The sequence below is a fragment of the Zingiber officinale genome, chromosome 10B, assembly GCF_018446385.1.
Source record: "Zingiber officinale cultivar Zhangliang chromosome 10B, Zo_v1.1, whole genome shotgun sequence".
Lineage (NCBI taxonomy): Eukaryota > Viridiplantae > Streptophyta > Magnoliopsida > Zingiberales > Zingiberaceae > Zingiber > Zingiber officinale.
The window spans coordinates 15,470,326-15,542,414 of NC_056005.1; the positions used below are offsets into that span (position 1 = coordinate 15,470,326).

The 72,089-nt window shown below is 38.4% G+C and overlaps 2 protein-coding genes and 1 long non-coding RNA gene across 3 annotated transcripts; all 3 read left to right on the forward strand.

Moving 5' to 3' along the window:
• Nucleotides 1–19,074: 19,074 nt before the first annotated feature.
• LOC122030223 (transcription factor bHLH84-like) lies at nt 19,075–20,559 on the forward strand. Its single transcript, XM_042589395.1, has 5 exons — nt 19,075–19,515; nt 19,611–19,805; nt 19,907–19,972; nt 20,045–20,110; nt 20,193–20,559. The coding sequence occupies exons 1-5, from the start codon at nt 19,120–19,122 to the stop codon at nt 20,280–20,282; spliced, it is 813 nt and encodes a 270-aa protein (XP_042445329.1). The 5' UTR covers nt 19,075–19,119; the 3' UTR covers nt 20,283–20,559.
• A 1,322-nt stretch (nt 20,560–21,881) lies between these two features.
• Nucleotides 21,882–23,135, forward strand: LOC122028657 (probable strigolactone esterase DAD2). The gene is made up of 2 exons (XM_042587499.1): nt 21,882–22,298; nt 22,433–23,135. Exons 1-2 carry the CDS (start codon nt 21,886–21,888, stop codon nt 22,863–22,865), a joined length of 846 nt encoding a protein of 281 aa, XP_042443433.1. The 5' UTR covers nt 21,882–21,885; the 3' UTR covers nt 22,866–23,135.
• Nucleotides 23,136–68,782: 45,647 nt separating this feature from the next.
• LOC122028629 lies at nt 68,783–69,543 on the forward strand. Its single transcript, XR_006124888.1, has 3 exons — nt 68,783–68,858; nt 68,938–69,260; nt 69,440–69,543. It is a non-coding gene; the product is annotated as an uncharacterized LOC122028629 (long non-coding RNA).
• The last annotated feature ends 2,546 nt before the right edge of the window (nt 69,544–72,089 follow it).

Consider the following 72,089-nt stretch of genomic DNA (forward strand, 5'->3'; position numbering starts at 1 on the left):
TCCGGGCGGACCTAGCTTCAATTTTGACCATCTCGACGTAGCAGCGTCGAGCGGCTAGTTGATCGCCCTTGACCTCCTTACCCGGTCGTCTACCGGGAACTTGATCTTTTGACAGTAGGTAGAGACTACTGTCTGAAACTCATTGAGGGTCGGTCGGCCCAGGATGACGTTGTAGGCTGAGGGTCCTCCTGAGCGGCTCATGTGTCCCTCCGTTCGGATGATCAAGTTCTGCTCGGCACTGAAATCCCTTTTGCGTTGCTTGACAGGACGAGCGTCCAGTCGGACATGTAGCTCATGTTGGGCTATGCTCGGGGAGATGCCGGGTAGCTCATGTGTTGACCATGCAAACACATCATGGTTTTGTTGGAGACAGACAATCAACTCCGCCTTCTGCTCGGTTTCCAGATCGGCAGCTATGAAAGTGGTTGCCTCTGCTCGGCAAGGATGAATTTAGACTTCCTCTTTCTCTTCATAGACTAGGGCAGGAGATGTTTCAGTAACAATATTTACCTCTAGACGTGGAGTCTTTCGAGCGGACCTAGCTTCGATTTTGACCATCTCGACGTAACAACGTCGAGCGGCTGGTTGATCGCCCTTGACCTCTCTTACCCGATCATCTACCGGGAACTTGATCTTTTGGTAGTACGTACAAACTACTGCCCGAAACTCATTGAGGGTCGGTCGGCCCAGGATGACGTTGTAGGCTGAGGGGGTGTTTACCACGATGAAGTTCGTGGTTCGGGTCCTCCCGAGCGGCTCCTCTCCGAGCGATATGGCCAACTTGGGTTGGTCGATTGGCAAAACCTCATTGCCGGTGAACGTATACAATGGGGTTGTCATTGGTAGTAGTTCGCCCCGGTCGATCTGTAGTTGATCGAACGCCTTCTTGAAAATTATGTTCACCGAGCTTCCTGTGTCAACAAAGATATGGTGAATGGTATAATTAGCGATCACTGCTCGGATGATCAAAGCGTCGTCGTGAGGGATCTCGATTCCCTCCAAGTCTCGGGGTCCGAAGCTGATTTCAGGCCCATTAGCCTAGGGATGTAAATGAACCAAATGGTCCGCGAGTTATTCGGAGTTCGGTTCAATAAAAAGCTCGTTTGAGTTTGTTCATTTATCTTATTAAGCCGAGCTCGAGCTCGATTTCGAGCTCGATAGTTTTATCGAGCCGAGCTCGAGCTTAAGGATATTCAGCTCGTGAGTTCGCGAACATGTTCGTTTGTAGGCTCACGAGCCAAAAAACAAGCCTTAAAACGAGCCAAAAAATGAGCTATAAAATGAGCCAAAAGATAAGTTCTAAAATGAACCTTAAAACGAGCTTTAAAATGAGCCAAAAAAATAAGCTCTAAAATGAGCCCGAAAACGAGCCCGAGCTCGCTTAACGAATTAGGCTTGTTAACTATGATAATCGAGCTAATAACCAGCCGAGCTCGAACTGTTCGCAAGTTTGATAATTCCAAAATGAGCTGAACTCGAGCCTTGTAATAAAAGTTCAATTCAAGCTCGAGCCGAGCTCGAACCCGAATATAACTTAAACGAGCCGAGCTTGAGTCTACTACTGTTCAGCTCAGTTCGGCTCGTTTACATCCCTACGTTCGCCTGCTCCTGGCTGCATCCTACTGCATGGATCTCCAACCGTCGCACGTACGACTTCCGGGCTCGATTTGAGTCACTGCTGGTCGAACAGCCGGCGATGATGCTTATTTCTCCCTGGGCGACATTGCTTTGATTCTCTTCCTCCCAAGCGGAGGGCCTGCTTCAGTCGTCCCGGCCCCGAGTGGGCTCAACATGCTCTCTTCGTTGGTGCTGCCGCTCATGCGATCTTCCCGCGTCTTGTTGCCCAGCGGATGGATGTCTATGCCACCGATTGAGAGAGAGGGATCAATGACGGTAATTTCGCTGAGCCGATCGACTGACGATGGGCGTCAATCCTCGGTAATCGCGTGTGTTGTGCAACGCGAACTAGTGGAAAGAGCAAAACATAGGTGTTCATACCTTGCCTTTTGATGCTTTCGGTCGACCGGAAGCGACATGCTGCACGGCATGCGTCCTTATCTCATGTGGCCACCCTCCTTCGGCTCTTAGCCCCTTAGGCAGCTGGTGGTTGCTCATCGGTCAACGTTCGGTCGGTGCTGAGGGCTCGACTAGTGTCTCCCTCCTTCTAGCCGCTTGGACTTCTTCCATGTTAATGTACTCATTGGCCTTTTAAGCATGTGATCATAATCCCTAGGCAACTTCCTTATGAGCGATCGGAAGAAGTCTCCCTCAATGAGCCCTTGAGTGAATGCATTCATCATGGTCTCGGATGAGACCGAAGGGATGTCCATGGTCACTTGATTAAAGCGATGAATATAGGCTCATAGAGCTTCTCTCGATCCTTGCTTTAAGGAAAATAGGCTGACGCTTGTCTTTTGGTAGCGTCTGCTGCTCGCAAAATAGTGTAACAAAGCTATTCGAAAGTCTTTGAAGCTTCATATTGATCCGTCCGGCAGTCTTCTGAACCAACGTTGCGCCGAGCCAAAAAGTGTGGTGAGGAAGACTCGATATTTCACTCCATTTGTGTATTGGTGGAGTGTGGCTTCATTATCGAACCTATCCAGATGAGCATCTGGATCGGTCGACCCGTTGTAGGACCCGATCGCCAGCGGGGTGTAGTGCTTAGGGGGAGGATCTTGCAATATGTCTTCGGAGAACTAGCGGTTGATCCGCTTGGGCGATGTGTTGCCCCGAGGCGCTTTGCCCTTTCGTGCGTCCCGAATGGGCGCTTCATCCGAAGAAGATCCCCGCTCTTGATTGACTTGGGCTATCTCCGAGGGTATTTGGAACAGTGCCCGATGAAAAGGTATGGGAGCGGATGGCGCCTCTCCATGCATGTCGGTTGGCATTCGATTCTACCCCCAAATAGAAAGTTGCTCCGGGCGGTCCTCCTGTGCTACTCAACCTCCTGCTGCGGACATTGCTTGTTGTGCTTGCTGATCGACCAACGCCTTCTATTGCTACTGCTCGACTATTTTCTGTGCTCGGGCTTCCATGAATAGGTCGAGCTCTTCTTGGGTGAGCATCACTGTGTAAAGTCGTCCAACGTCTTTCATCCTCTCAGCTCGGATGCAGGTTGCGTTCCCACAGACTACGCCAAATTTGATCCTGTCCGATAGTCGAGGTGACGAAAGCTGGGGATGTGGCGCTCCGGTTGACAGTGTCTTGACTCCTCGTGACTCTGCAACCACAACTGCATTAGTGTCGAGCCAGGGAAGGGGCCCCCGGCGATGACCCTCCGACGCTCAAGTCAGTCATCGACGATGTGTGGAAGCAAAGCAAAGTAGCAGTAATAGTAGATTATCGCATACCTCCGCTGAAGCTTGGACCCCCTTTATATAGGGCTCTTGTAGCACGCGTGCATGCTTCTCAAGGCATGCACGCTTCTCGAAGCTTCCCCTGAAAAGATGTATCAGTAAAGTGTCTCTGATACAATATCATAACGAGCCGAGCATATCTCTGAAGTGTCAGTGAAAGCTTCTGCCGTACGATTTTCTGTCTGAACTGGTCGCCGACCGTGCCACCTGTCAGCAGTGCATGCTCCCAAAAAGATAATGTCCAGCTAGCGGTGTCTTTTACTGAGTCGAGCGGGATAGCCGCTCGAAGGATAACCGCTCGGCTCGGGTTCTTACTTTTTGCTAGGATGAGTGTATTATCTGGCCAAGCGGGAAAGCCGCTCGGCCGCCCTTCTATTCGTGTATCTTGGTCATAAATCCGCTCCGTTCTTATAGCTCTATATAAAGCCGAGCGGGGAAATCGCTCGACGTGCTTTTGTAGATACCTAGTAGTCTTTCTGAGCGTCGGAAGCTCGGAATCTTGCCGAGCTGTTATGATGTCGAATCGGATCTTCCTTATCCCGATCGAGCGAGCATGCTACCTGATCGACCATTGGTATAGGGGTGTTTGACCAGCTTGACTCTGGCCTCCACCATGGCACTGGCCTGCACCATGGTAACGGGGTGGGGCCTTCCCCCCTCTTATCACGGCATCAAAGTGTAAATTTAAAGTCAGAGAGGGTGACAAAATAGATCAAAACATTGACAAAGATTGACAGATATTAAAGAATATTAAATATAAAAAATGACTTTGTAGGAAATCGAGATATTTCATAAGAATTATGTAATTCTTATAAAGAATATTATTGAGATAAGACAACTTCGTATATATGAGAAAATGATTAAAAAATTTAAACAGAGACATGACATGATATAAATGTATTTCAGTTGATTTCTATATATTATTTTAATTTATGTCTTTTATTTGATATTTCAGTTGATTTTTATATATTATTTTAATTTAGGTCTTTTATTTGATGTATTATATTATTTATGTAATTTATTTTTTAATTATTAATGTTATTCAATGTTATAAATTTTATTTAAATGTAAAATATAATAAGAATGTATGTTACTGGACAGATATGTGATTTTTAATTTTGACATGTAGCCTGGTATTATGGAACTCTTATTTATAGATGCTTTTATAAATAAATTTAATATCTCTGGAATTAAGATGTCGTGGTAAGATATTTAAGTTGTCACTCAGATACATGTAATTTGAATTTTATTTATAATGTATTTGTAAGAATTTTTTCTCTAAATGAGGGGTACAGTCAAAGGATGCTTGGTTTCTGGACTGGTGGTCGTATGTGTTTCTCGATTTATCCTAGTAGGCGATAGAAAATTTTAGTGGATTAAATTGGTCATTGTAGTGATAGTTAAGACTAAATGAGATTATTAATTTTATAAATAAGTTTAAACCCGTTTATTAAAAATATTATCTTAATATATTTATTTTACTTATTTTATATTTATATTAAGTTTTTATATTTTAAAAAATAATTTAAAATTTTAAATATTTTTAAATATTTAGCTAATTAGGCCCAACATGACACCTCTAGGCCATATATGGTTGGGTAGTTCAGCCTGACTTGAAGTAGGACTGGCCTTGCCCAACTTAATATGACTTTTAGCAGGCTGAGTCAATTTTGTATGTGTCTGACATGGGCCCAACTAATCTACACCTCTTACAGTAGACCCTGATTTTAAGGATCTCGGTTAAATTTTTTGGATTTTGACGCAGTTCATTTCCTGATCTAATAAATTATTGTAAATGCATTCTAGAAGAAAAGGAATTGATAGAGAATGAATTTCTTAAATTTTAATCCGCGCGTGTTGAATTATATTGCATATTCACGAGCGCAATATTGCTCTAATTTAAAATAAATCATCTCAAAATCACAATAAAATCTTAAGAACATTATGAGAATTTTAAAGGTGGGGAGTCTGATTGAGATGGTCTTGACTTTATTTCTAGATTTAAAAAAGTCTTTGTTTACTGATTAGTTTGAACCAACACAAAGACCCTTTTATTATTCTAAAATAAGAGACAATAAACCATACGTATTTCTTTAATTTTGGTGGCAATCTCGTGCAGTGAAATGAAACAATGTTCATCTCTATCTAGCTTTCGTCTTGAAATTGAACTAGTACTGAAATATATGAAATACAAAGACCGGGAAATAATTAAATGGTTTTCATAAAAAGGATTTTTGGCACATTTATTTCTGATGGAATCAAGGTCAGTTCTGTAGATATGCTTTAAGAAAGGTTGTGCTGGAGGAGACTTGTAATTGGCTCATAAGCCCCGGATTTTATTTTATTTAATTGGAGGTCGTATCTCCAACAAACTGATCGATTTTATTTCTTTCTTATTCGTGCACGATCTGGTTTATATATATATATAAAATGACCACTGTTTTTTTTTTTTTTTGCATTATTTACAAGAACATTTCCAACTATTCTAATGTAAATATTAACGGACGTGCACAGCGTATGTTGGCTTTCGACACTGCGATTAAGGTAATTAATAGCTTTTTATTTAGTAATTTCTCAAAAGAAAATTAGGCCAAAGGAACTAATTAAGTGGAACAATCTATTTAGTCAAATTAGATCATGTAACTTTCATGATCAAATAATCTATTTTTCTAAAATTATTTTTTATTTTCTTTAGTTTATTATATGGTCGAGAATATGGTTATTCTTTATTTCTTTGCTAAAATATATACCTCAGTAAATTGAAGCTGAACTTGATTAATCACTGGTGGAACATGCGAACAGAGATAATAATATAATTATGAGAACCATGCCTTCCACCATTTAATTTGATTTTAAAGGAATAAATCCGCGTGCTTTATAATTTTGTTACTAAAATCTGGAACCACAACTGTCATTAATTAGAAAAGACTTGAAATTGATAACTAAAGCATAAAATTGGATATGACGCATAAAATAAGAGATTGTATATTTTTAATTTTTTTACTAGTAAGATAATCCTTTATAAGACAAACACTCATTTCTCTCTTCTAAATTATTATCGTTTAACTCACTTTGAGAAATTCTAAAAACAAAATAAAATATTAAAAGATAATTCTTTAAAGAGTATTTGAAAATGATGTTGGATACAAATAATCGATTATCGAAAATATACAGGGTATTAGTCGAATTTAAATACTCGAATTAAATTTAACTTACAGCTAAGATGACTTGAGCTGATAATCTTAAGGTACTAGTAGGGGCTGGTTTCTGCTAAGTGATAAAGGCAGGCTGCACTGTGTTGACAGAGCGGGCTAAGCGGCCCGGCGGGCAGGTCGGCCAAGCAGACAATTTGTGTAGGAAGATCAGCCGAGTGGGTAGAGCGGCTAATCAGGATTTAAAGCCGAGCGGTCGAGCAGATTAACCAAACGATGCAGACAGGTCGGGCTGTCAGAGAGGCCGACCAGGTCGAGCAGACAGACCGGGCTGTTAGAGAGGTCGACCGAGTCGAGCAGACAGACCAGGCGGTAGACAGGTCAGGCTGTCAGAGAGGTCGGCCGGGTCGAGCAAACAGGTCGGGCTGTCAGAGAGGTCGGCCGGGTCGAGCAGACAGGTCGGGTTGTCAAAGAGACTGGTCGACCGGGCAAGCTGACAGGCTGGGTGAAGATCCCGAGCGGGCAGAGAAGTCTGTCGGTAGGACAAAGAGACAAACCGGGCGAGCTGACCGAAGCCTGCGAGTCACAATTTCCTTGAAACAAATTCGCCCACCTCCGGCTGTGCTTCGAGGCTTACAAGGGTTGTTTGTTTCCCAAGATACAAGAGTCGGCTGTGAATCCGACCAAGCACTGGTGGTCACGGCGAGCTGAGTGGTGCCCGAATGCTACCACGGGCACTCCGCCGAGCAGGAGATGCACGATAGAGGAGGAAGAAAAATGGAGAGTCTTTTCTTTGCTTGTTGTATCTTTTTTGCCTATGATCGGAGCCTCCTTATATAAAGCTCGGATCAATGGCCAGAGTTAATGATCTTAATGGTCGAGCAGTGAAACGATCACCGTTTTACTCATTATTACTTGGCCGATTTTATTCTGTATTAATCTCAAATTTAATGCACCCGTTTCACGGCAACAAAAGATCTGTGGCAAAATATTGGTTGTTCAACTTGGGCAAATTTTAACCCAATTAGTTCGGCATTCATGTGCACAAGTCACGCTCACACACAAGTCAACTCATTCAATGCAATCCTGACCCTTGATTTACACCTCTTGCACAACCACATGTGAGAGAGAGCATCTCCCTATGTATTTGTTCACATCTTTAATGTATGTGAATCAATATAAACCAACAAAAATATCTTAAAACTTTTAATATGGGACTAAAATCACATTCACAATAGAGCCTCTTTCCTCCTTCATTTCTTCTTCCCTTATTCAACAAATGAATCTGTATAATTAAAGTATTTTTCTAGTTTATTTACTTATTTATTTATTTTTAAATATTAGTACCTTATGCCATCGATAATGTCTAACTAAGCAACAGCTTTAGCACAAACCTCTCGAACTCTTGGCTCTCTTCCCGAGCCACTACTGCTCTTAATTTGCGTTCTCGTTGAAATATGATATACTCGTAAATAATTATCTCCATTATTGTTCTTTGTATGCGTATCACAAACTTAAAAAAAATGGGAGATTATTGTTCTCTTCCAATTAAAAAAATTATTAGAAATTAAATTTTGGACTTGATGCTGAGTCTTAATTTGTCTTATATGTGAGATTGAATTCTAACTTTTATTTATGTGTAATTTAAACTTTAAATAAATTGTATTCTACTGTCAATTTGCAGTTCACTTTGTCGTCCAAGCTGGCAAGATTTTAAAGCTCAATAAAATTTGAATATAATATTTTTTTAATTATGCAGAAAAATATTGACTACCTGGATAAATATGTGAGTTAATAAAGGCTTTAACTTATGGCTTTAACCTTTGTTTTTTATATTATCGTGGATCGGAAAAGCAATGATTTGGCAAAATGTCTTATTGATTCCGGATGTTTCATAATGTCGATTCTATAATTATTTATAGAAAAGTAAATTATAAAATTAAATAGGCCTGAATGGGTATTTCTCTTGACTTTATTAGGAATTTACCTTATGACCAATTTAGTCATGCTATTTAGGGTTAAAAGTTCCATTTTCTTTATTCATATTGATAATGGAGTTTAATAATTATAAGGGGTGGACTACTTACTTTTATTGTTTTTTTTTTCACTTTTATACCTTGATTACCTTTTATAGAAATAAAAAATTTACATTGAGCATTAATATTGATGACAATGCCATTCTAGCCCCGTGATAATGATAAAGTGATGATCACTTTCTCAATTTTTCAGCATTGTAGGAATTTTAAATTATGAATTGTATATCTTATATAAATTGAAAGACTTACCATTGTAAACACAGGATTTTGTGTAGATTTATAGCAATTGTTAAAATAGAATTAAATGCAGAAATTATAAAGTCATCGAATCAATCTGATGATTAAGAAGTAAAATTAATGCGGGTTTGATCTTTCTTAGGGTTAAGATCCATAAGAGAGTCAAGATCATCCTAATCCTATGGAGACGGGAGCTTTATATAGTTTTAGAATTTAAATCTATTATCAATAGGGATGTAAATGAACCAAACGGTTCGCGAGCTATTCGGAGCTCGATTCGATAAAAAACTCGTTCGAGTTCATTCGTTTATTTTATCGAGCCGAGCTCGAGCTCGATTTCGAGCTCGACAGTTTTATCGAGCAGAGTTCGAGCTTAAGGATATTCGGCTCGTGAGCTCGCGAACATGTTCGTTTATAGGCTCGTGAGCCAAAAAAAACGAGCCTTAAACCGAGCCAAAAAATGAGCTCTAAAACGAGCAAAAAAAAAGAGCTATAAAACGAGCCTTAAAATGAGTTTTAAAATGAGCAAAAAAACGAGCTATAAAACGAGTCCGAGCTCGCTTAACGAGTTTGGCTCGTTAACTTTGACAATCAAGCTAATAACGAGCCAAGCTCGAACTGTTCGCGAGCTTGATAATTCTAAAACGAGCCGAGCTCGAACCTTGTGATAAAAGCTCGATTCGAGCTCGAGCCGAGCTCGAGCTCGAGCCCGAATATAACTTAAACGAGCCGAGCTCGAGCCTAATACTATTCAGTTTGGTTTGGCTCGTTTACATCCCTAATTATCAACCAACCAATAATTTCTCTATTTTATTAAGAATTTGGATCTTTACTAACAAACTCTCAATTAATTTGGTGAAGGCTAAGATTAAATAATGTTAATATTCTCTTTTATATCGAAAATAATTTCACTACAAAAAAATACAGGATTGCTGACGGGAATACCGACGGATTATATAATCCGTCAGAAATATTTTACATTGCCGACAGAATCTATAATTCTGTCGGCAACACCACTAGGCTACCGATGAAATTAATATTTCGTTGGGACCCTCTTCAGTAACTTCACTAGGTTACCATCGGTAACGACCGAAAATACTAACGGAATTATAATTCTGTCGATAATGCCGGCTCAAAAGCAAACCCTAGGCTCTTCGCTTTTTTTTCCCACGCGTGGAGCTCTCCCGTTTTCCCTGATTGTCGGTAAACGACGCTCCTCTCCCCTCCTTTCTCTCTCTCTTTCCGACGCAGGTGGCCTTTGTGGCGGTCGGCAGTTGGCCCTGGTAGCCACATGCGAGCCACCAGCTGCTTGTTGGTGGTTGTGCCGGCCGACAGCTGCCTACTAGAGGCCCTGTCGGCTAGCAACTGCATGCTGGCTGCTGTGCCAGCCACCGTCGGCCGCTAGTTGCCTGCTACCACTAGCAACTTGCTGGCGGTTGTGTCGAACGCTGCTGTGTTGGCAGAGGTGCCAACCCCCAACACCTGCTATGCTGTCGGCTATGCCAGCCCGTGTTGGTCGGTAGCAGCAGTTCCTGCTTTGAACTTGTCATTTTTTGTGATAAATTTTGAACTAAATTATTTTTATTTTATAGACAGATAGCATTTGTTGCTCTTCTCTGGTTGACCTACACTTCTTCAAGTATAATTTAGTAAATTATATTTTATGTTATTTAACATGGTTCAATTTAGATATATATTATATTAGTATATTAATCTATAACATAATATAATCCTTTTATTTGTTTTGTGTTAGTATGTTAATCTAAGCTAATTTCTAATTCTCAATTTATTAGTTTTATGTGAAAATGTCTATGAACAAAGTTTAGATGTACAATCGATTAGAAAATGAATTTAGTAGAGATGATTTTATTGTTGAAGTTGAAGAGTTTGTGAATTTTGTTAAGAGTCATTCAGAATATATGAATTGTGCTGATTTACGGTGTTTGTGTAATCTTTCGAAATGTAGAAATATAGTCTTCCGTGATGAGGATACCGTGAAAGTATACATATGTAGACATAGTTTTGTGCCAAATTACTATAATTAGTATTGTCGCGGAGAGTCTTATTTGTTTAAATCAATTGGGTCTTTTGGTGGTTCATCATCTGCCATAATTTTTACTACTCCTGAATCATCAACTAATGATATTACAATGCAATTAATGGTTCACAATGTGATGAATGCTGCAGTTGATTATTCCAATATAGATGAAACATTAACATCTGAATATCAGCAACTATATGAAATGTTAAAGGCTAGTGAAATAGAAGTGTGGGAAGATATTCCCTCTGGTCATTCTCAATTATCAACTACTGTAAGGTTATTGGATATAAAAGCATAACATCATTTTTCTAAAAGATGTTACGACGACGTATGCCAATTGATGTTAGAATTACTTCTTATTGATAACATAATGATTAATAGTTTTTATAGTACAAAGAAAGTGATCAGAGGTTTAGATTTGATTGTAGAGAAGATTGATTGTTGTATAGACAACTACATGATATTTTGGAATGAAGACAACGATATGCATGAATGTAAAATCTGTACTCACCCTCGTTATAAACATAGTACTCGCATACCAAGACAGAAGAAAAAAATTACTTGGAAAGTGATGTATTATTTTCCGTTAATTGCTAGACTTCAACGTTTGTATGCATTTGCTGCTACAGCTTGTCACATGATGTGGCATCATGAGCATGAGCATGATAGAGGTATAATGTGTCATCCTTGTGATCCCCCTACATGGAAACATCTTAATATTGTATTTTCCTTTTTTGTAATGGAACCACGTAATGTGAGATTAGGACTTTTCGTAGATGGATTTCAACTATTTGGTTAGTCAGGACAACAATATTCATCTTGGTCAGTTATATAACATCGTGCAATTTACCGCCATAGATATGTATGAAAGATGAATTTATATTCCTTACAATACTTATTCTTGGTCCAACCAATCCAAAGAGAAGATGAATGTTTTCTTGCAACCTCTGATTACCGAGTTGAAAGAATTATGGAATGTAGGGTCGGTGACTTATGATGTTGCTAATAAAACTAATTTTAGATTACATGCTGCATTATTATGGACGATTAGTGATTTTCTAGCATACTCAATGTTGTTGAGATGGAGCACGACTTGTAAATTAATACATCCACACTGCATGATAGAGTCTGATGTATTTTTATTACCTTACAGCGGAAAAGTATCTTGGTTTGATAATTATCATAAATTTTTACCACTTGATCACTCTTTCAGGTGAAATAAAAAAAATTTTCTAAAAAATATTGTAGTTAGAAAACCTCTTCCAATCCATTCTTTAGGTGAACAAATTGTTGGAGCAATCTATGTGACCCTAGGTTTTGATATTTAGACAAATGTTTAAGTTAGACTTATTATTGTATTCGATATACATTATGAATGTGCAGGATATAGGTACAACAAGGAAAAGTCCAAGTATACTATTGGCAAAGGTGAAAATTCAAGTGGAATCTTGGCGGTGTAAGTCCAAGCATGCAGTCTTGGCAACGTAAGTCCAAGTGTGACTTGACAATGGTTGAAGTCCCAGAGGTGAGGAGCCTCTTGACAAAGGAAAACCCAATAACAAGGACAAGGTTGAAGAAAGCTCCAGAAGGTAAGGTGTGAAAGATGGGGAGACATCTGAGGGATGCGAGGCTGATGGAGGTGGCTAGAAGGCCAGGTCTAGGTTGGTCGAGCAAGGATGAGTACTAAGTGAATGTACTCGGGGGGTCAAATCCTAAGGTTAGGGTTTGATGAGTTGACTGGGATAGGGAACAAAATATTTCTATGCTCGCTGGTTGTGAAAACAGTCGTTTGGTACTGTAGTAGTTAACCGTTACCATAGCAGTTAACTGTTATTATAGCAGTCAATTGTTACCGTAGTAGTCGATTATTACTGTAGCAGTCGACTGGTATATTGTAGCAATCGATTAGTACACTATAGCAGTTGACTGGTATCGAGCCGTTGGCTTGTAACGGTTAAATTCCATTTAGAACCAGTCGGCTGGAATCTTTAATAGTCAACTGGTGGCGGGAAATATGGTTAGGTGTTTACTCCTAAGCTCTATTTAATAGAGCTCGGAATGCTTGACAAAGGCTGATGAAAAAGAGGTGGTTAACCCCTATTAGTATTCTTCCAAGTGCCCTAGCATCCCAAGCGTACTTGTGCGAGTTGTGGTGAGGTTTCTCCACCTACAAGGAGCTACTTGAGCTAGCCGGAAGTTTTCCGGAGAGTCATCCACCAATGGATCGGGATCGTCCACCTTACGGACAGTCGTGGAGTAGGACCTCTAATCTCTGAACCACGTTAAACATAACGTGTTAGAGGTTTGATTATCTTATTTATTGCCTCTAGGTTTTAGCTTTCATCTTGTTAGTTTGTTTTGTATTTCCGCTGTGCACTAACAAGCGTAGGAAGCGAAGAAGTAGGTGATCGGCTATTCACCCCCTCTAGCCGGACGTCTATGCCCCAACATAAATCATTGAGCAAATAGATAGTTATAGATTTCTACTAGTATATCAATCTGGTTCTGATGTGATAAATAAATATATTGTTAGGATATGCAAGTGTGGTTGGAAGAAAAAGAGTATTTTTGGGAGTTACTGTATTGGAAGTATCTTCTTATTTGATATAATTTAGATGTTATGCATATTGAGAAAAAGTTCTTCGATAATATTTTTAACACTGTGATGAATGTGTCTAGAAGAACTAAAGACATTGCAAAATCACGTGAGGAATTAAAATAACTAGTCAATGGACCAGAGTTGCATCAGGATGAAACAACCAATAGATTTCCAAAAGCTTGTTATACATTGGACAAAGATGGTAAGAAAAATTTATGTAATTGATTGAAAGAAATCAAATTTCCATATGGGTATACCTCAAATATGGCTCGGTGCGTGGATATGAATAGATTAAAGATGTTTGGAATGAAAAGTCATGACCGTCATATATTCATGCAAAGACTTATTCTAGTAGCTTTCCATGACTTACTTCCTCAAAATGTTTGACAAACACTCTCTGAATTGAGTTTAGTTTTAGAGATTTGACAACGAGGTGTATTATAATGGATAATATACTTTAGCTAGAAATAGACATTCCTCTTATATTATGTAAGTTGGAGCGTATATTTCTATCTAGTTTTTTTTATTTAATGGAATATCTACCAGGTCCTATGTAGTACAGATGGATGCATCCATTAGAATAATTTTTGAGGAAATTAAAAAATAATATTCGTAACAAAGCAAAAGTTGAGGGGTCAATATGTAATGTTTATATGGTTGAAGAAGCATTTTCTTTTTGCTCATATTATTTTGCTGATAGTGTGCAAACAAGGCATCGCAGATGTCCACAAAATTCTGATGATGCTCATAAGCCGATAGATCCATCGATGCTTTATATTTTGAAGTTTCCTGGTAAGTCAATAGGTGTATCACTTTCTAGATGGTTAATCGAAGATGAATACTATGCTGCAAGAACATATATACTCTTAAACTGTGAAGAGATCAAACCATATACAATGCAAGTTAACTTCTCTAATTAAACACTTATCCTTTGTTTAATTATTTTGCTTGATATCCCAATTTTTATATAATTACCTTCTTTCCTATCTTGTACGAACAACAACTATATCTATAAAATTTATCAATTGGTGTAAGTGAGGTAGCTGCAAAGTTAGAGACCAAATTTACATTATGATTTTAAATATATGTAAGTTAGAGAATTTGTGAAATTTTTTAGTTCATGTCTATTAAGAAGTGTCCTAGTTTATATGTTAACTATTTTTATAGGTGAAAGATCGTAGAATATTAAATGTACAAAATGATAGGATAATGAATACTGCATTAGGATCCCTCCGTAAAATAAAGTTATACTCTAGTTACTATGTTAGTGACCTTAAATTCATGTGGCACAATGAGATTCACGGAGATTAATCTATAATTCTGGTGTTTACGTCAAAGGATCTATGGACAACAATAACATTGAGTTTGATTACTATGATAGACTTGAAGAAATCATAGAGATTGAATATCCTGCATTACTAATAAAGAGGTGTGTGTTGTTCAAATATTCATGGTATGATCCAACCCAGAGAATAGACACAGAATACATCTAAATTATAATTTAGTTGAGGTTAATGCAAACAAAAGATTCAACAAGTTTGAACCTTTAATTTTCGGGATGCAAGTGAGTCAAATTTTCTATCTTGAATACCCTACGAAGAGAAGAAGATCTAGTGAATGGTTGTATATTTGTTGAATCAAGTCTCGCTTGACCATAGAGATGTCGAATACAATCACTGCTCAAAACCATGATGCATTTTAGAATGATGAAGTGGAGAGACATTAAGTTGATTTACAACTCCAATCTACTCCTCAATTACTTGTAGATGTCAATGTCACTTACGAAGAGATAGATGATGGAGAGAAGTTCAACAGTGAGGATAAAGTTGAACTAAGCTCATCTAGCGATGAAGACATAGAAATTGTTAATGTTGATTAGTCAGATGTTATTGATGATTAAATATTAATATTATTGTTCATTAAGTAAGTTATGCTTTCATATTATTTTATATTTATATTATCATATTTTTAAACCTTATTATGATGTTTGGTAATGTTATTTTGTAGATATCATTATGACAGAGCAGTAGATTATAACACTCCGTGGCTACAAGGTCCTTAGAGTTGTAGGAGACTTATAAGTATTTTTTCTTATTAATAATTCAAGTTCATATATGCTTTTATTTATAATATATTTCTCATAACTTAATATTATTTCATGCAGGTTCACTCCAGATGGCTATCGAGTTGCTACCTATATCACGGAAAAATTCAAGGAACGAGTTTGCGTGTTTGGTACTATATGGAGGCATGTAGACCAGGAGATGAAGCTGTTTTATTATAATAAATTTGTGGTAAGTAAATTTAATATATTTTTTCTCATTCTATAATATAGTTATCATTGAAACTATATGTTTATTTTATAATTACAGAAAAGATATACATAGGAAGATGGGCAAGAAGAACAATTTAAAGTTACATGAAATACTTATTGTGCTAAATTATACAGAGATCATATGTATTATATAAGAAAGAAGGGTACTAGGTCTGCGTATGTTTTTGAGGCGATATGGAATGCATGGATGATCACTTGGGCTGTAGAAACGTGGTAAGCAAATGCTGAAAAGGCAAAACCAAATAGAAATACAAAGCTAGGTGGCCCGAGCACTGAAACCGCTCGGCATATGTTAGGATCAAATTATATTGTTGAGCATACTATGAATCTGGTGAGTATAATTTAAAGTTATACTTTATAACAAATTTTATATTTATTACCAAACTTGTATAATTTTATCCCAAATTTTTTGTATGTAGGAACGTGAGCTTGCCCGATAGCCCGCATGTATGGAGGTATTTCTCAAGACCCACAAGAAGAAGGATGGGCCATTTTTTGATTCTCGATCTCAGACTCTACATGTACGATTATTAACTTTATTATATTTGTTCATTTCTATTTTGATTAGTATTTAGTAATACTGATCAAATTAGATATTATATTTTTTTATACAGCAACAAATGACAGATAGAGTGACTCAGACATTTCAGCCATCAGTAGAGAGGGGAGAGTCACAGTCTCTATCCACCGACGCTCTAAATGAGATTTATTATGATCTTGTCGGTGGAAGGACAAAAAACTCTACCCTCTACGGCCTTGGTTCCAGGCCAAAGTTGCATTTGATTGTTTGAGGAATCTAGTGGGTTGTGTAGTTCCTCTTCTTCTAGTGAGATACAATCTTTAAAACGTGAAAATCAAAAACTGCGAACTCAATTGAAATCAATGAATCAGAGGATAACCGATATGGATCAGTGAAGGGCTGATGAGGAGAAAAAGAGAGTCGGACGTGACAAGAGTAATGAAGCTCTTATGGCCCAAATGCGGGTGATCGTGGCTGATTTCACCCCGGCATCACATTGTTTTGAGTCACAGTAGACTCAAGATCCATCAGACGGTGATGATGAGTTTTTTCTAATGTTTGTTTAACTACAACTTAGTTTTTATTTATCATATATAAGCCGTGGTGATATATTTATTCTATTTTGATATTATATTATGTTCATTTCTAAATATTTTATTACTATATATTTTAGGAGTCACGTTCGGTTCTATTTATATATTGACTTTTTATATCATCATATGCTCATTTTTGTTCAGGTATCATTTTATTACATATTAAATTCGTTAAATATATATGCAAAAATGTTTATTTAAACATCAACATGATCATTTGATATTTAACTTTTTGTAGGATTTTCTTTATTATCTTATGTTGTATTATTTGGAGTACTTTCTATTACGGTATGTATTCTGTAAACTTAGATTTATATATGGATATTTGCATTTGTATTCTGCAGAATTGTTTAATTTTGTTTGTTTTAGATAATTTTAATTGTTTCTATTATTATAAATGTTAGTTTGTTTGTGCTTAAAGGCAATGTATGAGGAAGAAGAATGAATTGTTAGGAGGTATGGATTGTGTTTTTATGTGTGAATTTTATAAATGTGATTGTTATATGATGTATGTGTGTAGATTGTATATATAATGCCATCGTCTGTGATGGTTTTGTATATTTCGAAATTGTAAATAGGGCAGAGCGAAAATAGATTACTACTGTCTATTTTTTTTTTTTTGCTTCCGACGGATTACCGATGGAATAGGGTTTATGTTGATAATTATCGAAAACAAACACCGACGGATACTTACGTTTCCGTTGATGTTTAGATATAATACTGACGAAAAGCTTGTTTCCGTCGATAATTACCGTCAGAATCGAGGTTCTGTCGATAAACCTTAAAATAGCGGAACCTGGCTACTGTAACTATTCCGGTAGCATTATCGACATGAAAAAATATCTTCTGTCAGAAACCTCGTTTCTGACAAATTACCTCCCAACACCAAATATTCCGTCGATAAGTCGTCGGTATATGCATATGCTGATCGAATTTCGATGGATATTTCTATCGGTACTGCTAATTTTTTTTATAGTATTTCAAGGTTTATTAGTACTTTTTACAGACGCATTAATTAAGGATGTAGAGTTCAAGATTTAGCTGTGATATATTATTAGAAATTTTTTTTATTAATCAATCAGGGATCTAAAGTTGTAGACTCAACTCTGACGTATTATTGAGAATTTTTCTCATTAATCAATTAGAGATTTAGAGTTCGAAACTTAGCTGCAACATATTATCGAGAATTTTTCTCATCAATAATTTTTTCTGATTCTTTTTATTCTCACATCTTAGGATTGACAACACCACGAGTGAGCGATATTAAAATTTTTTTTTTTAACTTTTAGCTAAGATTAAATATGATATTAAATTAATTTTTTATAAGAGAAAATCCGTTATAATAATTTGATGTTCTTTACACATGAAATTCATATCTAATATAAACTCATAACTAAATCATTAATTAGATATATAAACTTGGCCTAAAATTAGCCACTCTTTCACTCTGCAAATTAAAGTTCAAATGGTTTAACCGGCTAAGGCCCAATTCATTTTAAAAAATACTACACGTTCGATTCACTTATTCAACCCTTGATTTTAATCCAATGTCTTTTACGTGTCAAATGCTACTACCTATGCGGCTGTTCCGAGCTCATAAAAAAAAAAAGTGGATCTAAAAGAAAAATAAAAGAAAGTACGAATAAGAGAGAGAAGAAAGAATTTATTAGTTTGATTGTGAGGTTAGAACTCAAGATGACGCAGAAAACAATGGGTCAGTGTGCAACCTCCGTGTACGACAAACATGGCCATGGTTGATATTTTGTCCTTCCTCTACCGCCATGGATAATTCTTGAGCTCCAACCATGACTTGCCGACCTCTATCTTCTCCGTTTCTTTATCAATTTCGAAGCATCAAGTTTGCCTTGACTACTTCATCCTCTTAATTCCCACGTCCTCTCCAATCTCCATTGCCCAATAATTGTATCTCTCTCAGCTTAACCATCATTTCATGATTATTAATTCAATCATTTGAATAACTCGTTAGCAAAATCATAGCTTCCCATTTAAGAATATTTCCCGGCAAAAAAAATCCTGCTTCCTTTATTTTTAGACACCATTATTTTTTAAATATTGCATAACTGCAGCATTCTTAGCTGTATTTCCTGTATCTCGATTAGAATTTGATGAACACGCATGAAAGAGTCAATATTTTGCAACTATATATATATTCTCCCTCTATCAGTTTTCCAACACCAAGAGTACTCCTCGTTCTTCATTTCTTCTACGCCTCAAAAGTCTTTCATTGCAATGGATTTTCAAGGATTGGGATCGAGCTGGAGCTCGTTTGATGCTGCGATGTTGGGGGAGGAATCCCAAGTCATGGAGCAGTTGTTCGGTTCTCAGGAGATGTTTTGGTCCGATCACAATTCTTCCGGTGATCTTTTTGATTGGACTCTAGGCAATTGTGCTGCGACCAGCTCAACCAACTCCGTCAGTGTTCTTCCTCATCCAGACGCCAATTATGGAGGATATAATTACACGAGCCAAGCCAAGATGAGCTCGGAAATGGCGGAGCCTCTGCCGCCACTTCCGCGAACAACGAAAAGGAAGTTGAACGGTGAGGATGCTGATGTGCCCACAAAGGTAGAGGAGGATACGGCAATGTTCGGAGTTCCTAAAAGGAAGGCTAAGGAGTCAGCGCCAGTGAGAATTCTAATTCATAGTTTCGATTGTGAAGCGTTGGTGTAAATTTACAAATATACAGATGATTGATGATAAAAGAAAATGGTGTTTCTCAGGTTTCTAAGAAGAGGAAGAATTCACAGTCCAAGAAGACCGAGAAGAGTGATAGCACTGTGAATGAAGACATAAATTCACAGAACTCCAGTTGCTACAGCTCAGAGGATGACTCGAATGAGCAGAATGGAGCAGCAAATAGACAGAAAAAAACTGGTAGAGGAGCTGCAACTGATCCCCAGAGCTTGTATGCAAGGGTAAATTTCAAATCTCTTTAACATAAACAAGATAACTTCTTGCCCTGTTCATTTTTTTCCTTTTTTTTTTTGTAATAGTCCTTGATCATTGTGTTTTACAGAAAAGGAGAGAAAGGATCAATGAGAGGCTGAAAATCCTGCAAAACTTAGTTCCAAATGGAACAAAAGTAAGTTGTTTGGGAATTGTATTTGTAGTCTGAACAAGGCAGTAGAGGACTGACAACAATTGATCGTAACAGGTAGACATTAGTACAATGCTTGAAGAAGCAGTTCAGTATGTCAAGTTCTTGCAGCTCCAAATTAAGGTTATACTTAATCACATCACTATATTTCCAAACATTCAGAGTTGCTGTTTAAGTATCTGAAGGTATAATTCGATTTGTGCAGCTGTTGAGCTCTGATGACTTGTGGATGTATGCTCCCATTGCTTACAATGGCAAGAACCTTGGAATTGACTTAAACATCTCTGAACTGTGACAACCAGACCAATGTGCGCAGTCATAACTACATATAGAACGAAGGGAGAATAACCTGGTGAAAATGGCAATTTATACTCTTCATTTTCTTCGTTCAATCATCTAAATTGTTTGTTTTTATAATCTCATTTCAAACTAGTAATGGGGTTTTCTGTAAGCAATACTGAGAGTTGACAAGGGAATTGATGAAGTCTCATGTTCTCTTAGACTTTTTACCTCGGTGCTTGTTAACATTGTAATATTGATGAAAATATTGATATACAGGTATAAGATGGAGATAAGGAATTTCTGTTTTTTTTTATTGAGGTTCTTACTTTTGATACTGTAAGATATGTTCTTATCATGAACAACATCATAAAAATGGTAAACAAGTGGAATTTGAAGATGAATGAAATGAGGGACTTGAAGAAGCATTCCTTATTGTTACCTTTTTGTATAGAATGGTCCAACAAACCATTTGAAGCATTCCTTGCAACGGCTTGAATGCTTACTGATTGCCTCAATCAATGTTACCTTGTGGCTCCATTCTGTGAATTTATGTTTACTGATTGCTTCCTGTGTCAAACAGAGCAGTAGGTAAGGACCATGTCAGATCTACCATATGAATCCTTTAATGGCCTTTGCATCTTCATATGTTAACTTGGAGAGACGAGCAACTTCATCTTCTATTTATTTAATTAAACTAAAGCTAATCTCTACTTTTAATTAAATGGGCGCTCGTCTTTTTGAGCAGGATAATGCTAACATCCAGAATATATACATACATGTGTATGCATGAGTACTTTATGTAGATATTAATTACATGTATATACATATATGTATTATAATTGGGAGATAAAAATTTTTAGCTGGTCCGAACAAGATTTACCCTTTCGAGCAATCAATCCGATGAGCACCTCTCCAGAACAAAGTAAACGGTATCAATCGCAACATCTTTACTTTCTTCGAGGAAGGTAATTATTTTGTAGCAGACAATCAAAGTCAACCGATCTGACATTAATGCATGATAAACTTAATAGCCAATTGACCAGCTGACCCAGTCACAACCACTATCCGATCGCTCTATCTTTAAAAAAAAAAAAAGAAAAAAAAAGAATCAAGATTCTCCATTTTTTATTGCTGGGAGCAAAATTCAGACTAATGATGCACTTGAATCTGTATTTCTGATATAATATAATTCGTATACCTGGAACAAATCTACTGATCGTCCTGCGCGAAGAAGGAATTGCTAGACGATCTGGATCACGCGGTCCCCAAGGAGTTATATTTTCATGAATAAGAAGAAGAAGAAGAAAAATAATGGGGAGGCGTTTAAAGTATCTAATTTACCAATGAGAGATCAGAAGAATCCAAGACTTGGTACCAGTCCTGGTTCTGAAGGAGGAGAAAAGAGGTGGATTAACCATTTCTCACTTTGCATCTTCACTATCAGTTCAATCTCCAACTTTATTTTATTTATTTTTATGAATTAAAGAACAATTCTTGATTCAGGGAAGTACAGAACGCGCATCAAAAATCTAATTTTTACGGTTCGTTTCCCAAATTGACAAGGCCATGTTTAGTAGTTATACAGGGCGAGGAAGCGTACGGAGCAGGTGGCGGAGATGGGCAGCTGCAGCAATGCTAGAGCAGGGGCGGTCCGCAATGGCGGCTCCAGTCTACTGGAGATACTGAACGTGAGGGTGGTGGGCGCCGGTGAGCGGGTGGTGGTGCTGTCGCACGGCTTCGGCACGGACCAGTCGGCTTGGAGTCGCGTGCTGCCTTACTTGCAGCGCGACCACCGCGTCGTCCTCTACGACCACGTCTGCGCTGGCAGCGTCAACCCCGATCACTTCGACTTCCGGCGCTACACCACCCTCGACGCCTACGTCGAAGACTTGCTGACCATTCTCGACGCCCTCGGAATCGACCGTTGCTTCTTCGTCGGGCACTCCTTCTCCTCCATGATGGGCATCCTCGCTTCAATCCGCCGCCCCGAGCTCTTCCTCAAGCTCATCCTGATTGGTGCCTCCCCTAGGTTTAACTCTTGTTTATTTATATACAAATTCTATCAAAATTTGAATTTTGAGATTTGGAATCGAAAGCGCAAATTTGCGACTTCCGATCGCAACAGATGAAATTTGAAACACGGCACCCAAATTTGGTGGCCAGGTTTTTGAACGACGAGGAATACCACGGAGGCTTCGAGCGGGATGACTTCGACAAGGTGTTTGCGGCGATGGAATCGAACTACGAGGCCTGGGTGCGGGGCTTCGCGCCGCTAGCTGTGGGAGCGGACGTGCCGGCGGCCGTTCAAGAGTTCAGTCGGACGCTATTCAACATGCGGCCGGACATCTCGCTGTTCGTGTCGCAGATGGCGTTCAGCATCGACCTACGTGGTGTGCTGGGCCTGGTAACCACTCCTTGCGTCGTTGTTCAGACCGCCAAGGACGTCTCCGTCCCTCTTTCCGTCGGCGGCTTCCTGCGGGACCACCTCGGTGGCCACACCATCGTCGAGTACCTCCCCGTCGAGGGGCACCTCCCCCACCTCAGCGCTCCTGCGGCTCTCGTCCATGTTCTCCGCAGGGCTATCGCCTCCCCCTGATCCTCTCTCCCTCCCCTGATTTAGCTCACCGCGTCCGCTTCCGAGTCAACTCGCCAGGCCGGCGATGAAACGGGGAGAGTAATAAAGTTGATTCGTCCCTTTCGGTACCATAAAAGAAGACAAACGCACCAACCGATTATAGGACATCCTCCGTCTTTTTCTTTTTTCTGTTTTTTCCCCCTTCGTTTTGATGTTTGGTGTTTGTTTTTTTGGGTCAGAATTGAAATATTCAGTTGTTAATTAGAATTTGATTATGAAATGGCAGCGGTTGAAAAAGTCGGGTGGTCTCTCGATATATAAATTATTTCAGAAATATCCTGCATTGCCCATTGAGGACGATCAAATGTGCAAAATTTCCAAATGATTATATTTTTTTCAATATTTTCAACAAATGACTCATACTTTTTTATGGGCGAAGAATGCTCTTCTAATTTAGGCTTAACTCTTAGCCATATGAACCATGTGCAAATCAATCAAGCTTTTGAAGAAAAGTTACCCTATCGATGTAGTCAATGGTAAAACAATAATTAAGAAAATCCAGATTTGAATCTTAATATGAACGATTATTCTGAAAATCGATTCAGAGAATAGAGTATGCATAAATTAAGGTGGGTTGGAAAATCTTAACTCAATTCAATCTAAGATGGATTGTGGGTTGGTTAGCCAAGAGCCCATCAAAAAATTTTAAATTTTTTTTAAAAATTTCATATCTTCAATATTTTATTTTAAAAAAATTTCATCAATCAAATATATTATATTTTAAATATAAATGAACACAAATTAGTACATATATAAAAAAATATTAATTTTATTTTAAAATTATAATAAATAAAAATAATAAATTGATATAAAAATTAATTTACATATAATTTTTAACCCGCGGGTCAACCCAAATCCGTCATGGGTGCGGGTCATAGGCCTAGACGGGTGCAGCCCACGACAAGCTTGGATTGATAAAATTTTAATCCAACCCATTTAAATTACTTGACGGGACGAAATAACCCGACTAGGCCCAATCCAAATTGACGCCTCACCTATAACAGATAGGTGTATGAAATGAGATAATCTCCTAGTTTTTTTTTTCTTCTAAAGATTAGTCCTTCCCTTCGTCAATATGAGTATATGATATGACTAGGAGCATAACAAATCAACCAATATTTCACATTTTTCACTTCATTTCTCAATCGGGAAAACAAATATAGCGCTCAAAGTCTATAAATATTATAGAAAATAAGAGTTGAACGAATTCAATTGGAATAAACATACGCTTGATGATGAGGCGTGGCATTTGGCTATCCTACTAAGAGTTATGCTAACTGCCAACAAATATAGTTTATATTGTAAATTTTAACTACATATCCTTAGTCAAATAAGGCATGACACTGAAGTAACCAGACAAAAGATCATATGCAGAACAGATTCTCATCGGCAGGCTAATTACAAAGACAAAGGTTTATCATAATAGTGCTGATGCCAACTTATGGAATTGCAGGAAGAATACGGAATCAGAACAAAGAATCATAAGCACCTCGAGTACTTCAAATTTGTGATTTCGAAGAAAAAGAAACTTAGACACCAAGGGTGAAGAATAAAAAGAGGCACAAGATCAAATCCAGATTGCTCCGGGGTAACTAGATCTAGATACATGTATAATCCGAACAGAGACGTAGAACAAAGGCTGTGAAATAGGGCATCAACACCCAGTATTAACCACATGAGCCTATTATCACCGGCAAGTTAACCAAGGCCCCCGTGTTTTTATTACGTCGATAAAACTACCAACAAACCCCATCCAGCACTATGAATTGTCATTCAAAATAACAAAGACCAGGAATTCGAAAAAGAACTTTTTCTTTAAAAAAAAAAGGAATATAAATGTCCACTTGCCTATTCTTCGCGGGGCGAAAACAAAACCAATCGTAGCGGCCGGCGAACCTGTTGTCAATCTGCTCCACAAGCGCTGCCTGTGATATCGAAGCCGGCAACCACCGAACCACAACCTTCGTCCGGTAGGAGGGTTCCTTCATGTACCCGACCCCAGAAACGCCACCAATTCGACGGGAAATCGACACCTCTGCTCCAAAATCGGTCGCTCTGAGAATAATTCAAAGGAACCACAACCTTATGGATTTTGCCCGCAAAATAGGGTTCCGAACCGAAATTTCTGGGGTAACAACCTGTATTACCGTGGCACCATAGTCCGGGACTTGAATCAGCATGATAGAGAGCAACAGGAAGATGTTTACCGTGAAAAAAAAATATGACGGTCAAAAATCATCTGACAATTTCACCTTAATAAGATGAGCATTCAATACTGACCCTAGAAGATATTTGATTATTTAATGAGTATGAATAAATTTTATATATGATAATTATAGGGACGGAGGATATAAAATCTGATTAAAACCGAGCCATTGCATCCCTATTAAAAAGCTTTTTTTATTTTGAAATATGACTGTCATTGAAAAAGCTTCTTTCTTATTAAATAGATGTTATAGTTTTAATATGGGTTGATTTATTTAAAAAATTCAGAAAAAAGTCATTTTAAAATTGGGTAAATCTGGCTTGCCAGAATGAAAATAAATTTATCTGATAAAAAATTAATTAAGCTGGTTAAAAAATTAATTAAGTATTATTAATAAAAATTAATTAGTTATTATTTTTGAAATTAAATATGAAAATAGGTGAGAAAGGATATAATTGATTCATACAATATGATATTATTTAAACACCTTTAATAATAACCCTAAAATATATAAAAAAATTATTTTAACTAGTCAGATTCTAGCTATTTAGTATTATCTTTTAAAATTTATAGCAACTAATTTTATATCAATTCGAAGTCATTTGGTTCATCAGTTGAATTTGGACAAAATCGGTTGATGGACCAAATGACTTCGGATAAATATGAAACTAGTTCTTATGTGTTCGTCTATCTCTCATGATTATATACATGCCCTTAAATACCAATTTGATAAAATATATTGAGAGTGATGATTTTTTAAATACGAATTAAAATATTTAAACATATTCATATTCAAAAAATTATTGCTCTCAATATATTAAGTTAAATTGACGTTTAAGGGCATTGATATAATCAGAAGAGGTAGACAAATAGATAAGAACTAGTTTTATGTAAATTCGAAGTCATTTGGTCTATCAGTCGATTTTGGGCAAAATTGGTTGATAAACCAAATGACTTTGGATTGACATGAAACTAGTTTTTATATGTTTGTCTACTTCTCCTGATTATATCCATGTCCTCAAATATCAATTTGACTTAATATATTGAGAGTGATGATTTTTTAGACACGAATTAAATTTTTAAACACATTCATGTTCAAAAAATCATCACTCTCAATATATCAAACAAATTAACGTTTGAGAGCATGAATATAATCAGAAGAGATAGCCGAACACATAGGAACTAATTTCATGTAAATTCGAGGTCATTTGGTCCATTAGCTGTTTTTGCCGAAAATCGACTGATGGACCAAATAACCTTGGATTGACATGAAACTAGATCATATGCGTTCGTCTATTTCTACTGATTATATTCATGCACTCAAATATCAATTTGACCGGATAGCTAGCAAGAAGTCCAGACGGGTCGAAGGGCTGACCGGACGTCTAGCACGAAGTCCAGATGGGTCGAAGGGCTGACCGGACGTCTGGCAGGTAAGTTGAGGTAAGTCACTGGAGGTAGGGCTGTAAATGAACCAAGCGTTCTTGAACAAGCTTGGTGTTCAGTTTGGTAAGAGCTTGTTTATGTTCGTTCAATATACATTAGATTAATTAAACAAACAAGCTTGAACAACTCGTTAAGCTAAAAAAAATAAGCTTGAACACATATGTGTTCTGCTCATTAACGTTCGTGAACAACGTTCATGAACAACATTCATGAACAATGTTCGTGAACAACGTTCATGAACAATATTCACGAACCATATTCATTAATAAAACTCTTTTCAATATGCTAAATAAACAATAAAATAAAATAAATAAATAAATTTAAATTATCAAGCTCAATAATCAATCAAACAACTAAAAATTTCAAACAATCAAACAAGCTTGAATTAAGAGATTGATAACATCTAAACGAACTAAGTTCGAACCAAGTTCAAGCCAAGCTCGAACCAAGCTCAAGCCAAGCTTGAATTGAGAGTTTGATAACATCTAAATGAACCAAGCTCAAGCTAAGCTTTAAACAAGCTCAAGCTCATAAAAAATAAACTAAGCCAAGCTTGAACACTCATTTCAAAAGCTTGGTTCATTTTAAGCTTGGCTCGGTTTGGCTTGGTTACCTTATCAAACAAGCTTGAACACCCCAAAGCTCGGCTCGACTTGTTTACAACCCTAACTGGAGGGGAGTGACTGTGAGGATGCGTTCCCAGGAAGGGAACATTAGGCGTCGATCCAACTTAGATCCATTTTGGAAATCTAAGTTGAGATCGTGACTAGATTCCGGTCTAGATGAGATGGAATCTAATTACTGCTTTTTATTACTCTTATAACTTAACTGTGATAACACTTTGTTTTGCAGGGTAATTTTGCATTTTGGCTCGGACTAATGTTTTTGCAGGTTGCTGGAAAAAGAAAGGTCTGGGCGCTCGGAAGGGATCCGGGCGTCTGGGATGCAAAATTTATCCCCAACGTGCTTCGCCACATGGAGCTTCATGGTTGGACGGGCTACACCACACTCCAGGTGTCCGGAAGGGATCCGAGCGCTCGGAGCCTCCTATATAAGGAGGATGCACCCTGGAGCAAAGAACAACGAACAACAAAGCCTTCCAAAGCTTGCTCTGCCGTGTTGTGCTCCTGGGACACTGCGAAGCGACTCCGACAACGTGCTGCCTTTATTTCTTTACTATTGTCAGTATTTTCTTAAAAGTACTTGTACCTTAAATTTGTAATCGAATTTTCAAATTGCTAATGGATTGCCCAACGAAAGCACTCGAAGAGTGCAGGCCTTGGAGTAGGAGTCGACCAAGGCTCCGAACCAAGTAAAAAATTACTTGTGTTAGTGCTGTGTTTTTTTTCTTTCCGCTGTGTGCTGGGGTTGCAAGGTTGCAAACATAGTCCCACATTAAAAACACATGGAAAAGATCATTGGTTTATAAGAGAAAAGATATCTCCATTGGAATGAGACCTTTTGGGTAGAGCCTAAGAGCAAAACCATGAGGGCTTAGGCCTAAAGTGGACAATATCATGCAATTATGGAGATATCTAAATTCTTTTCGATCCTACAATTGGTATCAGAGCCTGGACTGCCATAAGATTTAACCGCCGACTGTGTACAAGAGTTATGATCTGATTGAACCATGTGGGTACAATATTGACTTCAAACAAAGAAAGGGGGGCTCCTATGTTCGGATCAAGAGGACCATACACCAGGCAGGAAGTCCTAGTTGCGGCTAGGCAAGGAAGTCCTAGTAGGTCGGGTGAACCGAGTGGCAGGAAGACCTGGTGGGTTGAGGATCGGGCGTGGAAAGCCTGTGGTCCTTTGTTTGAGGAGGGATTGCTGGGGTTGCAAGGTTGCAAACATAGTCCCGCATTGAAAACACATGGAAAAGATCATGAGTTTATAAGAGAAAAGATATCTTCATTGGAATGAGGCCTTTTGGGTAGAGCCCAAGAGCAAAATTGTAAAATACCGAAAATAGGCGAATATTAATAAGGGAATTTTTCAGAATTTTTGGAAAATTTTCGGGAATTTTTCGGAGCACGTACGGACAAGATAACGGGGATAAAAACGGGGTTCCGGGGAAGCCTGTATAGGCTGCCCATTTATGCGAGGAAATGTTTATGTTTATAATTGCTTTCCTGTTTCTTTTTATTTTATTTCTTTTCCTTCGTTTTGCCTTCCTCGCCGAAACCCCCCGCGCGCCCGACTTCTTCCCCCTGCCCTAACCGGCGCCGCACGAGCGGAAACCTAGACGCCGATCCCCTTTCTTCGTTCTCCTCTCCTCTCGGCACCTTCTCTACCCGACGTTGCCGCCGGCCGAGTTCCTTCTTCCCGCACGAAGCAGTGCAGCGACAGCCGCTCCTCCCCGCTGCACACCGTGATTCCGACTCCTCTGTGCCGGCACCCGAGCCCTAGCGCCGACCGCCGTCCCTTTGTGCCCTCGCATCTCCGCCGACGCCGCCTCCCGATTCCTCTCCCCTCCTCTGGTCCGACGAGTCATCGCCGACCCCTCTTCTGTGTTGGTGCCCTAGCAAGCCGTCGGCGTCGCTCGGAGCAGTGTCGCTCCTCACTGTGCCGCCTCTCCTCTGTTGGCACCCGAACCCTCTTTCCAGCGCTGCCCTAGCCGACGCCACCACTAATCGCCGGAGGAAACTGTCGTTTGTGAGTTTTGGATTCTTAGAGTTTTTTTTTTTGGTTCAATTATGGGTATGGGATGTTATCTAATTGAGTGGATGCCCCTGCAGTGAGGAAGAGGTCATCTTGATCTGGAGTCCAGCAGGTATTCTTGCTTCCAGCAGCTGCTCACCTCGTGTCCGGCAACGAGCAGCCGCTAATTGTGCAGCAACGTTTCATCCAGCAGTACTTTGTCCAACATCAACTCTTGAGTTCTAGTAGCTGGCTGAATTAAGGTAAGGATTAGGTGTATTTGAATACTTGTTGTAGATCATGTTCCAAATTGGAGGAATTGGTTAGATGATCATGTGAATCTAGGTAAGGAATATGATTATGATACCTGTTGATTTAGGTAGGAATTGGTACATACATAATTGTTTATGTATTTGAATTAGGTGATTGGTTATGTAGATGTGTAATCATGTGTAAATGGAATTAAGTTTGGATTCTTGATCTAATGGTGGATCGTGGATTAGGTTTATGTTATTTTGTTAATTAGGGTTTGTCCCTAATTTAGTGTAAGAGATTTTTATTTAGCTATTTAAAGGAGTTAGCTAAATAAAAATGTATTTCTATCCGTGACATAGGACTTTGACGCGAGACGAGTATCTCGACGTCGTATTCGGGCCAGATTGGACTTTTCGATTGGAGACGGGTACTTTTGACTTATGTCATTTGATATACATAGTAGTGAATATAACAAGTTGCATTAATTATGTTTCTTATTTGTTCCGGTTAATCACTACTCGATACTTATTACATGATTGATTGATTGCTTGTTTTGCATCTCATGTATTCCTTACCTGTTGATACATGCTTATAGGGGTAGTGATATACCATGCTTCACCATGTTCAGGACCTAGGTTTTATACCTTATGTGTACCTTTGATTGATTTGATTTGTTGACCTACGATGCACTTTTATATATATGTGGATTAGGTCAAGATATTTTGTGGTTAGTGCCATGCACCATTTGCATAATTGCATGCTGTGCGATAGTCTGCTCCATTATTGTTGAGCACATCGCCAGTTACATGGATCTGCACACACCACCACTCATGGGTTAGTGGTCGATTCAGGCAGAGTGTGTTGCAGCAGAGACTCTGTTAGGCACCGTTGGTCCACTCATTGGTAGTGTGACACAACGTGTTATCCGGCAGGGATTCCTCCCCGTCATCGTGTACTGGGAGATGAGAGCATTGCGTTCCCCCATTTATGATTTGGGGTAGGAGGATAGGTGTACTCCGACAGCATCCCGTCCACTCGGTCACTCATCAAGAGTAGTGACGACAGAGTGCACGGTTGTCACAGCCCTAACCACTCGGCCTCATTATGGTGTGAGATGATCGACTGGCGTCAGGGGTGACCAGTACGCATCATTGGCATCATATGCATGATGCATTTATTGCTTGTGTTTGTGGTTGCTGCATTTATATGCTGCATATTGTTTGGATACCTATGTTTGACATGCATACAGGATTTCCATATCACTCGGACTGTTTTGTCCTTATACCCAGGTCCTGGTTAGTATAGTATCACTCCTGTTTACTTCAGATGCATTTTTATCTTTCTTATATCAGGAGACTGTACGCATGATTAGCGCTAGGTGTTATTTCCTTACTTTGTATATCAATTGTACCTGCTGAGTGTTGGACTCACCCCGCCTCCATTGTTGTTATTTTTTTCAGGTTGATGCTGTCAGGAGAGAGTTCCAGTTACTAGTCCCCTGCTGACCCAAGGGCTTAGTAATCTTTTGGTTTTCTTCTTTATTAGTCTATGTTCAGACTTATTCTGTTTTTGATACTATGGATTTTTGATACTATGGATCTGGTGTAAATTTTATGTGTTGATGGATTTTATTTCGATATGTTTTACTACATGCCCGCCTGGATGGTAGAAGAGGTGAGTAAATCGGATTTGAGCTTTACGAGTGTAGTGGAGTAGGGTTGATTTCGAGTCAGAGTATTATTCATTCCGTTTACTTGTTATATAAACTGCGTGGAATGTCTGTGTTGTATTTTATTTATTGTTATTATTCCTGCCGCATGTGGCTGAGGTATGTGGATATGTAGAAAGTTTCTGATTGTCCGCCGTACAGGGGAGATGCTGCCAAAATTTCTTCGTACAGGGACTCCTCCGGGGCGTGACAATTTATTTGGTATCAGAGCTTAGGTTTTACGATCTTTATTTTCGTATTTTGGATATTTGGGATAACCTGATACCAATTTATTTGGTATCAGAGTGCCAGGTTGGCGATACTTGTTTGATTTCCGTGTGTTGGATTTTCAAGATTTATCTGATACCAATTTATTGGTATCAGAGCAGGTTATGATACCTGCTTTTGGTGTTCTGGATATTTAGATATCTATTTCGGGTTGTACAGATTTTCGTTATGGTTATATTCAGACTTCCATTTCGGATTTTTATGGATTTCTGGCGATTTTCTCGTTCGGAATTTTGAGGTCAAATTGGGGACTGGACAGCGACGGAACATCTCTAGACGACATATAGGTATGATGTTTAATTTTATAGTTTATGACATGTATTAACATTCTTTATTTAGTATCTGTCTGGTTGTTGTAACACATATTACATGTGATGGGTTAGCCATTGAGCATGGTTGACTTTAATAGAGATCAAGGATTATAGTCTCTAGAGATTTTTCATATCATACCATCAGTAGTTTTAGTTTCTGTTACTACTAGTAGGAGATGGAGGCACATACCAGCCTCTGCTATTGTTAGCTGGCTAATGGATGATACCTACATATTCTGGTAGACTTAGCCAGTAGAGTTTTTATACTCATATCTTTTGGATATTAGGGTACCCGATACGATGAAAATTGGTCATTGGGGAGTTATCATGTTTGATCATTGTTGAGAATGGTTTGAGATTGAGGGATATTGTGAGATCAGATATTGTGATGTATTGATTTCTAATGATTTATGAGAGTAAATGTTATGTGGTTGTCTGATGATCTATTACTAGATATTTATTTTGATGGTCTATTAGTGGATAACTATTTTGATGATCTATTATTTGGGTTGTCGTTGATGGTGACATAGTGAGTGTCATATATGATATTCACAGGTTTGATGATTATAGTTGGTGATCAGATTATAAATCGGGTGCTAGAGAGTTTACAGTTGTGTGAGCCTATGAGATTTTAATAAATATGGTTAGTTGTGGTTAGTTAACAAGATGATAAAATTAATATTTGCTTCCTCTGATATTGGACTATGTGGATAAATAATGATTTGATGTTTTGAATGCTAACTTCCTCTCATGGGGAGTATAGACTTATTCATCTGATATTATGTGGATTGATATTTTTTAGGATAAAAATGAGAGTGTCTTGATGTTCTTGAATTCTGATTTTTTTTTCTTTTGGGTCGTGCACATTTATAAATATGATTATTGTGAGTTTCTAGTAGATTATACCCGAGTGGTTAGACATACATGTCTGATTGTTTATTGGAGGTATTTGTCAATTAAAAACTATGTTGTGGAATATGCACATATGTTTGAGTGTTTTATTGGATGTATCTTATTGATTTAATCTGAGTTGTGATATGTGCAGATGTGTTCGGGGTAATATTTGAGATATTTTGTTTATTATATGATTGTTTTGAGAGTATACTCATGTCGATTATGATTTATTGGAAGTATATGTTAATTATACTCTTGGCATATGTGTATATATGTCATGTGAGTGTTGTTTGAGGGGTATTGTTGATTTTACCTACGATGATATATGCATCCAGGTTCGGTATGTATTGTTGGAGGTATCACGATGATTTATGCCTATATTGTGAGTATGTTTGGTGTGTACTAATTGGAGGATTATATCGATCATACATATGTTGTGTGTGCATGTGTGCCAGGTGTATGGTGGGTAGCATCATGATGATTCTACCTATGTTGAATGTAAAATGTTGAGTGTCTACATTATGTTATTGGTTGTATAACCCTGTCAACTAATTCTCCTATTAGTGGGTGACCAACCCACTAGGATGATGATAGAGTTGATTATGGATTTGATTTGTTTACTAGGTTGTTTATACCTTTGGCTGCCCACAGTGATATGTGGTTGAGTGATCTCGTGCAGCCTCTAGTTGGATAGTTAGGTGCCTTGGACACTTAAGGATCGTTTGTGGTGGAGCGGAGCTCCCACATATTATTGTTGGTTTGTGATAGAGCATTGCTCTTACATATTTTGGATTGTTGTGGTGGAGCATTGCTCCCACATATTACGGATTGTTTGTGGTAGAGCGTTGCTCCCACATATGTGGTATTTTCCACATTGGTGGATTTATTCTTTGGTGATTTATATTATTGGTGATTGGATTTCAGATTTATTGTCAGAGATCTTATGGTTAGGAATGTCTGTGATACGGACATTATGTGTCTTGATTTTACCATTAGGGCTTGCGGAACCTTAGATGTTTTCATGGACTCGATGATTTGGGTATCCCTAGGATATTTGATCAGAATTCGTTATCGTTATTGACGACGTGGTGTTTTATTCCTGATCTGAGGTGTATCACGTACACTATCTTCGCATAGTTCTAGAGATGTTTCGACTGAAACGTCTATATGTGAAGATCAATAGTGCGTATTTTGGTTGTCTTTTGTGAGATGTTTGAGACACACGGTCACCAGTAGGAGTATACCGTGATTCCACAGGAGATAGAGGTTGTTACCGTTGGGAGTAGACAGAGTCTATAGAAGAGACTCGCAACTTCCTTTGTTTGGCTCGATATTTCCGGAGATACGTTGAGGGTTTCTCACGGATTGCTATGCTGTTGGGTTTTTTGGACCGCGAAAACCGCTTTTCGCATCGCGAAAACCCTGAATCACCCATGCCACTAGATCTCGTGCAAAGGATAGATTTCAAAAATACGAGTACGAGTTTCAAACTATGATCTACAGTAGATCTACAAAGGAAAAACATTTTATACCTTTGAAGCGTGCCCTCGCAAATCCCGCTCGTCCAACGGTACGCCGGATCTCGAAGTTGTCAACGTAGACAACTCTCTAGTGATATCCACACGAACAAGAAGTGTTCTCTAACACTCAAGGATGGAGAAGAGAGCACCACAAGTGTGCTAGCACTCTCTAGGGCTCTCGGGTAGGATTGGAAGAAGAAGAAAGGAAAAGAAGAGAACACACTCCTCTAAAATCTCTATGTGACTTTCACTAACCTTTCTTCTTGGATTAGATTCACTCTCCTTTCTTTTCCCTTGCTTGAAACCCACGACCAAAAGAAGAGAAGGAGCAAGAAGAGAGCTTAGGAGGAGGAAGATCACTTGAATGAGAGTTATCCTTGCAAAATGAAACTCTTTTCATCTAATTAAGTGGTTTGTAACCTCCATGGGATACCAAGAGTCACAACTCTTGGTAACTCCCATGAGGTGGCACTTCACTTAAGTAACCATGATGATGTGGAGCATCATCATTGGTCCACTTAATGCCAACTCACCAATGAGGTGGCATAAAGTCAAGTCAAACTTGACTCTTCATCTTCCTCTCAAGTCAAGTCAAAGTTGACTTAATCTCTCTCATGGTTGATCTAATCCAACCATTTAATTCAAGCCAATTTAATATAATGAATCTAATTCATTTAATTAAATTGATTCAATGAGTCATAATCTAAATTAGACTCATTGAACACATGAATCAACTTGAGTCTAACTCAATTAGCCCAATTAGGATTACTCTTAATCCAATTTGATTCATCAAATGAATCTAATCCTCTTGGTTCATCATATGAACCTAATCTCCATCCACTTGTTCTTTGTGTGTGACCCAATAGGTTCTTGTAACGTTGGAAATGCCCCTAAACTCATTTAGAAATATAAGTAATGAGCGGTATCTAGCAATACATCATTATTACCCAAGTTACAAGAATGTTGAGATCCAACATCACCTTGTGACTACTAATTGTGACTCCTCACAATATATGACAAGTGTCCTTTTATCCTAGACATCTATATTGATCAATGTGAGGCATAGAACGTGTCGTCCTCTAATCAATCTAAATCTTGAACTCCAAGTAGACTCACTCAATCAAATGAGCTCAATATCCTATATTGACTCATTTGGGCACGGCCATGCACTTCGTGGTCTCACTCTATCAAGAATGCCGATGTCTCTCCTGTCATATAGGAGGGATAGATCCCATCTACATCACTCACATCCCTCCGCATAATTTGTTACATACCCAGTAATCGCCTTTATGGTCCACCAAGTTACGGGTGACGTTTGACGAAACCAAAGTACATAACTCCTTATGTAGGGAACCATGGTGACTTCAGGTCTAAGGACTAGTAGTCATACTAATAGACACATGAGAAAGTATATGACACTCATATAACGATCCATGATACTTTCTCATAGCGGGTCATTCAGTATACATTTTCTAATGCATACCCATGTGTCAACTTGATATCTCTATATCCATGACTTGTGAGATCAAGTTATCGAGTTGACCTACATGCTAGTCTTATTGCATTAACATTGTCCCTGAATGTTAATACTCGACTAGGAATGATTAAGAGTAGTGTTCCCTATATCATCTCACTATCGGTTCAACTAACCGATTGATATAGGTGAGAACCGTCTACTCAAGGACGTTATTATACTTAGTTTATTTGGCATCAATACAAGTAAGTATAATAACCAAAAACTAAATGCCTTTATTTATATAGAATATGATACAATAAGTCCAAAATACAATCATCAAATGATTGGCTCTAGGGCTCTAGCTAACATATGCTACTTACACGCCTGACCAGGAAAGGCGTGAAGTTCACTTGGACTGAGGATGGCAAGACCAGCTTCTAGGAGCTGAAGCGGAGATTAGTATCGGCTCCGATTTTGGTTTTATCTTCTGGAGAGGACGAATATGTCCTCTACACCGACGCATCTATTCAGGGTTTGAGCGCTGTTCTGATGCAGCACGATATGGTAGTCTCCTATGCTTCTCGTCGGTTGAAGGAGCATGAGAAGAACTACCCTGTACATGATCTGGAGCAAGTCGCCATTATTTTTGCCATGAAGATTTGGCGACATTGTTTATATGACGTTACATTTGAGATTCTCACTGACCATAAGAGTCTCAAATATCTATTTACTTAGAAGGAACTTAATCTCCGATAGAGGAGATGGATGGAGTTCCTAAAGGATTATGATTGTACCATTAGCTATCACCCGGGGAGAGCTAATGTGGTTGCCGAAGCGCTTAGCAGGAAGTCCGGAGGGACTTAAGCTTGCCACCGAGTTGTGGTCACAGACTTGATTTAAGGTTCCTCCGATTTGGGCCTTGAGGGGTAAGGACAGACAGAGCAGGGTACTCTGGTTACCATGGTTGCTCAGTCGTTGATCAGGACGAGGATACGAGAGCCCTAGGTTGCTGATCAGTATTTGTAGTTTATTTGCAGCCAGATAGCTTCCGGGCAGCAGACTGAGTTCATACGAGACGAGGAGGGTATTATATACTTCCGAGACAGATTATGCGTACCTCAGTCTCATCCGGTCTTACAGGAGCTACTTTAGGAAGCTCATCGCTCTCGATTTGCGATCCAGCCAGGCGGGACCCGCATGTATCGAGATTTGAGGCGTTCTTACTGGTGGAACGGTATGAAGAAAGACATTGCGGAATTTATAGCTAGATGTCTTGTTTGTCAGCAGGTGAAGGCTGAGCACCAGAGACCTGCTGGATTACATCAGCGGATTCCTATTCCTGAGTGGAAATGGGAACATATTACTATGGACTTTGTGGTGGGTTTGCCGAGGACACGACGAGGCCGTGACGCGATTTGGGTAATCGTTGAACGATTAACCAAATTTGCGCACTCGTTAGCAATCCGGAAGACTGATTTCCTGGATCGATTGGTAGATCTATTTTGCCAGGAGATCATCAGATCACGTGGTGTCCCTTTGACTATTATTTCGGATAGAGACCCCCGATTCACGTCTCGTTTCTGGCAGAGTCTGCAGCAGGCCTTGGGCACGCAGCTCTGATTTAGTACAACTTTCCATCCGCAAACAGATGGACAGTTAGAGCGGACCATTCAGACTTTAGAGGACCTGCTGAGGTCGTGTGTTATGGATTTCGGAGGCAGTTGGGAGGACCATTTGCCATTGGTAGAGTTCGTCTACAACAACGGTTTGCATTCGGCTATCCAAATGCCACCGTTGAAGTGTTGTATGGTAGGTCTTGTCGGATACCACCATTTGAATGAGGTTGGGGAGGCCCAGTTGTTGGGACCTCATAGAACTCAGCATGAGGCAGAGTTGGTCCGTACTATCAGACGGAGGATGTCAGAGGCGTAGGACCGCCAGAAGGGTTATGCAGACCGGAGTCGGAGACTCTTAGAGTTCTCTGCAGGCGACCATGTATTTCTGCGAGATTCACCCACGAAAGGGGTGAAGAGATTTGACTTCAGAGGTAAGCTAGCTCCGTGATACATTGGCCCTTTCGAGATTTTGGAGAGGATCGGAGCGGTAGCTTATCGACTGGCACTATCACCGTCCCTGTCAGGCGTTCACGAGGTATTCCACGTATCGATGCTAAGGAGATACATACATGACCCGACGCATATGCTGACAGATGTCTCAGTTCCGGTTCAGCCTGACGTCACTTATGAGGAGATTCCGGTATGGATTTTGGACCGGAAGGAGCGTCAATTGTGGAACAAGACTATCCGGCTTGTTAAAGTTGGATGGCAGCATCATTCGGACGAGGAGGTTACTTGGGAGCTCGAGGATATTATCCGAGCTCGATATCCCCATCTTTTCACTTGAGGTATGTGATTTAATTTACCTTTCAACATTTATACTCTATATCTGTTGTTAGTACTTGCTGATGGTAGATAACGAAATTTGGGGACCAAATTTTTATTAGTGGGGGAGAATGTAAAATATCGAAAATAGGCGAATATTAATAAGAGAATTTTTCAGAATTTTTGGAAATTTTTCGGGAATTTTTCGGAGAAGCTCGTACGGACAAGTTAACGGGGATAAAAACGGGGTTCCGGGGAAGCCTGAATAGGCTGCCCATTTAAGCGAGGAAATGTTTATGTTTATAATTGCTTTCCCGTTTCTTTTTATTTTGTTTCTTTTCCTTCGTTTTCCCTTCCTCGCCGAAACCCCCCGCGCGCTCGACTTCTTCCCCCTGCCCTAACCGGCGTCGCACGAGCGGAAACCTAGACGCCGATCCCCTTTCTTCGTTCTCCTCTCCTCTCGGCACCTTCTCTACCCGACGCTGCCGCCGGCCGAGTTCCTTCTTCCCGCACGAAGCAGTGCAGCGACAGCCGCTCCTCCCCGCTGCTGAGCCCTAGCGCCGACCGCCGTCCCTTTGTGCCCTCGCATCTCCGCCGACGCCGCCTCCCGATTCCTCTCCCCTCCTCTGGTCCGACGAGTCATCGCCGACCCCTCTTCTGTGTTGGTGCCCTAGCAAGCCGTCGGCGTCGCTCGGAGCAGTGTCGCTCCTCACTGTGCCGCCTCTCCTCTGTTGGCACTCGAACCCTCTTTCCAGCGCTGCCCTAGCCGACGCCACCACTAATCGCCGGAGGAAACTGTCGTTTGTGAGTTTTGGATTCTTAGAGTTTTTTTTTTTTGGTTCAATTATGGGTATGGGATGTTATCTAATTGAGTGGATGCCCCTGCAGTGAGGAAGAGGTCATCTTGATCTGGAGTCCAGCAGGTATTCTTGCTTCCAGCAGCTGCTCACCTCGTGTCCGGCAACGAGCAGCCGCTAATTGTGCAGCAACGTTTCATCCAGCAGTACTTTGTCCAACATCAACTCTTGAGTTCTAGTAGCTGGCTGAATTAAGGTAAGGATTAGGTGTATTTGAATACTTGTTGTAGATCATGTTCCAAATTGGAGGAATTGGTTAGATGATCATGTGAATCTAGGTAAGGAATATGATTATGATACCTGTTGATTTAGGTAGGAATTGGTACATACATAATTGTTTATGTATTTGAATTAGGTGATTGGTTATGTAGATGTGTAATCATGTGTAAATGGAATTAAGTTTGGATTCTTGATCTAATGGTGGATCGTGGATTAGGTTTATGTTATTTTGTTAATTAGGGTTTGTCCCTAATTTAGTGTAAGAGATTTTTATTTAGCTATTTAAAGGAGTTAGCTAAATAAAAATGTATTTCTATCCGTGACACAGGATTTTGACGCGAGATGAGTATCTCGACGTCGTATTCGGGCCAGATTGGACTTTTCGATTGGAGGCGGGTACTTTTGACTTATGTCATTTGATATACATAGTAGTGAATATAACAAGTTGCATTAATTATGTTTCTTATTTGTTCCGGTTAATCACTACCCGATACTTATTACATGATTGATTGATTGCTTGTTTTGCATCTCATGTATTCCTTACCTGTTGATACGTGCTTATAGGGGTAGTGATATACCATGCTTCACCATGTTCAGGACCTAGGTTTTATACCTTATGTGTACCTTTGATTGATTTGATTTGTTGACCTACGATGCACTTTTATATATATGTGGATTAGGTCAAGATATTTTGTGGTTAGTGCCATGCACCATTTCCATGATTGCACATTGCGATAGTCTGCTCCATTATTGTTGAGCACATCGCCAGTTACATGGATCTGCACACACCACCACTCATGGGTTAGTGGTCGATTCAGGCAGAGTGTGTTGCAGCAGGGACTCTGTTAGGCACCGTTGGTCCATTCATTGGTAGTGTGACACAACGTGTTATCCAGCAGGATTCCTCCCCGTCATTGTGTACCGGGAGATGAGAGCATTGCGCTTCCCCATTTATGATTTGGGGTAGGAGGATAGGTGTACTCCGACAGCATCCCGTCCACTCGGTTACTCATCAGGAGTAGTGACGACAGAGTGCACGGTTGTCACAGCCCTACCCACTCGGCCTCACTATGGTGTGAGATGATCGACTGGCGTCAGGGGTGACCAGGACGCATCATTGGCATCATATGCATGATGCATTTATTGCTTGTGTTTGTGGTTGCTGCATTTATATGCTGCATATTGTTTGGATACCTATGTTTGACATGAATACAGGATTTCCATATCACTCGGACTGTTTTGTCCTTATACCCAGGTCCTGGTTGTTGGTGCGGTTAGCACTAACGGTCTAACTCAGGTTTTGATGAATGACAAATCAGGTTAAGTTAGGTTCGTCGTTATCTAACACACTGATCGAGTGTGCAGGATAAGTCCAGACAGGTCGACGGGCTGACCGGATGTCTGGCACGAAGTCCAGCTAGGTCGACGGGCTGACCGGATAGCTGGCAAGAAGTCCAAGCGGGTCGACGGGCTGACCGGACGCTTGGCAAGAAGTCCAGCTAGGTCGATGGGCTGACCGGATAGCTGGCAAGAAGTCCAGACGGGTCGAAGGGCTGACCGGACGTCTGGCAGGTAAGTGAGGTAAGTCACTGGAGGGGAGTGACTGCGAGGACGCGTTCTCGGGAAGGGAACATTAGGCGTCGATCCGGCTTAGATCCATTTCGGATGTTTAAGTCGAGATCGTGACTAGATTCCGGTCTCGGAAAGACAAAATCTAAGTCATACTATTTATGCTAATTTATACTATTATAAAATGTGCTAACAATCTATGTTGCAGGTTATATATTGCCTCGGACTAACTTTGTTTTGCAGGAAAAGGGAGTTTTCTGAAACAAAGTGGTCCGGGCGCCCGGAGGGGATCCGGGCGCTTGGAGGTCCGGGCGCCCGGAAGGGATCCGGGCGCCCGGAAGGGATCCGGGCGCCCGGAAGGCAAATTATATCCAGCCAAGTCGTTGCCACGTGGAGCATCACGGTTTGAGCAGCTACGTCACATTCCAGGCGCCCGGAAGGAATCCAGGCGCCCGGAAGGAATCCAGGCCCCGGAACAACATATAAAAGAAGCCGGAGGCAGGAGCTTCAAGGTATCAATCATCTTTCACATCTGAGAACTCTGAGATTACTCGCTCTGCTGCTCTACGCTCCAACGACGATCACAAAGCTCTGACGACACGATCCCACTCTTTTAAATTCCTTGTCTGTCGGTACAGCTTTGTTTTTCTTTTCATTAGCTTCTTTTTGTACTTAAATTGTAATTATATTCGAATTGCTAGTGATTGCTGAACGAAAGTGGTCAAGGACCACGGGCCTTCGAGTAGGAGTCGTCACAGGCTCCGAACGAAGTAAAAACAACTGTGTTCATTTACTTTTCCGCTGCGCTTATACTTTGTATTTTCGAATCGATATTCACCCCCGCTCTATCGAATCTAACGGTCCTACAAGTGGTATCAGAGCGGGTACCGCTCTGATTTGGTGCAACCACCAATCAAGCAAAGGGGGGTCGTTTTAAAGAAAAAATTAGATATTGTTTGTCTTTTAAATAAAACCTTACGCCTTTCGTTTTTTCCCTCCAAAACGGTTTTTGAAAAATACATCGCCATCTTTTCACTATTGTTTAGTATTTAAAAAATATTACATTTTCAAAATTTTGAAATAATATTTTTTTCAAATATTTTATTAATATTTTAATAATATTTTATTATTTTTTCCGAAAATAGTGAAATATTATTTTTTTTCAGCACTGCTAATCCAAGACCAAGTCTTGGGATTTTTTTTCTGTTTCTCTGTGTGCAAGAAAAATGACTCTTCAAGAAGGACGGAACCCCCACGAACCACCACCATACGATCAAGATTTCAACTATTGGAAGCGATTAATGGAATGCTTCTTAGGAAGCGTAAACTTTGATTATTGGCTAATATTGAGAAAACCTTCTCAGAACTCAGAACTAAACACAAATGTAAGTAAAATCATTTGTAATGTTTTACCTAACAATGTTTTATGCAGAGTAAAAAAGTACAAAGATGCACATGAGCTTTGGACCCAATTGATCAAACTTCACGAGGAGCCGATGGAGCTCGAGGATCAAGTAAAAATCGAATCTGAACTCGGGTTAAATCCAATCGAAAAGCCTACTGAATTAGGGGTTATGCTCAAGGTTAGTGATACTTGGCAAAATACCCCTGCTAATAGTAGTTTAAAAAATATGAGTATTGATCTAGTTATTTCTGAAAATATATATGAAAATAATGTAGTTGATAATAATTACAAAAACACCCCTAGGATATTATCTGATAAAACAAATCCAATTAATTTAAAAAATTCAAACTTGAACCTAAACAAATCTGAAAACTCAAATGATAGAGATGACAAGGTCAATAGTGATCTAGATAAAATTAATAAATTATTTAATAATCTAGACAATATTAATCTAGAAAATCCTATCCAAACCCAAGATAATTTAATTAATAAAAAATTAAATTTTAACGATAAGAATAATCTAATAAATTCCACTAATTATATCAACTTAAAAACTAAAGAAAATATAAGAATAAAATCAAACACTTTGATAAAATCAAAACTAAATTTAACAAAATTAAAATTAAATGTTAAAAATAACATATTAAATAAAGATAATCTGAAAAATTCAAAATTAACAATTAATAAAAGGTTAAAAGATAAACCTTTAAGGAAATATAATTCAAACAATTTAATTAATTCAAATTTAAAAATGAATAAAAACTTAAACTTTAAAAATAAGCTATTAAAGAAAGATAATTCAATTAACCTAATAAAAGCGAAATTGAAAGAAAATTTAAATATTAAAAACATTCTCTTAAAGAAAGATAATTTGACTAATTTAATTAATTCAAAATTAAAAACTTGAATCTAAATTACAAATTAAACATTAAATTTTAACCAAAACTTAACTATAATAAATCCAGAACTAAAAACTAAATTAATGGCCAATAATTCAGGGGAGGCACAAGAATAGCTGGCACCTCCAAAACTAACCTACCCGACAGGGTAACCCTAACCAACCTATCCGAAAAGGGTAACTCCAACCAACCTACTCGACAGGGTAATTAGGACTAGTTAAAGAGGGTTCAAGTTTAACTTGAATCATGGTACTGGTGAAGTTTTTTGATGATAGTACGTTGGGGAAGCTTGGGCATCGCATGTCTAGAAAGATATGGCTTCAATCTGGTGCATTTGGCCAAGTGGAACAGACCGAAGTTACCTTTAAATGGATCCTAACTAGTTAGACTAAGGTTTAGTACTAAGCTCCGTGGATAGGACAATTCGGAAAACCTCAAAAGGTTGGTTACTTCTAATGACGTCCAAGTGACTCACCAAGCTTAGAAGTTTATCCGAATAATGCTTATTTGTTGAGACCAAAGCTAAACCTGAATCTAACATAAGTTAAACCAAACTCTGTAATAAAATCTAATTCATCTCACAAAATTATAGGTTTCCCTGATTGATAATCTAGATCGGGTGAGATGAATAAGGATAAAATTAATTAATTTTCAAATTAAATTAAAATTTGAATTTCAAATTAAAATTAAATTTTGAATTTCAAATTGAAATTAAATTTCGAATTTCAAATTGAAATTAAATTTCGAATTTCAAATTAAAATAAAATTAATTAAAATTTGAATTTCAAATTAAATTAAAATTAATTAAAATTAAATTAAATTTTGAATTAAAATTAAATTTTGAATTTCAAATTAAAACTAAATTTCGAATTTCAAATTAAATTAAATTAAATTAAAATTAAATTTTTTAAAAATTTATTTTAAAATTAAACTTAATATTTTTTAACTTAAAAATTTATTTTAACCTAAAAATTATTTTAACTTAAAAATTTATTTTAACCTAAAAATTATTTTAACTTAAAAATTTATTTTAACCTAAAAATTATTTTAAAAATTCTTTAAAAATTATTTTAAATCCTTTAAAAACTCTTTTAAAAATTCTTTAAAAATTATTTTAAAATTCTTTAAAAACTCGTTTAAAAATTATTTAAAAATTATTTTAAAAATTCTTTAAAAATTATTTTAAATCCTTTAAAAACTCTTTTAAAAATTTCTTTAAAAATTATTTTAAAATTCTTTAAAAACTCTTTTAAAAATTATTTTAAAATTCTTTAAAAACTCGTTTAAAAATTATTTTAAAAATTCTTTAAAAATTATTTTAAATCCTTTAAAAACTCTTTTAAAAATTCTTTAAAAAATTATTTTAAAATTCTTTAAAAACTCATTTAAAAATTCTTTAAAAATTATTTTAAAAATTCTATAAAAATTATTTTAAAAATCCTTTAAAAACTCTTTTAAAAATTCTTTAAAAATTATTTTAAAATTCTTTAAAAACTCTTTTAAAAATTCATTAAAAATTATTTTAAAATTCTTTAAAAACTATTTTAAAAATTCTTTAAAAATTCTTTAAAAATTATTTTAAAAATTATTTTAAAAATTCTTTAAAAACTCTTTTAAAAATTCTTTAAAATCTCTTTTAAAAATTCTTTAAAAATTTTTTTAAAAATTATTTTAAAAATTCTTTAAAAACTCTTTTAAAAATTCTTTAAAATCTCTTTTAAAAATTCTTTAAAAATTATTTTAAAATTCTTTAAAACTCTTTTAAAACTTCTTTAAAAATTATTTTAAAAATTCTTTAAAAACTCTTTTAAAAATCTTTTAAAAAAATTCTTTTAAAATTTTTTTTGAAAACTCTTTTAAAAATTCTTTAAAAACTATAATAAAATTCTATTAACTTAAAAAAATAGTAATAATAATAAATTATTTCTATAGAAATTATTATTTTGACTTTAAACTCATTTTTAATCTTAAACATCATTGTAACCTTAAAATTATTTTTTAATTTAACTTAACTGAAAATTAAATCTTAAATTAAAACTTAATATTGAAATTACAATTAAAATTAAAAATTTTAACTTAAACTTAAATTTTAACTTAAACTTAAATTAACCACTAATATTAATTTAAATCTAAAATCAAAACTGAATCAAACGTATGTTAATTGACATAAAGCATATTATAAAAATCATTTTAAATTCTTTCTAAATGTTGTTCTAGAAATCCCTTTAAAAAAAAATTTAATAAATAAATAAAAATATTAATAATAATTATAACTAACACTTTCATTGACCAACTCAATCAGGTAATATGAAATTTAAATTATTTCACTAAGTATTAAATTATCAAATCAAGTAAAAACTAATCAATAAATTATTGATAATACTGAACTGTTATTGAATTAATAAAATCTTATCTTATTTAACCTTAAACTAAAGTTAAGCGTAATCTAAAATTAATTAATAATTGATTAATCAAATTCAAATAAATAGTTATACCAAGGATACAGAGATAATAACATAAGTGTTACTAAATTAGACAAATGTGTTAGGGCTTTGAAATTCAACACAACTAAACCTTAGTATTAACTTAAAGGGGAGATATTAAATTAAGGGGAGTAACAAATTCAGGGGGAGGTTAAATTTTTTCTTTTTATCAAACTTTCTATTTAAATCCCCTAGAAGAATTAATAAATTAAGGGCGAGTAATAAATTAAAGGAGTATCTAATTCAGGGGGAGGTTTATTTTGTTAATCTCCTTAAGTATTATTTTTTTCTCTTTAAAATATCTTTAGAAGATTCTATCCCAATTATTTTGAAAATCTTATATTAAATATTCTTAGCATATATTTTCAAAAGCTTTGTTTAAATTTAAGTATCAAGTTTAGGGGGAGAAATTAATTAAAATTTTGTGTGTTTGAAAAATGCTTTTGTACATCTATTATAAAACTATTTTTTTTTAAAAACACCAGTTTTCAAAAAGTTAAAGTTAACTAAGTGTTTGAAAAACATGGAAGTTTAATCCCACCTAATTTTTAAACCTGATTTTAAAAGTTGAATATTGCAAATTTAAACTTATTCAGTTTTGTAACATATGCTTGAAAATTAAACTTTCCAAATTGAGCTTTTATCAAATTAGCCTTAAAAATTTATTTTGGCAAATTTAATCTTACTTGTTTAATTTTTGCTTTGTTTTGAAAAATTGAAGTTGAAAATTTATGTTGTTGAAAAATGTAAATGTTACTTAAACTTGAGAAACCTGATTTAAAAATTTTACACACTTGAAAAGTTAAACTTGATTAACTTTAAATTTATACTTTTCAAAATTCAACCTGTCTTCCCCAAGTCAACTTGACTATTTTTAACTTTGTGTTAAAAAATTATACTTTTATCTTTGAATTTTGAACCAAACTTAGATATTTTTCAAAATTAGCTGTTCTTTTAATTTGATTACATTTTACAGTAACTCTACACTATGATTATTTACCCTTGTTTTTTTTGATGAATGCCAAAGGGGGAGGGTTAGGTGGTTAAGTTAGAGCAACTAAATGCAAACTTGAAAAACTAACTTAAAACCTTAAAAAAACCTCGAAAATCATGCTTGATTTTTTGCATATATTTATCACTAACTTAATCAGGTTGTCATTCCATCAAAAAGGGGGAGATTGTTGGTGCGGTTAGCACTAACGGTCTAACTCAGGTTTTGATGAATGACAAATCATGTTAAGTTAGGTTCGTCGTTATCTAACACTCTGATCGAGTGTGCAGGATAAGTCCAGACAGGTCGACGGGCTGACTGGATGTCTGGCACGAAGTCCAGCTGGGTCGACGGGCTGATCGGATAGCTGGCAAGAAGTCCAAGCGGGTCGACGGGATGACCGGACGCTTGGCAAGAAGTCCAGCTAGGTCGACGGGCTGACCGGATAGCTGGCAAGAAGTCCAGACGGGTACTTCTTGCCGGGTCGAAGGGCTGACCGGACGTCTGACAGGTAAGTGAGGTAAGTCACTGGAGGGGAGTGACTGCGAGGACGCGTTCCCGGGAAGGGAACATTAGGCGTCGATCCGGCTTAGATCCATTTCGGATGTCTAAGTCGAGATCGTGACTAGATTCCGGTCTCGGAAAGACGGAATCTAAGTCATACTATTTGTGCTAATTCATACTATTATAAAATGTGCTAACAATCTATGTTGCAGGTTATATATTGCCTCGGACTAACTTTGTTTTGCAGGAAAAGGGAGTTTTCTGGAACAAAGTGGTCCGGGCGCCCGGAGGTCCGGGCGCCCGGAAGGCAAATTATATCCAGCCAAGTCGTCACCACGTGGAGCATCATGGTTTGAGCAGCTACGTCACATTCCAGGCGCCCGGAAGGAATCCAGGCGCCCGGAACAACATATAAAAGAAGCCTCAGGCAGGAGCTTCAAGGTATCAATCATCTTTCACATCTGAGAACTCTGAGATTACTCGCTCTGCTGCTCTACGTGTAACACCCAAAAATTCTCAAAACTATTTTTGAAATATTCTATGATTTTTCTGGAATTTCAGAGTATTTTTAATGAATTTTTAGAATAGCGGAAGTAGCAAAAACAAATAGAAAACGAAAACGGCCTACGCAGGAATTGAACCCGAGACCTATGGTTTAAGGGGAAATACTAGTAACCAGTTGAACCCAGTAGGGCCGTGCTGAAAGGAAAGGGAACCAATAAAATTTATATTGGAGTTGGGCCAAAATAACCACTTAATATAAATAAAAAAAAATTAAGTGGGGTTGGTTTATTTTTGTGTGGTTCGGCAACTTCTCCTCCCCTCCAAACCCTCACACCGAACACCCTTCCCTCTCCTCCTCTCTCGGCACCAACCACCCCGGAGCCTAGGGTTCCACCCTTAGGGCCCTAGGAGCATCTTCCGGCGATAACTCCGACACGAGGGCGCTCTCCTTCGCGAGGGGAACGCTTAGACGCGAGAAGATTGTCGAGGAGTCGTCTCCACCGGAATTCTAGCGAATAGAATTGTAAGGAAATTAGCGTACGAGGTAAGAAACCCCTCACCTGCAGTATAAGTAGCTCCGTTTGGTTTTATATGCACTAGTTTAGCTATATGCAGTTTTTATCGACGCATAGGGTGAATTTGACCCTCCTCACAGATTTAGGGATTTAGTAAGTACTTCTAGATGGGTCGGACACGTATTCCCTCTTCAGTGGGGGTCCCTAGACGTTGTCGGGGTGCCTAGAAGTGGTCTCCCTAATAGAGGGGAGAGTTGGGGCACACTAGGTGTTCGATAAAATAGCTAGTTAAGTTAAAATGCAAATTAGGCAATTTAATAGCTCAGTGAATTGCATTAGAAGTATTTACATCAGTAAATCAGTTTATTTTAGCTTATATGGGACCACAGTCCAATGGGTGGGCTCCCACAGTCGCCTCTAGGTTCAGACAACCTAGTTCTAGGTTCAGATAACCTAGATTCAGCAAAATAGTATTAGCTATTTCAGTATTTTACTTTTCAGTGGCACTGTACTGGATTAGATATCCATTGGGTTGGGCTCCCATAGTCGTCCCTAGGTTTAGCTAACCTAGTAAACCCTACTAGATTCGGAACTTGCAATCCCGGGTCTAGTTAGGGATGCGTGCACAGCAAGTACAGTTGCCAGGACCCATCAGCAGCATGTTTAGTATTTTGAACTATTATGTATATAGTTTTCAAAAGTTCATAAAATAGTTATATGAATTCAGTACAGTTTTAGTATCAGATCAGTAATAGCTTAGCTCAGTATCATGCTCCAGCTTAGTATTTTCCTGTGAATATGTATGATAACTCCATGTTCAGTTTGATATACATGTTTGAATGATTGTATGCCATGCCACCTTTTAGCAAGTTCAGCATCTGTTTAATAGCATGTTTTTAAAAGCATAAATGCATCGTGTGCATGTTTTAGTGAGGTAGATGGTTTCTTACTAAGCGAAAGGTTATAGATTCTTCTTTTCCTTATACTGCAGATAAAGGTAAAGGAAAGATGGACTAGCGGAGGCTGGAGGTCAATGCCATGATGAAGATGTGTGTGGAAGGAACCTGGAGTAGAGATCTTGGAGAAACTAGCAAACTAACACTTTAGATTTATATCATGTTGAATTCTGCATTTTTAGTTGTTTTAATGCATGAATTATGAAAGACCTGTTTAGATTGTTAGCAATCATGCTTAGAATGTCATTTAAATGTTGTTAGAATGTTTGGTATGAGGTTTAGAATTGTTGTAGATGATTTTGGCACGAACAAGTGCTGAAATCAGACCTTTTGTCGAAATCAGAAACTCGGATCGATCAGCTGATCGATTCGAGGGTCTCCAATCGATCAACTGATCGACTGGGCAATTCGACTCGCGAACAGTAGGCGTCTGGATCGATCAGCCGATCGATCCAACCATTTCTGTCGTGAACAGAAGGCCCTGGGATCGATCACTGGATCGATTGACCAGCCTGGATCGATCAGTCGATCGATCCAGATTATTGCCCGAGCACAGTAGCGTGCTGGATCGATCACTGGATCGATCCAACCTATGTCCCGCATACAGTAGCTGGCTGGATCGATCACTGGATCGATCCGACTATTCCAATCTATCCGTGGATTGATTGGGAGGTCTGGTATCAGCGGGGAAGTGTCTAAGTCCAGTTCCTTGGCCATGGGAAAGGTAAAACATGTCATGAATGGTTAGTTTACCTCCCTTAGCATGTATAGAACCAAGAAATGTTAGTAGTTTAGCAAAACTTTAATTAGTACAGCTTCCGCATCTAGATTTAGTAATGGTCGGGAAATAGTTTAGCATAGATTAATGTAACGATCGGCCTCATAGCCTAGTTAGTAGAAGGCGGGTCATTACAGAGTGGTATCAGAGCAGTGTTCCATACTTCCTACACACACATCAGCATTGTACCTGCAGCTTCCAAGTAAGAATACCTCTACTTTATTTATGTATCTTGCTTTCTTGTTATAGCTCATGTTTATAGATATCTGATGCATGTTAGTATGTGATAGTATATAACATGATAGCAATAGTTATCCAATTATAATTGTATTAGTTATGCATGTCCTGTCCTCCATGTCTTTAGAAATGACACGAGGACGCCCAGCTAGAAGGGCACTAGCTACTGAGCCCCAGCAAGAGGCAGGCAGTTCAGTGCCTCCCCCAGACCTTACAACATTAGTGGCTCAGTTACAGCAGCAGCTAGCTGAACAGCAACAGGAGATAGTCACACTCAAGGCTAATCAGCAGAGTACCCCCACAGTCACCCCGGAACCGAACCTGACGACTCTAGAAGTCTTAGAGGTTCCACCAGCTCAGCCTACAGCGCCAGCGCCAGCACCAGTACCAGCACTAGCAGTCCCAGCAGCTGAGCCAAGAAAGGAAGCCTATCTGATCCAGTGGCAACGAGTCAAGCCAGAGAACTTCTCAGGCACTAGTAAACCATGGGATGCACAAGCCTGGTTCAAAACACTGGAGAGCACGATGGAGCTTCTGGACTGGCCAGAACACGAGAAGGTGAAATGTGCCTCCTTCTGCCTGACAGGAGACGCACGCATGTGGTGGGAAAGAATCAGAACGAAGCGCCCAGTGAACCAGATGTTATGGGCTGATTTCGAGAAGGAATTCTTCGAGGAGTTCTTTCACATACGGGTTACAAACCGCCACTACGACGAGTTCACTGAGTTTCGTCAGGGCAACCTTTCAGTTGAGGAAGCCGTGAAGAAATTCAACAGGTTGGCTCGTCTATGCCCAGAGCTAGTCAGCACAGAAAAGGAACGGATCCGGTTGATGCTCAAGATGCTGAGGCCAGAGATAGCAGTAAACGTGGCTAGTGGCATACATAGGCCACAAACCACAGAGGAGTTAGTGAGCAGTGCCTTGACCACAGAGCATTACCAGAACAACATAAAGCAAGTCTCCTCGAGTCCAAAGGCCAAGGAAACTCTCACACTCAAAAGCAGAAGGCCACACTCTAACGGAAGGGAACTCCAACAAGCGCAAATCGGGAGTGATCCAAAGGAGGACCATCTAGGCGACCCGGCTATCCAAAGTGTGCTACTTGTGGGAAATTCCACCTGTGGGTTTGTCACAAGGGCACGAGGATGCTTTAATGTGGACAAGAAGGGCACATGGCCAAGCAGGTCCGAACAAGACCGGTCTTCCTCGACCACAGCAGATTCAGTCAGTTATATCAGATGCAAGCCGCTCTAGAAGGTCCACTTATCAGCCAGAAGCCCCAGCGATGGCGAATGCGAGGATCTACTCACTCACCGAGAGGACGTAGCCAATGTCTCGGCGGTTGTCACGGTCGATTAGTATTTTACAGATAGTGCTCTGTTCTATTTGATCTTGGGGCAACCCATTCATATATAGTCGGGCGTTCTCCAAAAATTAGAAATACCCTCGGAGGTACTCAGTGGTCGGTTGACGGCATTACCTTCGGGAGAGATCATGGCATCCACGCACTGGCTCAGACGGTGCGGTCATTATAGCAGACAGAGAGCTCTTTTGCGATCCGATAGTGCTAGAGATGACCGACTATGATGTTATCTTTGGAATGGACTTTACGATCAGATACGGTGCTACCATAGAGTGCCGTAAGTCATCTTCCAACCTGAAGCGGCAGTGCAATTTGAATACATGGGGAACCAAAGAGAAAGGCCAAGAAGTTTCTCTCGGCTATGAAAGCACTGAAGCTACTGGATTCGGGATGTAGGATTCCTAGCACACGTAGTCAACGCCGGCCAGGACAAGAACAGCCAGCAGAGGTTCGAGTCGTATGTGACTACCAAGCAGTCTTCCCTGAAGAGTTAACAGGCTTAGCACCAGACAGGGTGATTGACTTTGAGATAGAGCTCATTCCGGTACGAATCCTATCTCCAAAGCGCCTTATCGCATGGCTCCAGCAGAATCAAGGAACTTCGAGCAACTCAGGAGCTGCTTGACAAGGGTTTCATACCCCAGTCACTCACCATGGGGAGCTCTGTATTGTTCGTGAAGAAGAAGGATGGAAGCATGCGTCTATGCATAGCACTGAACCAAGTCACGATCAAGAACAGGTATCCCCTTCCCAGAATCGATGACCTATTCGACCAGCTGAAGGGAGCAACAGTGTTCTCTAAGATAGATCTCAGATCGGGTTATCATCAGGTGAAGGTTAAAGAAGGGGATATACCCAAGACAGCATTCAGAACTAGAAACGGACACTACGAGTTCGTAGTCATGCCCTTTGGCGTGACCAATGCTCCAGCTACATTCATGGATCTCATGGACAGAGTATTCAGGGAGTATTTAGATAAGTTTGTTATTGTGTTTATCGATGACATTCTTATCTATTCAGGAACTCAGGAAGAACATTCAGAGCACCTGAAACTAGTATTACAGACCCTTCAGCAGCACCAGCTATATGCCAAGTTCACGAAATGCAAATTTTGGCTAGATCAGGTGTCCTTTCTGGGTCACATCATCTCAAAGGATGGTATTATGGTAGATCCCAGCAAGATAGAAGCAGTGAGTAACTGGAAGAGACCTAAGAACGCCAGCGAAATCAGGAGCTTTCTGGGATTAGCAGGATATTACAGAAAGTTTGTAGAGGACTTCTCCAGGATAGCCTCCCCACTGACAGCTCTTACCAGAAAGAACAGGAAATTTCAGTGGACAGAGGACTGTGAGGACAGCTTCAGCGAGCTAAAAAGGAGATTGACCAGTGCTCCCATTTTGGCTCTACCAGACAACACCAGCAGCTTTGACATTTATAGTGATGCCTCTAAGTTGGGACTAGGAGCAGTACTAATGCAAAACGGCAAGGTGATCGCCTATGCCTCCAGACAACTCAAGGATTATGAGAAGAATTATCCTACTCATGACCTTGAGCTTGCAGCAGTAGTGTTCGCTCTCAAAATTTGGAGACATTACTTATATGGAGCTCAGTGCAGAGTGTATACAGATCATCAGAGTCTGAAGTACTTCTTCACTCAGAAGGATCTGAACATGCGACAGCGCAGATGGCTTGAGCTGGTCAAAGACTACGATATAGACATCCTCTACCATCCAGGGAAAGCCAATAAGGTAGCCGACGCACTTAGTAGAAAATCCAGTGCTACCTTGTTATCCCTTACAGCCATGTCAATGCCCCTACAGAAGGAGATTGTAGATTTCGGTCTCGAACTCATCGTTGGACAACTCTCTACTATGACCTTAGAGTCTACCTTGCTTGGTGATATTCAGCCAGCTCAGGAGCAGGACCCTGAAATTCAGAAAATTAAGCAAGGGCTAGCAGAATCAGAAAGTAGAGAATTCAGAGTGTCCGATAGCGGGGTGTTGTATTTTGGTGACAGACTCTGTGTTCCAGATCAGGAAGAGCCACGGAGACGGATTTTAGATGAGGCTCACAAGACTCCCTATGCAATGCATCCAGGTTCCACCAAAATGTATCAAGACCTGAAGAATCATTTTTGGTGGCCTGGGATGAAGCGAGACATCGCCAGATATGTTAGCATCTGCCTCACCTATCAGAGGGTCAAGGCAGAACATTAGCGACCAGGAGGAGTTCTGCAGCCTATACAGATTCCAGAATGGAAGTGGGAGGATATCTCTATGGATTTCATAGTGGGACTGCCCAGAACCACGAACGGTTTTGACGCCATCTGGGTAATAGTCGACAGGTTGACTAAATCAGCCCACTTCTTAGCTATCAAGATATCCTACTCCATGGAGAAGCTAGCTCAGTTGTATCTCCAGGAGATCGTCAGACTACATGGAGTCCCACGAACCATCATTTCAGACAGGGATATCACATCACAAGTGTATAGCAAATGACGAGCCAACTTAAAGTTCAAAGAACAATTCCATCGCATCACTGGTCAGACGAAACGAGTAAATCAGGTACTCGAAGATATGCTCCGAGCGTGTGCCCTAGATTTCAAAGGAAGTTGGTGCAAATATCTGAGCTTAGCAGAATTTGCATACAACAACAGCTATCAGGCCACTATCGGTATGGCACCTTATGAGGCTCTCTATGGGCGGAGGTGTAGATCTCCAATCTGCTGGTATGAGAGTGGTGAACAGAAAGAGCTAGAACTTCAGACAGATATCACAGCAGCTATACAGCAGATCCGCCAGAGGATAGAGACAGCTCAGAGCCGCCAGAAAAGCTATGCTGATACACGGCGCAGACCCTTAGAGTTTTCAGTTGGGGATTCAGTGTTCCTTAGAGTAGCTCCCATGAAGGGAGTAATGCGTTTTGGGAAGAAGGGCAAACTTAGTCCCAGATATGTGGGACCAAACCTTATCAGCAGAAGAGTGGGCAAGGTAGCATATGAGCTAGAGCTACCCCAGGAAATGTCAGCTGTCCACAACGTATTTCATGTCTCCATGCTGAAGAAGCATACCCCAGATGCCACCCAGGTGATTGAGCCCCAGTCGGTACAGATCCGCGAAGACCTCAGCTATGATAGTCGGCCTATTCAGTTAATAGACCGGACAGTTAAGAAATTGCGGAACAAGGATGTACCATTAGTCAAAGTCATTTGGCACAGTCACACAACAGAAGAGGCAACTTGGGAGACAAAAGCCAGCATGAGACAGAAGTACCCAGAATTATTCTAAGTTCGAGGACGAACTTTTTATAAGGTATGGGGGATTGTAACGCCCGAAAATTCTCAAAACTATTTTTGAAATATTCTATGATTTTTCTAGAATTTTAGAGTATTTTTAATGAATTTTTAGAATAGCGGAAATAGCAAAAACAAATAGAAAACGAAAACGGCCTACGCAGGAATTGAACCCGAGACCTATGGTTTAAGGGGAAATACTAGTAACCAGTTGAACCCAGCAGGGCCATGCTGAAAGGAAAGGGAACCAATAAAATTTATATTGGAGTTGGGCCAAAATAACCACTTAATATAAATAAAAAAAAAATTAAGTGGGGTTGGTTTATTTTTGTGTGGTTCGGCAACTTCTCCTCCCCTCCAAACCCTCACGCCGAACACCCTTCCCTCTCCTCCTCTCTCGGCGCCAACCACCCCGGAGCCTAGGGTTCCACTCTTAGGGCCCTAGGAGCATCTTCCGGCGATAACTCCGACACGAGGGCGCTCTCCTTCGCGAGGGGAACGCTTAGACACGAGAAGATTATCGAGGAGTCGTCTCCACCGGAATTCTAGCGAATAGAATTGTAAGGAAATTAGCGTACGAGGTAAGAAACCCCTCACCTGCAGTATAAGTAGCTCCGTTTGGTTTTATATGCACTAGTTTAGCTATATGCAGTTTTTATCGACGCATAGGGTGAATTTGACCCTCCTTGCAGATTTAGGGATTTAGTGAGTACTTCTAGATGGGCCGAACACGTATTTCCTCTTCAGTGGGGGTCCCTAGACGTTGTCGGGTGCCTAGAAGTGGTCTCCCTAATAGAAGGGAGAGTTGGGGCACACTAGGTGTTCGATAAAATAGCTAGTTAAGTTAAAATACAAATTAGGCAATTTAATAGCTCAGTGAATTGCATTAGAAGTATTTACATCAGTAAATCAGTTTATTTTAGCTTATATGGGACCACGGTCCAATGGGTGGGCTCCCACAGTCGCCTCTAGGTTCAGACAACCTAGTTCTAGGTTCAGATAACTTAGATTCAGCAAAATAGTATTAGCTATTTCAGTATTTTACTTTTCAGTGGCACTGTACTGGATTAGATATCCATTGGGTTGGGCTCCCATAGTCGTCCCTAGGTTTAGCTAACCTAGTAAACCCTACTAGATTCGGAACTTGCAATCCCGGGTCTAGTTAGGGATGCGTGCACAGCAAGTACAGTTGCCAGGATCCATCAGCAGCATGTTTAGTATTTTGAACTATTATGTATATAGTTTTCAAAAGTTCATAAAATAGTTATATGAATTCAGTACAGTTTTAGTATCAGATCAGTAATAGCTTAGCTCAGTATCATGCTCCAGCTTAGTATTTTCCTGTGAATATGTATGATAACTCCATGTTCAGTTTGATATACATGTTTGAATGATTGTATGCCATGCCACCTTTTAGCAAGTTCAGCATCTGTTTAATAGCATGTTTTTAAAAGCATAAATGCATCGTGTGCATGTTTTAGTGAGGTAGATGGTTTCTTACTAAGCGAAAGCTTATAGATACTTCTTTTCCTTATACTGCAGATAAAGGTAAAGGAAAGATGGACTAGCGGAGGCTGGAGGTCAATGCCATGATGAAGATGTGTGTGGAAGGAACCTGGAGTAGAGATCTTGGAGAAACTAGCAAACTAACACTTTAGATTTATATCATGTTGAATTCTGCATTTTTAGTTGTTTTAATGCATGAATTATGAAAGACCTGTTTAGATTGTTAGCAATCATGCTTAGAATGTCATTTAAATGTTGTTAGAATGTTTGGTATGAGGTTTAGAATTGTTGTAGGTGATTTTGGCACGAACAAGTGTTGAAATCAGACCTTTTGTCAAAATCAGAAACTCGGATCGATCAGCTGATCGATTCGAGGGTCTCCAATCGATCAACTGATCGACTGGGCAATTCGGCTCGCGAACAGTAAGCGTCTGGATCGATCAGCAGATCGATCCAGCCATTTCTGTCACGAACAGAAGGCCCTGGAATCGATCACTGGATCGATTGACCAGCCTGGATCGATCAGTCGATCGATCCAGATTATTGCCCGAGCACAGTAGCGTGCTGGATCGATCACTGGATCGATCCAACCTATGTCCCGCATACAGTAGCTGGCTGGATCGATCACTGGATCGATCCGACTATTCCAATCTATCCGTGGATCGATTGGGAGGTCTGGTATCAGCGGGGAAGTGTCTAAGTCCAGTTCCTTGGCCATGGGAAAGGTAAAACATGTCATGAATGGTTAGTTTACCTCCCTTAGCATGTATAGAACCAAGAAATGTTAGTAGTTTAGCAAAACTTTAATTAGTACAACTTCCGCATCTAGATTTAGTAATGGTCGGGGAATAGTTTAGCATAGATTAATGTAACGATCGGCCTCATAGCCTAGTTAGTAGAAGGCGGGTCGTTACACTACGCTCCAATGACGATCACAAAGCTCCGACGGCACGATCCCGCTCTTTTAAATTCCTTGTCTGTCAGTACAGCTTTGTTTTTCTTTTCATTAGCTTCTTTTTGTACTTAAATTGTAATTATATTCGAATTGCTAGTGATTGCCCAACGAAAGTGGTCAAGGACCACGGGCCTTCGAGTAGGAGTCGTCACAGGCTCCGAACGAAGTAAAAACAACTGTGTTCATTTACTTTTCCGCTGCGCTTATACTTTGTATTTTCTAATCGATATTCACCCCTCCCCCTCTATCGAATCTAACGGTCCTACACTGGTTAGTACAGTATCACTCCTGTTTACTTCAGATGTATTTTTATCTTTCTTATATCAGGAGACTATACGCATGATTAGTGCTAGGTGTTATTTCCTTACTTTGTATATCAATTGTACCTGCTGAGTGTTGGACTCACCCCGCCTCCATTGTTGTTATTTTTTTCAGGTTGATGCTGTCAGGAGAGAGTTCCAGTTGCTAGTCCCCTGCTGACCATGAGGGCTTAGTAATCTTTTGGTTTTCTTCTTTATTAGTCTATGTTCAGACTTATTATGTTTTTGATACTATGGATTTTTGATACTATGGATCTGGTGTAAATTTTATGTGTTGATGGATTTTATTTCGATATGTTTTACTACATGCCTGCCTGGACGGCAGAAGAGGTGAGTAAATCGGATTTGAGCTTTACGAGTGTAGTGGAGTAGGGTTGATTTCGAGTCAGAGTATTATTCATTCCGTTTACTTGTTATATAAACTGCGTGGAATGTTTGTGTTGTATTTTATTTACTGTTATTATTCCAGCCGCATGTGGCTGAGGTATGTGGATATGTAGAAAGTTTCAGATTGTCCGCCGTACAGGGGAGATGCTATCGAAATTTCTTCGGACAGGGACTCCTCCGGGGCGTGACAAAAATCAAGAGGGCTTAGGCTCAAAGTGGACAATATCATGCAATTATGGAGATATCTAAATTCTTTTCGATCCTACACTATACACTCGATTTTCAACGATATTTCTAAATCGATATTCACCCCCCTCTATCGGCTTTCACGATCCAACAAGTGGTATCAGAGCAGGTACCGCTATGATTTGGTGCAACCACCCATCATACAGGGGGTGAAATTTGTTTTAATTTGTTTTTGGTTTTTTAATTTTGCGCTATAAATCCAAACTGGTATCATTGCCATTTTCGGAATTTTTTTTTCATAGTAATTAAGCTGAATTAGTGCAACACCAATTCAGTTTTTCTTTAATTTTATTCCGCACTGCTAATCCAAGACCAAGTTTTGGGATTTTTGTCTCTTTGTTTATTTGTGTGCAGGATAAAAATGTTTCAAGTTGAAGGCTTCAGCACAGTACACCCCTCTATTCAACGGGGATGACTTCCCCTACTGGAAGAAGCGGATGGAGGTCTACCTGAAGACCGACTTTGACCAATGGTTCAGCGTCACCAGAGGATACAAGGTACCGGTCGACAACTCCGAAAACCCACTAGACTCGGAACAATGGACTCCGAACATGAGAAAGAAGTCCTCGACGGACTACAAAGCTCTCAACACGCTGCAATGTGGGCTGACGAAGGAAGAGCTGAACCGAGTGGGACCGCACCAAAACGCTAAAGAGTTATGGGACATGTTGATCAAACTACACGAAGGAACAAGCGATGCAAAGGTAACTAAACGCGATCTTTTGCTAAATAAATTATTTAATATTAAAATATAGGAAGGAGAAATAGTGAGTCAACTCCATGCGAGGATCAAAGACATCCTCAACGGACTCCACACGATAGGCCACCAAATGGAAAATCACTATTTAATAAGGTACGCTTTAAATGCTTTTCCGCATAATACATTGTGGGCATCTATCATGGATGCCTACAAAATTTCTAAAAAATTATCTAAATTGAAACTAGACAAACTTTTCTATGAACTTGAATTACACGAGCAGACTAACGCTAGGTCCGAGAAAGATATTGCCTTGTTTGCAGGTCCTCTAAGGAAAAGAAAAAGACCAAGCTTGATCCTGAAGATGAGTCCGACCAAGATTCCGAAGACGAAGAGTACCTGGTGAACCTGGTAAGGAAAATATTCACCAGGAGGAAGAAAAGCTTCAGCAAAAAGGATCTGCAAGAGATCAACTCCCCATCTGAACCAAGGAACGTGACTTGCTTCGGGTGCAACAAGAAAGGTCACTATAAAAACGAGTGTCCGAGATTGAAGAACAACAAGTCGAAGGCATCCAAGAAGAAGGCTCTCAAAGCAACCTGGGACAACTCTTCCTCAGAAGAATCAGAGGCAGAAGATTAGAAGCACCAGAGTCACCTCGCATTGTTGGCTTGCGAAGAAGAATCGGAGGACGAATTGGAAGACGGGTCCGAACTCGAATCGAGCCACGAGTCTGTACTCGTTTTCGAAGGTTCCAAAGAGGTAAATTTTAATTTGAATAAGAATTTTTTTAAAATTATTGCTTGTTTAAATAAAAAATTAACAGTAAAAGAAAATGAAAATAAATTGCTCCTTGAGGAAAACCGAAACCTCAAGGAACAAATTATAAATCCTAATCCAACTCAAGACCTAGCACTTGAGGAGGAAAATTTAACACTAAAAACAGAAAATAATAAATTAAAAAGTATGTTAGAAAAATTTACAACAAGATCTAAGAATTTAGATCTAATTTTAAATAGTCAAAAAGCAGTCTACAATAAAATCGGGCTTGGCTACAAGTCAAGTTCAAATAAAAAATTTAAATCATTAATAATCCAACATAAACAACAAAATAAAGCTTGAAGTTCCGAAAGCGTGCTTAACCATGCAAGTAGGAATTAACCAATATTACATACCTAAAGATAAAATATACTATATAAAATTTGATAAACCAAATAAAAAATCTAAACACAAACCTAGACCGACAAAATCAAAATCGAAAAATTTTAGAACCCATCAAAAATCAGATTATTATCAAGTTAAATATAGTTATAAAAGTAACAGACACAAATCTAAAATTAAAACTTAAAAATATAGGCCAATAATTCAGGGGAGGCTCCAGAATAGCTGACACCTCCAAAATTAATCTACTCGACAGGGTAACCAAAACCAACCTACCTAGCAGGGAATTAGGACTAGTTCAAACGGACAATAGTTTAACTTGATCTATGGTACTGGTGAAGTTTTGGATGATAGTACGTTAGGGAAACTATGTCTATGTATGTCTAGGAAGATATGACTTCGACCTGGTGCATTTGGCCTAGTGGAACTAACCGAAGCTACCCTTTACGAATCCTAACTAGTTAGATTAAGGTTTTGACTAAGTTTAGTGGATAGGACTATGTTACGATTCCGCAAATGCACGGATTCATCTTTAGTAATATAAAAGATTGTCGAACCACAGGGACTATTGATTAAGCACTAGAGATGTCACAAAGTAAGTTATCTAGACGGTCAAAAGTTGACTTTGGCGCTTGCAAACTAACGAGAGTGATTGAAGAGAGAAAGAGAAGGATGAGAGAATCGATCTAGGAGGGAATTGAGCTTTGGGCTAGGATTTCAGTTTCGTTGTGGTGGAACCTGATGTATCATGTTCTATCTTTTCCTAATTGTCAATCAACATACCTTCGTCGAAAGTTAAAGCTACTATCCTTAAGTACTAAACAGAGAAGATCCCTGTGAAATCCTGTTACGGTTAACCCCTATCACTAGGATGCCTCGGTAGATCACAAGAATACAAATCTAATCGGTATCATTAGGGATAGAGATAGGGGTTTGGTTTAGTCTCTTACTTCCTTGTGGAGAAGTTGTCTCTCCTTTCAAGGGAATATCCTAGATGTTCATGAACGGGTTACCCCTGTCACTAGGGCCCCTCGAGTGTACGATCTAAGATCCTCTCTCTACGAAATTAACAATCACTACAAAAATGCCTGTAATTAACGACGGTCGTACAGACGAAATTTATATTTTGTCGGGGAATGCCGACTGAATTCAATTCTGTCGGCCTTTGCCGACTGAACTTAATTCCATTGGTACTTTACCGATGGAATTAGTGTTCCGTCGGTGATTACCGATTGATTTAAATAATCAGTCAGCGATTTCCGACGGAATTGCATTCAGTCGGAAAGCCGCGCGACCAGCCAACAGATTTATAAAGATCCGGGTTAGCGGGCTTCATATATTACTGACGGAATTAAGTTCCCGTCGTGAAACACCGACGAAAGTAGGTTTCCGTCGGTTGGATTCTGCTCGCACCTGTTAGATTTTAAATCCGTTAAAATTTGCTCTCGTTAATCGGAGGTATTTACAGATGGAATTATTAATTCCGTCGGTAATCATCGACGGAATTAATAATTCCGTCGGTAAGCACCGATGGAATTAGGGTTCCGTCGGTAAATACTGACGGGACCCTAATTCCGTCGGTAATGCACTTTAGAATTAGGGCATCGATCGACTTTCCTCTTCGCGCGACCCTCCTTTTTACTCTCTCTCAGCGATTTTCCCACGGCGATCTCTCCAGCAAACTCGTGCCCTCTCCTCCCATTCACCACGATCCGCAACCAGCGACTTAGGTATGCTCCTCTCCTCTCTCTCTGTTCGTTTTCACACAGTCGGCAGCCGCCGCGACCTGCTCGCGACCTGCTCGCGGCCAGCGGCAGCCGGGACCTACTCGCGGCCAGCGGGCGGCCAGCGGGCCACCTCTGGCGGCTTCTCGCGGCAGGTCAGCCACCGCAAGAGGGTCCTCGCGGCAGCCAACTACGGCAGCCCAGCCGCCGCATTCCCTTATCTGCAGCATGCCAGCCGCCCACGCAGGCAAGCCGCAGCAAGCTGTCCACGCAGGCGCCTGCTCGCTGCCTACTCACGGTTGGTCGCAGGGGGTAGCTCGCGGCTAGCCGCAGGGGCTGCATATCGTGGCCATTGTTTACTGCATGTTCATTATTGTATATATTAGATTTGTTTTATTTTTATATATGTATGGTTATTTCATTTGATGATGCTCTAAGGAACAACATGTGTATATTAGTTTCATTTATTTGCTTTAGTGTAGAGGAGATTTTTGGTAATATGGTACGATGATCGTGAGATGAAATTGTGCACATAATTCCTTATTTAAGCTTATTTCAAGTGATACAAGTTTAATAATGTTTCAAATTATATTCTCTTTAGGTTATAACAATGTATATGACCAAAGCTTGGATGTACAATCGATTAGACAATGGTTTTATCAAAGATGATTTTATTGCTGAAGTTGATCAGTTTGTGAACTTTACTAAAAGTCATCCAGAATGTATGAATGGTGCTGAGTTACGGTGTCCCTGCAATCATAAAAAATATCAAAATAGAGTATTTCGTGATGAGGATACTGTAAAAATGTACATATGTAGAAATGATTTTGTGCCAAATTACTACAATTGATACTATCACGGAGAGCCTTATTTATATGAACCAATTGGGTCTTCTGGTAGTTCGTCTTCTGGGACTACTGTTACCGCTCCTGAAGCATCAAATAATATTGATATTTCAATGCAATCAATGGTTCAAGATGCGATGAATGCAGTTGATTATTCGAATATAGATGGAATATCAACCCCTGAATATCAGCAACTATATGAAATGTTAAAGGCTAGTGAAAGAGAAGTGTGGGAAGACATTCCTTCTGGTCATTCTCAACTATCAGCTACTGCAAGGTTATTGAATATGAAAGGAGAACATCATTTCTCAGAAAGATGTTATGATGATATTTGTCAATTGATGTCAAAGTTGCTCCCTGCTGATAAGATAATGACTGATAGCTTCTATGAAACAAAGAAATTGATCAGAGGTTTAGGTTTGCCTGTAGAGAAGATTGATTATTGTATAAACAACTGCATGATATTTTGGAATGAAGACAGTGATTTGAATGAATGTAAAATCTGTACTCACCCTCGTTTTAAGCATCGTACTCGCATACCAGGGAAGAAAAGGAAAAATATTGCTTGGAAAGTGATGTATTATTTTCCGTTAACTGCTAGACTTCAACGCTTGTATGCATTTGCAGCTACAGCTGGCCACATGTTGTGGCATCATGAGCGTGAGCACGAAGGAGGTATAATGTGTCATCCTTGTGATTCTCCTGCATGGAAACATCTTGATACTGTGTTTCCCTCTTTTGCAATGAAACCACGTAATGTGAGATTGAGACTTTCTGCAGATGGATTTCAACCATTTGGCCAGTCGGGACAACAATATTCATCTTGGCCAGTTATATTAACACTGTACAACTTATCGCCATAGATGTGCATGAAAGATGAATTTATGTTCCTTACCGTGCTTATTCCTGGTCCAGCCAATCCAAAAGATAAGATAGATATTTTCTTGCAACCTCTAATTACCGAGCTGAATGAATTATGGAATGTAGGGTCGGTGACTTATGATATTGCAAGTAAAAGTAATTTTACATTGCATGCTACCTTATTATGGACGATCAGTGATTTTCCAGCATACTCAATGTTGTCGGGATGGAGCACGGCTGGTAAATTAGCATGGCCACATTGCATGACAAAGTTCGATGCATTTTAATTCATTACCTTGCAGTTGGAAGGTATCTTGGTTTGATAATCATCATAAATTTCTACCACTAGATCACCCTTTTAGGCGAAATAAGAAAAATTTTCTAAAGAATGTTGTAGTCAGAAAACCTCCCCCAGCAATCTATGCTTCAGGTGAAGAAATCATTGAACAAATAGATGGTTATGGATTTCTCTCAGTATCACAACCTAATTTTGATGAGATAAATAAATATCTTGTTAGGATGTGCAAGTGTGGTTGGAAGAAAAGGAGCATATTCTGGGAGCTGCCTCATTAGAAGTATCTACTCATTCGACACAATATAGATGTGATGCATGTTGAGAAAAATTTCTTTGATAATATCTTCAACACTGTGATGAATGTACCTGGAAGAACTAAGGACACTGCAAAATCACGTGAGGAATTAAAAGAACTAGTAAACAGACCAGAGTTGCATTAGAATGAAACAACTAATAAGTTTCCAAAAGCTTGTTATACATTGGACAAAGATGGTAAACAAGCTTTATGTAGTTGGTTAAAAGACATCAAATTTTCAGATGGATATGCTTCGAATATGGCTCGATGCGTTGACATGAACAAATTAAAAATGTTTGGAATGAAGAGTCATGACTGCCATGTGTTCATGCAAAGACTTATTCCAATAGCTTTTCATGATTTACTTCCCAATAATGTTTGGCAAGCACTTACAGAGTTGAATCTTTTTTTCAGAGATTTGACAGCGAGGTGTATTATAACGGTTGATATGATTCAACTAGAGACTGACATTCCTCTCATACTTTTAAGTTGGAGCATATATTTCCACCTAGCTTTTTTGATTCAATGGAACATCTACCGGTACATTTACCATATGAGGCACGAATAGATGGTCCTGTGCAGTACAGATGAATGTATCCATTTGAAAGGTTTTTGAGAAAATTAAAAAATAATGTTTGTAATAAAGCAAGAGTTTAAGGGTCAATATGTAATACTTATCTGGTTGAGGAAGCATCTTCTTTCTGCTCTTATTATTTTGCTGATAATGTTAAAACCAGACATCACAAATGTCCTAGAAATTCTGATGATACTCAGAATATAGACTCATCGATGCTTTCTATTTTCAAATTTTCTAGTAAACCAATGGGTGCATCTATTTCTAGATGGTTAACTCAACAAGAATATCATGCTGCAAGAACATACATATTCTTAAACTGTGATGAGGTCAAACCATACATAAAGTAAGTTAACTTCTCTAATCAAGCTTTTATTTCGTTGTACTTATTTGCTTGATATCCTAATTTTCTAATAATTACCTTCTTTCAAAGCTTGTATGAACAACAATTATATCTTCAAAATCCATTAATGACTACAAGTGAGGTTGTTGAAAAGTTAGAGGCCGAATTTGTATTATGATTTCAAATATATGTGAGTTAGAGAAATTTTCATAATTCTTTATTAAATTAAGTTCGGTCCTAATTTTTCTCATAACTATTTTGATAAGTGAAAGATCACAGAATATCTAATGTACAAGATGATCGAATATTGAATCTTGCATCTGGACCCCTTCGCCAAATAATGGTCTATTCGGGTTACTATGTTAATGGTTTCAAATTCCATGTGACACAATGAGATTCGCAGAGATTAACTTTTAATTATAGTGTTTGCGTTAAAGGATCTATCGACACCAATAACACTGAGTTTGATTACTATGGTAGACTTGAGAAAATTATAGACATTGAATATCCTACATTACCAATAAAAAGGTGTGTGTTGTTCAAATGTTCATGGTATGATCCGACCCCAAGAACATGTATCAGAATACATCCAAATTATAATTTAGTTGAGGTTAATGCAAATAGAAGGTTCAATAAGTTTGAACCTTTCATTTTTGCAATACAAGTGGGTCCAATTTTTTATCTTGAATATCCTACAAAGAGAAGAAGAGTCAATGAATGGTTGTCTGCTTGTCGATTGAAGCCTCGTTCGACCATAGAAATGCTGAACACCATTACTGCTCAAAACCATGGTGCATTTCAGAATGACGAAGTAGAGAGACATTCAGTTGATTCACAACTCTAATCTACATCACAATTACTTGTAGATGGTAATGCCACTGACGAGGAGATAGATGATGGAGATAAATCCAGCAATGAGGATTTTGCTGAACTAACAGAGTCTAACGATGATGACTTACAAACTGTTAATGTTGAGTAGAGAGTCTAGCATTGATTAAATTTTAGCATTATTATTCATTTAGTAAGTTATGCTTCAATCATGTTTTGTTGCTTATTTACCATGTTATTAAATACTTATTATGATGTGCTGTAATATTTTTTTGTAGATATCTGGTATCATGGCAGATCTTCCAGCACCACTCCGTGGATCCACCGTCCTTAGGGTTGTTGGAGAGTCGTAAGTATTTTTTTTATTATTAGTAATTCAAGTTCTTTATTTATAACATATATCTTATGTCTTAATATTGTTTATATGTAGATTTACTCCCGACGGTCATTGAGTATCAACATATATCGCACGAAAATTTAAGGAAAGAGTCTGCATATCTGGGACTACATGGAGACATGTAGATGTTGCAACTAAGGGTTTTTATTATCAAGAATTTATGGTAAGTAAATTGAATATATACATTATATTTATCCTTTAATATACTAAAATTTTAATTTTTAATTGCAGAAAAAATATATGTGGGAGGATGGGCACAAGGTAGAATTTGCAGCAACTTGGAATATTTATTGTGCCAAGTTGTACAAAAACCTATTATACTATGTGAGAAAGGATGGCACACGACCAGCTTATGTATCCGACTCGATCTAGAGTGCATGGACGACCACTTGGTCTGCAGAAATATGACAGACAAAGGCTCTAAAAGCTCGAGCGAATAGAAATACAGAGCCAGGTGGCCCGAGTACTGGATCTGCTCGGCATACATCAGGATCTCGATCTATTGTTGAGCACGCTATGGATCTAGTGATTTTAATTTAAAGTTATATAATTTAAATTTTTATTTATTAATAAACTTGTATAATTTTAGCCAAACTTATTTGTGCACGTAGGAGCATTCTTTAGAAAGATAACCCACTTGTCTGGAGATCTTTTTCAAGACTCACCAGAGAAAGGATGATACATATGTTGATGCTTGATCAAAGAACATTGGGGTTTGAATTATTAACTTGCAATTTATATTTAATCTTTAATAATAATAAATTAGCTTTAATAATTGTGTATAAGATATAAATTGTATATTTTTTCTACACATGAGGAAATGACAAGCAGGGTTGCTCAAGCATCTTAGCCACCAGTAGAGGGAGGGGAGTCACAGGATCTATCCACCCAGGAAATAAACGAAATTTATTATGATGTGGGTGGAAGGACAAAGAACTCCTCCCTCTACAGCCTTGGCTCCCACGCTAAGGTGGTATTTGATCGCTTGAGGACTCCTAGGGGTCGTGCAAGTTCCTCTTCTACTTCTTCTGAGGTGGAGTCATTAGGAAAAGAAAACCAAGAATTGAAGACTCAGATGACTACCATGGATTAAAGGTGGGAGAAGAAGTGGGCTGCTCAGGAGCAGGCATTGGCCCAGATGCAAGCAATCATTGCTAGATGAGACCCATCACAACAGCCCCAGTCACAGCAGCCCAAGTTAATAGAGACCCCAGACCCATCAGACCTTACTGATGATTAGATATTTTTGAGGTATGTTCAACTATAACTTGATTTTTTTTAGAATTTCTTAGAAATTAATTAAGTCAAATATATTTATTCTATTGGGATATTATTAGATGCTTATCTTAAAGCGTTTTACATTTTTCAGGAGTTCATACTGATACATTCACCGTCACCACTATTATTGGTTATCCAAAATATAATCTAGGTATTTTTTTAAAGTAAAATTAGTTATATATTACAATGTTTGAGTTATATTACATTTGCATCGATTCATTCTAATCATAATCTCTTGTATTTGACTTTTACAAAATTATATTTGGATATATGTATAGGTGATGTATCATGATATGTATTTTGGATATTTTGTATTTGTCGTTCACTTATATACTTTTAGATACTTATGATTGTGAGCACTTGATACTTGAAATTTATTATATTTTGGAGATTTTCTATTGCCATTCACTTATGTTTATGTATTTATTGTATGTTGTATTTTGGAGATTGTGGATTGATTTATATTGTGATTGTTGGGGTCGCAAGGTTGCAAACATAGTCCCATATTGAAAATACATGGAAAAGATCATGGGTTTATAAGAGAAAAGATATCTCCATTGGTATGAGGCCTTTTGGGGAGAGCCCAAGAGCAAAGCCATGAGGGTGTATGCCCAAAGTGGACAATATCATACCATTGTGGAGATATCTAAATTCTTTTCGATCCTATGATCTGATTGAGTCATATGAGTACAATATTGACCTCAAACAAAGAAAGAGGGGCGAGGGCTCCTATGTTCGGATCAAGAGGACCATACACCAGGCAGGAAGTCCTGGGATCGGACGTGGGAAGTCTGTGGTCCTTTGTTTGAGAGAGGGATTGTTGGGGTTGCAAGGTTGCAAACATAGTCCCACAAAAAGATATTTCCATTGGTATGAGGCCTTTTAGGGAAAGCCCAAGATCCTACAGTGATCTTGTTGTTAAATGTCACTACTAGAAAACTAGGCTTTCGTCTCAAATACTAAATAATTAAGATAGTAATAATAGTTGTCTCAAAATTTTATATGAAGACATTAAATTTATGACAGTATTGAATATTTTGTCTCAAATTTAACTAAAAAAGTTATTTTTAACGATGAAATATTATGACGATATCAAATACTATTATGATCGAATCGAGTGTTCATCATTGATATATATATATATATATATATATATTAACGATTATATTTTCTTCTGTCTTTGAAGTTTTATTATTAATGACTATAATTTTTATTTTGATGGTTAATGTTATATTTTTAATGATGAAATTTCTATTCCTCATTACTACAAGACCATTAATTATAGATTTTTTCCTCCGCCGTCCTAAATTTTTGATTTTTTTTATTGAGTCAAAATTCTAAGTTGATTTTTTTATTTGGCCGAAACCTGAATTTCTTTTTCCATTTGCAATCTTTTCCCTATCTACTTGGCTGAGACTTGAGGTTTCACTTGACCTAAAATATAAAAGATACAATTTTTCCTATTTGCCCTAAACCCTAGAAACAAGACTGCTTCTTCTCTGTCGCCTCATTCTAGTGAGGCCTAAAAACATTTCCCTATCCTCTTCTTTGCAATCCCTTGCAAGGTAACCTTCTTTTCCATTAATATGCTTGTTTAGATTTTTTTTTTTGCACTATTGGCAAGCGGCGCCATTGCTGTCTCAGCGCTCACAAGGAGGCCTCCACGAGTAGCACTCGCGAGGAGGCAACTGCGAGCAGCGCTAGCACGAAGGCCACCGTAAGCAGCGTTCGTGAGGAGGCCGCGATAACCGGCGCTCGCGAGGCAGCGACTTGTGGCCTTGGAGATCCACAGGAGGCAACTACACTGTTGTTGCGAATATGACTCTTCCTTCCTATGTAGTTGCAATTCCATGAAGATCCATAGTTCCACTTCATGCCTCCTTCCCAACTTTTCCAAGAACTATCCACCTTCTAGCCTTTGCATTGGAGATCCTCTTTTTGCTGATCCACTATCTTCGAACGAGATGGTACTTCCTCGTAAAATAGGATTCTTGCCTTCTTTGAATACTGATTTGATAGGTCTCATTTTATGAACTGCATTTTGGGTTTCGAAGAACCAATCAAATGATATAAATCACTTTGGTAGTTACCACTCAAAAAGTTATTGCTTTTCTGATGTTGCATTTGCTGGTGGTTTCTATTCCAGGAGTAATGTAAGGTTGCGCCAAGAGTTGCTTGAATCATCTCCAAAGATTGCCATTACTATTATATGGGAGATTGTAAGAGTGATATCATCTGTCGTTTTTTTCCATGGTCAGGTAACTACTAAGCAATTTTTAGATATGCATGATCCTAAATTGGATGAGTTTGGTAATGAGGATCCTTTGATTCCACCATGATTATTTGCTATATTGAAATTGGAGATCATGAACTTAAAATAAAATCAAAGCAGGGGGCTCTTATTTCTTCTTAATTTTCCAATCTTGTACCATGAAAATATGGTAAAATGCTTCAAGATGATGGTTTTCTTAAAGAGAGCCAACATCATGGTCAGAGTGGTTGTTTGACCTATCTTCTTTTAATTTAGTTGGTTGGTTTTCACTATGGTGTAAAAATTCCTAGTTGGACCATGGAAGATGACTGATTGTTTGACATATCTTCTTCCCATGTCAAGTCATTTTGAGTTAGTTACTTTAAAAATTTTATTATTTCTTGTCTATTATTTGATAATGAGAGAGTAGTTTTGTTCATTTTGAGTTGTCAATACATTATAGGCACACAAGCTATTAGTGAGGAACAATAGAATGAAGGCTCATCTTGGCTAATCAACATGTATATTGGTAGTTGTTTTCATAAATCTTTTTTTTGGTTTTATTAACAATTTTAGCGATGTAGTGTATATATTTTTATGTTGTAGATAAATCTATTTTGCATGTGCAACAACTCGAATGACACAAAGATATTGACAAATACATGAACTGTCATTTTTTATTACAAGATGAAGAGTTTTGTTTAACTTGGGGATATTTGTGTTGTTTATATACATAGTTGCAAGAAAAAGGATTATGTGTTAGATGATGAGATTTCTTATTGAAAAATTCTATTTATTGATTTTTCTGAATAGTATATATGTTTAGTCAAGTAATCTCAACTTAGGGCTATTATGGTCTTTAAAAATTAATTTAACTTGGGGTTGTTTGTGTTGTTTATATACATAGTTACAAGAAAGAGAGTTATGTGTTAGATTATGAGATTTTTAATTGAAAAATTCTGTTTATAGATTTTTCTGAAAAATATATATGTTTTGTCATGTAATCTCAACTTGGGATTATTTGTGGTGTTTAAAAATTAATTTAATTTGGGGTTGTTTGTGTTGTTTATATACATAGTTGCAAGGAAAAGGATTATGTATTAGATCATAGGATTTCTTATTGAAAAGTTCTATTTATTGATTTTTTTGAACAATATATATTATAAATCATCTTTACCTCTAATAAGAATTATTTTTAATGTTCAGGATTCAGATGAAGAAAGATTATAGAAGTTATCTCCAGATCACGAGGATTTATTCTTTAGGCTTTTTCTTGTGTAACTTTCATGGGAATAGTAGATTTTTCTTATCAAATTAATGATGTATATGTAGATATTTTTATTATTGGATGAATGTTGGCATGAAACTTATGTACTGGCTTGTAAGTTAAAAAATATTAGAATTTTATATTATGTATATCATTTTTAATTTATAAAGAGAAAGTTTCTCCTTTTGTTTTTAAATAACAATTCAATAAATTTGATCTAGATTAATTTTATAGTAAATGTTTTTTTAAGATTATTAATTTTCATCACATATGGTGCATTTAATAAGTCAAAACATTAGGACAGTAATTTACTGGCTTCACTTCTATTTGAGACGGCATATTGCCATCTCAATTTAGTGTCTCTAGTTTTTTCATAGAATAAGACATAATATTTGAGACGAAAGAATAACTGTCTTAAATACTTTTGAGACAATTGAACAACCGTCTCATCACCGTCTTAAATAGCATTTGAGACAATACAACTGTCTCAATATTTTTTTTGAGACGCTTGTATTGGGGACAGTTACATTACCGTCTCATCACCGTCTCAAAAACAATTTGAGACACCAAATTTATAATTTAAGACATATTTTTTTGTGTCTCAAAAAGTGTTTTTTCTAGTAGTGTGTTGTGAGTATATTGTGTGGATTGTGATATATGTATGAATTGTGTTTGTGATGCCATCGCTTGTGATGACTTGTATTCATATTAAAATTGTATATGGGAAATGAGCAAAACAGGAGCAGGTTTCCAAATTTTTTCCAATTTTTTACCGACGAAAACCACAATTTCGTCGGTAAAATATCGGCAGCACAGTAAAATTTGCGATATATTACCGACGGAATCCAAGATTCCGTCGGACATTCTCGACGGAATCATGGATTTCGTCGGTACTTCCCGACGGAATCTTGGATTCCGTCGGTATTGGCCGATGGATTCCTAGATTCCGTCGGGAATTCCCGACAGAATTATAGATTCCGTCAGTATATTGCTCGATGGAATATATTCAGTCGGGCATTGCCGTTACTTGCCATTTACTTTTTTACCGACGGGTAAAATATTCAGTCGGTAAATTATCGACAGAAAATATAATTCCGTCGGAATGTACCTACTGAATAGTATTTCCGTCGATAAATTGAATTGTCGACCAAATTACTCCCGATAGCATGTATTCCGTCGGTATTCTGTCGATAATGGCCAATACCGACGGAATATTCAGTCGTTAATAATAGTTATTTTAGTAGTAAATTCCTACACAATCAATTAACATGACAAGGC

Bases quoted from the DNA above. Each gene is read 5' to 3' on its own strand.
- LOC122030223 (XM_042589395.1), top strand. From the start codon at position 19,120: ATGGATTTTCAAGGATTGGGATCGAGCTGGAGCTCGTTTGATGCTGCG. The intron at 19,806-19,906 runs GTAAATTTCAAA...TGTGTTTTACAG, and splicing joins CCCAGAGCTTGTATGCAAGG to AAAAGGAGAGAAAGGATCAA. The intron at 19,973-20,044 runs GTAAGTTGTTTG...TGATCGTAACAG, and splicing joins TAGTTCCAAATGGAACAAAA to GTAGACATTAGTACAATGCT.
- LOC122028657 (XM_042587499.1), top strand. From the start codon at position 21,886: ATGGGCAGCTGCAGCAATGCTAGAGCAGGGGCGGTCCGCAATGGCGGC. The intron at 22,299-22,432 runs GTTTAACTCTTG...TTTGGTGGCCAG, and splicing joins CTGATTGGTGCCTCCCCTAG to GTTTTTGAACGACGAGGAAT.